This window comes from Lathyrus oleraceus, chromosome 6 (assembly GCF_024323335.1).
Source record: "Lathyrus oleraceus cultivar Zhongwan6 chromosome 6, CAAS_Psat_ZW6_1.0, whole genome shotgun sequence".
Classification (NCBI taxonomy): Eukaryota; Viridiplantae; Streptophyta; class Magnoliopsida; order Fabales; family Fabaceae; genus Lathyrus; species Lathyrus oleraceus.
Window position 1 is genome coordinate 510375201 of NC_066584.1, and position 72089 is coordinate 510447289.

At 36.6% G+C, this 72089-nt stretch overlaps 3 protein-coding genes across 3 annotated transcripts; 2 read left to right on the plus strand and 1 right to left on the minus strand.

Moving 5' to 3' along the window:
- The first annotated feature begins 4276 nt into the window (after nt 1–4276).
- Nucleotides 4277–5858, plus strand: LOC127098093 (F-box protein At2g39490). Its single transcript, XM_051036593.1, has 3 exons — nt 4277–5147; nt 5345–5503; nt 5598–5858. The coding sequence occupies exons 1-3, from the start codon at nt 4362–4364 to the stop codon at nt 5787–5789; spliced, it is 1137 nt and encodes a 378-aa protein (XP_050892550.1). The 5' UTR covers nt 4277–4361; the 3' UTR covers nt 5790–5858.
- Nucleotides 5859–14771: 8913 nt separating this feature from the next.
- Nucleotides 14772–16218, plus strand: LOC127098095 (photosynthetic NDH subunit of lumenal location 1, chloroplastic). Its single transcript, XM_051036596.1, has 6 exons — nt 14772–15140; nt 15239–15312; nt 15390–15512; nt 15595–15666; nt 15772–15868; nt 15954–16218. The coding sequence occupies exons 1-6, from the start codon at nt 14906–14908 to the stop codon at nt 16055–16057; spliced, it is 705 nt and encodes a 234-aa protein (XP_050892553.1). The 5' UTR covers nt 14772–14905; the 3' UTR covers nt 16058–16218.
- Nucleotides 16219–16402: 184 nt separating this feature from the next.
- LOC127098094 (ABC transporter B family member 6) lies at nt 16403–25482 on the minus strand. The gene is made up of 11 exons (XM_051036595.1): nt 24755–25482; nt 23094–23148; nt 22826–23001; nt 22534–22734; nt 21473–21732; nt 21088–21398; nt 20769–20989; nt 20348–20688; nt 19280–20067; nt 18625–18866; nt 16403–18324 (listed from the first exon to the last, which is right to left on the minus strand). Exons 1-11 carry the CDS (start codon nt 25118–25120, stop codon nt 17095–17097), a joined length of 4191 nt encoding a protein of 1396 aa, XP_050892552.1. The 5' UTR covers nt 25121–25482; the 3' UTR covers nt 16403–17094.
- Nucleotides 25483–72089: the final 46607 nt, after the last annotated feature.

Consider the following 72089-nt stretch of genomic DNA (forward strand, 5'->3'; position numbering starts at 1 on the left):
AACAAGTCCCTCAAGCATTTCTCACGGTGAGTCCCTCAAGCATTACATGGGGAAAGTACCTCAAGTGTTGTCTAGGGAGGCACATTCAGCATTTAATACTTATTCATGCTAGCTTATGTCTTGGGAAGGCACGATCACTGTGAGTCATTGATTAAATATGCATGCGCCGGCAGTGCGCCAGGGATGCTTTCCTTCTCTAACTGTTGGCGCATACCTATTTGACGACAATGATAACCTATGTAAAATAGGAAATTGGATGGTATTTTGATTCCTTTATTATTCACGCTCTCTCCATACTTTATATATTTATTAAGTTCGATTTTCTTCTTAGGCTTTTCCAAGTTCCATTTTATCTTTCATCATTCCTCGTCTTAAGTACGTGTATTTTCCCACTCATCCTTTTCTTTCTCAAGTAATAACGATTATTAGGGATTTAGACGAAAGTGATAATGTAGATCAGACCCTTACTAGTATGGATCATATAGAGATATGCAAGGATTGTATGAAACGCGATAGGCGGCCCAACATGACAATTGATTACAAACTTTTAGAAATAGGAATCTTTGGAAGTTATGAAAGTAGCTTTGATTCTAGTAGTGATAGAGACCCATATCTTCTTTATTCTTTCCAGTAAATCAAGACCACTTATGGTGTCTAGCGCATCTAAATGCTTAAGAGTTGAAGTCTACGAGATTGTCTACACAATCCCAATCTAGAGTCCCTCAAGCATGAAGTTTGGGAAGGGTGAAGTAGTTAATTTAGATGTGCAATGGTTTATTTGAAGCCTAAGGTAGCGAGTCCCTCAAGAGTTTCTCAGTGTGAGTCCCTCAAGAATTACATAGGGAAAGTCCCTCAAGTGTTTCCTGGGGAGGCACATCTAGCATTTAATGCTTATGCATGCTAGCTCATGTCTTGGGAATGCAAGATCACTATGAGTTGTTGATTAAATATGCATGCACTAGCACTCTGCCAGAAACGCTTTCATTCTCTAACTGTTGGCGCGTACCTCTGTTAAGGCAATGATAACCTATGCCAATTAGACAATTGGCTTTATAATAATGGAATTTTGATGCCTTTCTTATTCACGCTCTCTCCATACTTTATATATTTATTAAATGAAATTTTCTTCTTAGACTTTTACAAGTTCCACTCTATGTTTCATCATTCCTCATCTTAAGTACGTGTGTTTTCCCACTCATCCTTTTCTTTTTCCAGTAATGACGATTATAAGGGATTTAGACGAGAGTGATAATATAGTTCAGCCCCTAACTAGTAGGGGTCATAAAGAGATGTGGAGGGATTGTATGAAAAGCAATAGGTGGCCCAACATGACAATTGATTACAAACTTTTAGAAATAGGAACCTTTGGAAGTTATGAAAGTAGCTTCGATTCTAGTAGTGATAAAGGCCCCTATTTTCTTTATTCTTTCTAGTAAATCAAGATCACTAATGGTGTCTAGGTCGTCTAAATGCTTAAGAGTTGAAGTCTACGAGACTGTTTAAACAATCTAGGAAAAGTGGATTCATATAGGAAGGACATAAACTTGTCAAGTTTGGGCGATGAGGCGGATGTAGTATAAAGCTCTAGAGCTCTGTTATGACAAAGAACGTGTTAATATTGTTTCCCATGCAGCCTATCACACAAGATTTTCTACCTGCACCTCCCTATCATTCATGAATTGCGAGTGCTTATTCCTTTTACCCTCTTTGAGTTTGAGGCCCCTAATACCATGTGTGTTTACCCCTACTCCAATATCACTCAGCAAGTGGGCTTTCAGCAAGGCGATCGAGATTATACGTGGTCGCTTGGAGGAAACATTTACTATAGCCATTTTCTTCTCCTTATATGGCACTAAGACGACATCTATAGGAGGTTGGGTGACACTAAACGCCTTATCGGGAAGGGTCCTTTTCACCCCCTCACTCAAACAACTTAAAGAACTCGAAGGACATGTTCATGAGCGTGAGTGGGCGAAAATTGAAACATGGGAAAAGTCCTTGGTTTCAAAATTGAAACACAAAAATATTAAGAGAAATTATTATGGCACCCTAGATGTTTTTAATGCACCATGTGAATTTCCATAAATGTCCCATGATTCCAGAGATGCATCTCCGAACGCACCCTAACATACACTCAACAAATGTCATTCTAAGTTACGTCTTTTTTTGCTTACTTTATTCCTGAGATGCATCTCCAGAATGATTCCAAAGTTACATCTCCGGAGAGACACATCAGTATCAGAATCAACAGAAAAGTAATTTTCTAAAATGAAACTGACATTCATAACATAAAATAAGCATTACAATGATGATTTCAACATAAACTACAATATTACATTTCAATATCCCGGTGGACGCTTACACTTCTTCAGAATATCTTCAACCGAGCTTTGTAGCGTCGTTTCCAACTCGAGCGGAATTTTTATTTTGAAACAAAAATATGTATTCCACATAGCCCTAACATCCTCTTGCGTTTTGAGCTCAAATTTTATGAACTCAATCTTCCCTCTATTGTCAATTGATGGTAAACGGTACTCGAGTTTCACAATCCTTTGTTTGTCTCCGTAAGATAGGAGATAATGGATATCGTCTTTGATATCATTGAAGGAGGTGAAATCGGTGAGCTTAAACATTTGCCCCGGTGTAGAGCCGGAGAAGGAGACATCTGTGATATGCCAATGGATGTTTATTTGTGACATTTGAGACATTTTCAGTTTGTGTGAAATATAACATAAGAGTACCTAAATTTATAGAAGACAAATACCAATATGGACCACTCATTAACTGACATATTGATTCTAGAGATATATCTCCGGAACTGCACCCTATTATCTTGTTCCGGAGATGCATATCTAGAACTTGTCCTGAACTAGTTTCAAAACAGAACACCAAAATAGAATCTATTTTTTCATTGACAAAAACACAAATATTGTCATGGGGAAGATAAAAAATACATAAAGAAAAAATATGAACAAAAAGTTAATATATAACACTTCATTTATATTAAGACACAATTATATACAATTATTTGTCCGGTTAAACAAGAAATTGAAACGAATCGAAACATATGTCGCCGACTAAATCTATAGGTGGTACCCCCTTGAAATTTTATGTATTTGATTCTTTTTCAATGTTGTTCAATCTCTCGAATTCTTGCATCCTTTCCATAAAATGATCCGTCAAGTCTCGACTTTTGTGGTTGAATGAGCCGTTCACTCCGGTGACGTAACTGGTATAGGGCATCCCGGTTTCAAGTAAACTTGAACAAAATGACTTGATTTTGAAAGTCATTTAATACACATGATACAATGTTACTTTTTTCAGTAAAAATGGAAGATTAATGTGAGCAATGGAGAGGAAAAAGAAGAATCTTTACCTGAAATTCTATCTTCTTTTCCTCCATATGATGTGATGAACCAAAATGATGGAGATTTGGAGTGAAAAATGGTTTGAGAATGAAGGGTTTTTAGGGTGAAGGGTTTTTAGGGTGAAGGGTTTGGTTGAAAACCAACTATGTCAACAATGGTTGTGTGATCATACAATTGATTCTTTTATCGGATAATTTCGGAGATGCATCTCCAGAAATATCTGACATGCAAAGGTGATATAAATTTCAAAATGTCGCCCATAATTCCTGAGATTCATCACCGAAATATTTAATGAACTATTAAATAATTAAAGTCTTTATTAAAATGTTCCGAAGATGTGTCTCCAGAATAAAAATTATCCAACATATAGGACACCTCTTAGAATGACCTTACTTGAGTGTGCAAAAGATGCGTTCGGAGATACATCTCCAAAAATGGAGGACATTTATGCAAATTCACGTGATGTAATAGAAAGATCTAGGATGCTATAAGAAATTCTCAATATTAACGTGAATATAAATGTCGTCGATAAGAAATCAATTTGAATAGGGGCCACTAATGCTTGAAGTCCATTATCTCCTTTAGCAACCTTGAAATAAATTCAGGATTTTTTAATTAATAATTATTTACTTGTGAAACACTTTTCCTTTATATGTAGGGATTAGCATATGACAGGTATATACTGCACTTGATAGGTTTATCCCAAATATTGTATTATAAATTACTTAACTCTAGGTTAATATTAAGAGTTCTTGGCCGGTTGAAACGTCTGCTTTCTTGACGAGTTTTCCAAAGAATTTTCCATTTTTTTATCTGGTAGAATTTTTCATTTGTTAATATTGAATAATTTTGTTTATTTTAAGAATACTATATGAAATACGTGTATAAAATGATATCCATTACACAAAGTACACAAACATCAATTTTGAATCTTCATTGTTTTTCTTTCTTAATAATATCATCATCCAATTCTGATACATTAATCAAGGTTCCATGAAAGAAAGTGTAGAAGATGTTTTTACCAATTTGCCAGATGAAATTCTTGGCTGCATAGTCTCTTTTCTGCCAAATCAATATTCACTCCAAACCACTCTCATATCTACTAGGTGGAGAAACTTATGGAACCAAATTCTCGTTAAACATGGAACTATACAAAATATCCCAAGTGTTGTTGCTCAATTTCTAACCAATTTTGACGAGTTTGATCCATTAAAGCAACCGCGCAAGCTTCAATTTCACTTTGGTGATGACAATACACTCTTTGCAGCTATTGCAACTAATAGTAAGCTTCTTCTTGATTTCCCTTTTCGGAACAAAAAACTTGAAAAAGAATATCAACTAGAGTTCAAGATCGATAAACTTGCTCCTTCTTCAACTTTCTTAGTCAAAAGTCTCACTTTGAAATCAATAAGCTATTTGACAAGTGAAGTAGCTTCTTCCATTGTTTCAAATTTGGTGCATCTTGAGAGCTTGATGATCACTGATTGTTGTGGATTGCAATCTTTGTTCATTGAATCTGAAACAAAGCTTCATAAGTTAACTATCTTAGATTGCTTGCAGTTGAAGTCTCTTCATCTTAGAACTTCTAAACTTAAATCATTTCGATACCGCGGACCTCTTCCTCGGATTTGGCCAGAATCTCATTTCAACTTAAGTCATGCCAGCCTTGATTTCAGACAAGGCCTAAGCTGCAGTGACATAAAGGCTCAAGAATTTGATGAAACACTATTAACTATAAAGAATTCTGAAGTTCTTACTTTATGTCAATGGGCTTTTGAGGTATGTTCCCTATAACTTTTCATCTTATAGTATTCTTGGTTTGATACATATATGTTCCTAGTAGTATACATAGAAAAGACATATTGAAGTAGTGTGTCTGAACATTCAGACACGACACTGACATTGACACGTGTGTTTATATTTGTTAATATAATAGTCATATTTTTTTCTAAAACTCCAAATGGGTTTTCTTGCAGGTACTAATATGGCCATCAATTTCTCCTTTAAATGGAAGTTTTATATTTTATAAATTAAAAGAGCTATGGTGGATAGAAAACCATGAAAATAAAAACAGCATCAATGCGTTAGTTTCCTTCTTGAAATTATGCCCTTCTTTGGAGAAACTTTTTGTAATGGTAGGATTCATATACTTGATAATATTTGATGGTCTTGTTTTGCTATAATATTATTTGAAATTTTTTGACATTTTTATCGCATGACTGGATGCAGATTGATTCAAAAAGCTATTCAGCTCCAAGGTCCAATTCAGGCTTAACACAAGCGATTAAATATATAGAATTGGAGCAACTAAAATTGATACAGTTTATGGAATTCACAAATCCAATGGATGAATTTTCTATGGTAAGAAAAATAATTCTGCCTCCAAAAATAGAAACAGCAGATGGGAGCTGTTTGATGTAATGTTTTTGGACTGATTCTTTAAAGAATGAATGATATAAAGAAGTGATTTTGACGTATTCAAAGGGAAAAGCATAGTGTTAAAAAATATGTGTTAAATTTGAAGGATTCTTAAACATCTTGCACCTCCAAATTCTATCATAATAAAAGTTGAAGAAATAAGACTAAATCTACTTTTAAAGGCCTAAATCTACCTTCAAAGTGAGATCTTTAAAATATATATTTTTTTAAATTAAATTTTATAATTATCAAGAGTTGAATCCAACACCAAGAAAAATGAAGTTAATTTGTCAAACCATTGTCTTGCTTTAAGCCATATAAGGACTTTGTGAGCCTACACATTTGATCTAGTTTGGGAGGAGTGACTCCTTGAGAAAGCTTCATTGATGAGCTCTCTATACACAAAGGAAAGTTTTGTTCACATATATTTGATGAGCATGTCATCCTTTGATTGAAGTCAAATTAAATCTTTTTATGGTTCCATCTACATGCCTTTTAATTTTGAAAATCAACATGCAACCTAAACATACAGATAATAAAATATCAGATTTAAAAGTAGAGACAAAAAAATTAATCCTATCATAACCATGTATATTATTTGATCGATTATTGTGTTGCTTTCATCTTTTTATAGATGGCGGGTATGGTGTATTGGAGTTGTTGTTGAACGTTTTAAATTGTGCTTTGCAATAGGAGTATGAATTGGTAAACAAAAACAAGAAAAGTGAGTAAAATTATTGTACCCACATGGATTGTAGTAATTTTAACAAGACTAAGAATCATACTTGAATTTATAAAATTTAAATGACATGATATAAATGGAGTGTAAGTATGGGATATTGGATTTTTTTGTGATCAATGGTAAAAGTGCATAAAAATAGGGGATTTCTTAATGTATCCTATATGTTTTTTAGAAACCACGTGAGAATACTAAAATGCCCCTTAGTTTTTAATAATGTATTTTTGAATGCATCCAATACACACTCAGCGTAGGTCATTCTAAGTGACGTCCTATAAGATTTTTTTTTTATTCCGAAGATGCATTTCTGGAATTTTTCCGTAGATGCATTTCCATAAGATATAAACAACAGTAGCAGAATCAAATACCAAAAACATGTATTTTCCAAAATAAAATTAACATTCATAAAATAAAATAAGCATTACATAGATGATTTCAACATAAAATGCAACATTACACTTCAATATCAATATTCAGATGAATGCTTCAACATCTTCACAATATCTTTAACCGATCTTGAAATCATCGCTTCCAACTCGAGCGGAAATTTTGTTTCAAAACGGAAATATGTATTCCACATAGCCCTTATATCTGCATCTGTCTTGAGCTCAAAGTTATTGAACTCAATTTTCCATCTGTTGTCAATCGACAGTGAACGGTGCTCTAACTTCACAATTCTTCGATTGTCTCCGTATGGTAGAAGACGATGGATTTTGTATTTAATATCTGGAAGAGATGTGTACTCGTTGAGCTTAAACTTTTGTCAGGGTGTCACGCTGGAGAAGGAGACATTTGTGACATATCGGTTGATGTTTATTTGTGACATTTGAGACATTTTCAGTTTGTATGAAATAAGAAACAAGGGCATCTTTATTTTTAGAAGCTGTAGAAAATTATGGACCATTCAAAACCTGGCATGTTGATTCTGGAGATATATCTTCGGATACGCACCATATTATCTTGTTCTAGAGATGCATCTCTGGAACCTCTCTTAATCGGGTTTGAAAACAAAACCTTTTTTTTTACAAATGAGCAAATATTGTTATGGGAAAGATAAAAAAATGTATTAAGACACAATATGACAAATTGAATAAATTACTCTTCATTAATATTGAGACACAATTACATACACTTATTTGTCTAACTAAACACAAAATTAAAAAGAATTGAGACATTTGTCTCTAGCTAAATATATGGATGGTACCCCTTTTGACTTTTGTGCATTTGATTCTCTTTCAATATTTCTCAATTTTTGGAACTCTTGCATCCTTTCCATAAAACGGTCTAGCCAATTCTCGGCTTTTGTTGTTGAATGAGTCGTCCACTCCAGTGATGTAAGTAACACAGAGCATCCCAGTTTCAAATAAACTTGAACAAAATATCGTGATTTTGAAAGTCATCAAATACACACAATACGATCGTTTGGATTTTGAGGTGGGGTGGTACGCAATGGGAAAAAGGTTTCTAAAAACTGTATCGTGCAAGATCAACACACACCATATCATACGCACATGCTATGAGCTAACTCATTTTAGGGAAGCGCATCTATTTTGCCTCTTGTGTCGATCCACTAAGGCAATGAACAAGATACTCATAAACTTCATTGAAGTGTTCTTTCTTTCTGTACAGTCGTGTGTATGATTCTTTATGAGTCATCAACTCTTGGATAAGTTGATGTTGGACAACAGTATGATTATCTTCCCCTTTCCCGAGTAAAGTCGAAATAGTTCGATAACTACAATTATTGTCCCCGTTAACATTGAAGATCCATTCGATGTATTTGTGCATAAAAACAGATATTTTATCGATGAATGGAATCTTTGGTGGAGGCGGCGTAGGAGGTGGTTTGCTAATGCGAGCTCCTTTAGAAACACTTTGTAGAGATTTTGGAGTTGGTGAGTCTGAAAAAACTTTGTCAACATGTTCAAAATACGAAAGAGACCGTACCATTGAATTGTCACTTGGTGTAGGCCTGAGCTTCTTTGTACACCTTTTGTTTTTACCGGTTGAGAGGGTGGTTTTAAGTCGGTGGTTTCCGGATAAGCAACTTTCCTCAATTCTTCTTTGATGCGGAGTTTCATGTTGTCATCAGCTTTCAAAAATCTCTCTTTTATCACTTTCCATTCGGTCAAAATAGAGATATTCGATTTACCATCTTTCATCTCACCATCATCATCAAACCTAAGCCTCTTCCAATAAGTGCAAACCTTATCCAATCTTATTGAGCTACCAAATTTCACCTCTTTTGCAATAACACAAGCACATGGAAGATCATATGTTTTCACAATTGTGCATCAATATTTTGCACTATCGGAGCCTACATTATCAGCTCGTTTAGCCTCGTGAAAAATATAATTCAAACCCACTTGAGATATTTTACCGACCAACTGAGAATAAAGATTGTTGTCTTTAAATCTGTATTCCAAAACTGTGATGCTCCGACCAAATGATGTTTGTATCTCATTATGCTGGTTTTGAACCATTTGGTTCACGGATTCTCAATCTCTACATAAATCACCCTTACTATTTCCCAACCAATTCTTAAATGTAGCATGGGAAAACTCAACTCGGTTAGTTGTTGGATTTCCAAGGTGTCTAACCTGAAGGTCCATGCACATATAATTTTCGCCTTCACCTGGTCAAGAATTGTGCTTTCAACATATTTCAACAAATTAGGATATTTTTCACACACTTTCCTGAAATGGATAACGGTATCGGTATAAAATTCTTTTGTGGAAGAATTTACTATACGATTCCATGCATCCATTATTTTTTACACAACCATACCCGCCATCAGCATTTTTCCATCTTCATACTCTATATGTTTCATCAACCGCGAGTTTAACACAACTTCTCACATTCTTTGTTATATGATACCTACAAAGTAATGCATAAGAAGTAGGAAATACTTTTTCAACCGAATTCATCAAGGAGGTGTCGCGGTCGATAATTATGACTTTAGGTATCTCAACTTAGTTCTTCAACATTTCCTAACACACCTATAAGGCCCAAGTAACATATTATCCTTTCACACTCTCTAGAAATGCAATTCCGATAGAATATGTCTTCTCAGTTGAGGTAACACCAACCATCTCCAACAATGTAAGTCTATACTTGTTGGTCTAGTACGTTGAATCAAGTATGAGCACTGTAGGAAACGTGTTGAACAAATTATGGAATCATGATGAGTCCAAAATATATCTCTAATAGTAACTTCATCCTCGTACATTCGGTACCTAGACACGTAACTGTTATCATCCAACAATTTCAAGGGTTGTTACATTTCAGTTCTATCCCCCCTAAGTGCATTGCTAGTTTAGCACCAAATATTATACACATGCTTGATATTTGTTATATTTTCAGGTCTTTTCCGTTTCAATGTTGCAAGTATATTTTTCAATTGAACCATATTCAATGTCATGTCAACAACGCATTCCTTCTCTTCCGGCATGACACGATATTCAAAGAGAATCTTGAATGGAGCAGAGAGCTCAAAAGCTTGAGAGGACGAAGACAACGTTTTTCCAGAAAATGAACAAAAAGGAAGTAGGAAAGATAGTCTGACGCGGTATATGAACAAAAGCGTCCGGAGATGCATCTCTGATCACCCACTAACTTTTGAATAAATTGTGTTTACGGGGATGCTTCTTCGAATGCACTTTTTACGTATATGGAGTTGCATCCCCAAATTAATTTTTGGCACAATGAGGTTGCCTCTTCAATTTGGTCTGAGAAATGACTAAAATAGGTGTGTCCTGAGATGCATCTCCAAACTCTATGAACATTCTGAACTTTGCATGGTGGTGTGGGAGCACCCATAAGGGTGGAAAGAGCTTTTCCCCAAATTTATTGCACATTATTTACAATTGAACTTTAGAGGACATTTCTTTGCAATATTGACCCAATGGAAGAAAGAAAAACTCAAGCCTCAACACTAAGTTGAACTAGACCCAGTTACTCTAAACTATATAAAACATAATGAATAAGGTAATTTCTTATCCCACCTTATGAGATGGAAAAACACCATATAGAAAACTCAAAATTCCCCTCAGGTTCTGGAGATGCATCTCCAGATGCACCCTTGCACAATCTTATGACGCATCAAATGAGTGTCATCCCAAAGTAAAACAAAATTTATTTTGAAGATGCATCTCCGGGTATTTTCAACAAATATAATGTTATTTGAGAAGCCCGGTGGATATTTCGGAGATGCGTCTTCGGATGTTTGGGGCGGGATTTGAAATATTGGTCATCTTTGTATGTCAGGTATTTACGGAGATACATCTCCAGAATAAGGAAACATGATTTTTGATAAAAACAGTCACCTGCATGAACAGACCCATACTTCTTTCACTCCAAACCCTTTCCAAAAACCCTTCCATTCTCAATCAACATGTTCACTCAAAATCTTCTTTCTTGTGTTTCATCACGTCAAAAGGAGCAAAAGAAGATGGAATTTCAGGTAAAGATCATTCATTTAAAATCTTATTTATCACATTAAGTTTGTTTTTAGTCTGAAAAAAACATACTTTGAATCCGGAGATGTATTTCCGAAGTTTGTATGAACTCCCTCAGAGATGCATCTCTATAGCCCGTATGTTCTCATTTTTTTCCAACTTTGTTTACAGATTTAACAGTTTTTGAGTTTTTTACTGTAACTATTTTCATTAGATATGGTGCACCCCAATATTTTTCCCAAACATGTTTGTCTCCGGATGCCAAAGGTATTATTGTGAAGGAGGTAGATTTTAGAAACCAATTTAAAAATGAGCAAGAGTTTGAATTTCGTGATCACATGTTTCAATGGATTCGTACGGAAGCCTCCGAACTGAAATTTAATGTGGTAATTAGAAGGTTCGATAATTGTTCAGATAGAAGAGGTGCATTTGTGACAATGATATGCGAAAGAAGTGTGAAATATATACCTCATCTCCGGAATTTTAAACGAGGTGACACTCGTTCAAGAAAATGTTAGTGTCCCTTTAAGTTGTGTGGTTATATGTTGGCAAATAAGAAATAGAGATTTAATGTCATATGTGGTTTACATAACCATTACTTGTGTGAAAAGTTAGTTGGTCATCCAATTGCGCGTCGCGTCATGCCAGAAGAGAAGGAATGTGTTCCAGATATGACATTGAATTTGGTTCAACCTAAAAACATACTTGCAACTTTGAAACCTAAAAGACCCAAAAATATCTCAAATATCAAGCAAGTGTACAATATTAGATACCAATATAACAAGGCGCTAATGGGGGATAGAAGTGAAATGCAAAACTATTAAAACTTTTAGATGATAACAATCATGTTTCAAGGTACCGAACGTGCAAGGATGGAGAAACCGTTAGAGATATATTTTGGACTCATCCTCATTCAATCAAGTTGTTTAACATGTTTCCTACTGTTCTCATCATTGATTCAACATATAAGATCAATAAGTACATACTTCCACTATTGAAGATGGTTGGTGATACTTATACTGAGAAGACATGTTTTATCGGGTTTGCATTTATAGAGAGCGGAAAAAAGAGAATGTTACTTGAGCTTTAGAGGTGTGTCGGGCAATGTTGAAGGACCAAGAAGAGATGCCGAAATTAATTGTTACCGACCATGATACTGCTTGACGAATTCAGTTGTAAAGGTATTTCCTATTTCTTATGTATTACTTTGTAGGTGTCACATAACAAAGAATGTGAGAAGTCAAGTTAAACCCGCGGTAGGAGCGAAACAGATAAAGGCCGAAGATGGAAAAATGGTTAAGGCGGGTGTGATAATGGAAAAAATAATGGATGGATGTAATGTTATAGTAAATTCTTCTACTAAAGAGGTATTTGTCGATTTCATTATAAATTTCATGAAGGTGTGCAAGAAATATCCAATTTTGTTGAAATATATTGAAGCATAATTTTGGACCAGATGAAGGAGAAAATTGTTTGTGCATGGACCGATTAGGTTAGACACCTTGAGAATACAACAACAAATCGAGTTAAGTGTGCTCATGCTACATTGAAGAATTGGTTGGAATATAGTAAGGGCGGTTTGTGTAGAGATTGGGACTCCGTGAACCATATGATTTAGAACCAGCATAATGAGATACAAACACCATTTGACTGGAGCATCACAGTTTTGTAACACAAATTTAAAGACAACAATTTTTATTCTCAGTTGGTCGACAACATATCTCGAGCAGGTTTAAATTATATTTTTCACGAAGCAAAACGAGTTGATAAGTAGGCTTCGATAGCGCAAAATGAGGTTGCAGAATTGTGAAAACTTATGGTTTCCCAAGTGCTTGTCTTATAACAAAGAAAGTGAAACTTGGTAGCCCGTTAAGAATGGATGAAGTTTGCAGTCACTGGAAAAGGCTTGGGTTTGATGATGATGGTGTTATGAAAGACGGTAAATTGAATATCTTTATCTTGACCGAATGGGAAGTGATACAAGAGAGATTTTTGAAAGTCTATGATGATATGAAACTCCACATCAAAGAACAATTAAGGAAGATTTTTTATCCTAAAACCACTGACTTGAAACCACCCTCTCAACTAGTAAAAATAAAAGGTGTTTCGAAGAAGGTCAAGCCTACACCGAGTGACAATTCAAAGGTGCGGTCTCCTTCGTATTTTGAACATGTTGACAAAGTTTTTCCTGACTCAGCAACTCCAAAATCTCAACAAAAAAATATTTTTAAAGGAACTCGCGTTAGCAAACCACCTCCTTCATCGCCTCCACTAAAAATTACATGATTGGCGAGATGTCGATTTTCGAGTTGTTTCGACTTTACTTGGTAAAGGAGAAGATTATCACACACTTATCCGGCATCAACTTATCCATGAGTTGAGGATCCATAAAGAATCATACACACGACTTTACGGAAAGAAATAAAATTTTGATACAATTTATGATTCTCTTGTTCCTTGCATTAGTGGACCGGCACCGGAGAAAAAATGGATGTGTTTCCCTGAAATGGGACATTTCATAACAAGTGTGTATGATAGAGTGTGTATTGATCTTACAAGATACGATTTTTCGGAAACTTTTTTCCCACTATACACCGCCCCACCTCAAAATCCAAATGATTGTATTATGCGTATTTGACGGCTTTCAAAATCACGACTCTTTATTCATTGGAGTGGACAACTCATTCGACAATAAATATCGAGACTTGATCAGACCGATTTGTGGAAAGGATGCAAGAGTTCGCCAAATTGAGCAACATTGGAAGATAATCAAATGCACAAAAGTCAAATGGGGTATCACGCATACTTATTTATAGATTTAGCTGGCGATAAATTTTTCAATTTGTTTTAGTTTTTCGTCATCAATTAATTGTGTATTAATTTTATTGAAGTGTAATATATACATTTCAAATATTTTAATATATTTGATGTTTGTCAAAAATAATTGTTCATTTGCCAAACAAAACACCCAGGTTCTGTTTTTTGTCTGCATCATGAGAGGTTTCAGAGATGTATCTCCGGAATAAGAGAATAGGGTGGTACTGGAAATGCATCTCTGAAACCTTCACTGATACAAGATAAAAAATTTGAGGTCCATATTTTTCTACAACTAATATAAATATAGGCTCTTGTATGATGTCTCATACAAACAGAAAATATCGCAAATGTTGCCCGTGAACATCACCCGGTATGTCGCAAATGTCACATTTTTCCAGCGCGACACTCGACGAGAACTTAAGATCAATGAGTACACCTCTTTTACAGATCTACAATACGAAGTGCAGAATCTCCTCCCTTACAGAAATAATCAAAAAAATTGTGAAACTCGAGTATCGTTTACCATCAATTAACAATGAAGGCAAGATTAAGTTCAACAACTATGAGCTCAAGACGAATGCAGATGTAAAGGCTATGTGAAATACATTTTTCCGTTTTGAAACAAAAGTTCTGATCGAAGTGGAAGTGAGGATTTCAAGATTGATCAATCAAAAATATTGTGAAGATGTTAAATCGTCCATCTAGATGTTGAAATGTAATGTTTGATTTTATGTTAACATCACATATGTAATGTTGATTTTATGTGATGAAAATATTTTTGATTTTCTGCTTTTGTTTATAATTCAGTATGCTACAAAGAAGTGTCTCTCTAACCTGTCCGGAGATGCATCTCCAAAATCTGTGAGCATTTTAGTTTTTTCACGTGATCTTCTATAATACATAGAGAGCATTAAAAAATCCCCATAAATATATGATATTATCCCATCCAATGTCAAATAACATAATAAAATAAGAAGGAAAAGAAAACATGTTTCATTGTCACGTGGCCACAAACTTCTAACCATATCACATGGTCTGAATTCTACTTACTATCCATCCAATATTTCATTCCATCTCAAAACTGAACCTCTAAAGCACTCTTCACTATGGTACTTTCTTCCTGCTCTTTAACATGGACTTCACCTTCCTTATCCCATAAGCTAAACTTGCCACACCCAAATCGTTTGCTTCGGAATTCCGCAACTTCATCTTTTAACAATGTCTGTTGTTCAATGGAATCAACATCAAGTTCAGAAAGTAAGAGCCTGAGAAGACCTCTACTGTTGGGTATAGGAGCATTAGCAGCAAATTTGCAGCCAACAAAATTACTCTTTGCTGATGGTATTTAATTTATTCTCACATCTTTGTTCATATATGTAATACTTAGAAGAGTCACAATCTTCTGAAATTTTGAAATTCAACTAGTCTTGTTTTTGTAGAAATACCGGACAGATATAGAGCTTTTGTCGACCCTATAGACGGATATTCTTACATTTATCCCTCGGATTGGAAAGTAAGAAGCATACTAATCCCAAAAAACATCATAATTTTCTACAAGTTTGTCTTGTCTGAGTGATCTTTTCTTTCTAGGAATTTGACTTCAGGGCTCATGATTCTGCATTCAAAGACAGATATCTACAGTTACAAAATGTAAGGGTGAGATTTATACCAACTGAGAAGAAAGATATCAGAGATTTGGGTCCAATGGAAGAGGTGATTATGATGTTGATTCTGTCCTTGTGTAATGGAGTTTAGCTTATAGTTATACTTGATAACCATTTTGTATCTTATGTAGGTTGCAACTTTTTTAGTAAAACATAGATATTCTGCACCAAACCAAATACCAACAATATATGACATGCAGGAGGTTTCTTCTTATTTCATTTCTTCTCGATTTTGTTTTTTTAACGAACGAATTTCTTAGATGGCCGATGCAGATTGACAACCATTTCTGAACTCTGTCTGACTGCAGCGGACGATAGATGGAAAACATTACTATACATTTGAATATATAATTGAATCGCGAAATTACGCTACTGCCTCCTTTACAACACTTGCAATAGGAAATGGTAAGTAATCTACCATCTCATATGTCAGTGCGACGATATTCATGTAAATGTTCTAATGCAAACTTATAACATTCACTTGATACAGGAAGGTCCTACACATTGATTGTTGGAGCCAATGAAAGGCGATGGAAAAAAGTACGAAATCAGCTTAAAGTGGTAGCAGACTCCTTTAGGCTCATAGACATTTGATATGTTACAGAACCATGCAAGACATGTGCCAAGTTAGCTACATGTCAAGATTGAAGTATATGTAAATTTTTGCAAGTGAATGATATCATCTGTCATACAAATACAAAATTTCTTCTAGTTGATAATACATTGCATATGTATATGATAAACTTTATCAATCACTGAGAATTGCAGAAGAATGTCATCAAACTCATGAGCCATACACTCACCAAAGAAACTTTAATATCTGATAACAAAATAGATGTCAAGGTGAAACAGGTCATTATCGCTTTGTATAGCATTTCCTATTAGGATAATAATGCAGTGACTCTCTTACTTACTTTCGTATATTAATAAAAAAAGACAAGTTGAAAACAAAATTGAAATTTAAAAAAACAATATAAGTGTTTGTTTACGGCAAAATACACGTGGAAATTTGCATCCATTACAAAAGAAGCTGATCTCCACCAACAACAACAACAAAAAAACTTGCGACTCTTGTAACTTCAGCTTTGGATGGAATGCCTATAAACTAAAGCTAATTATGTACAGAGGTTACAACTCTTTAACTGTATTTTCAACAATTTTCACAAATACAAAAAAAAAAAAATACATTAATGAATAGGTTCATGATTTCATTATCCACACTTGAGACTTTGAGTGAAAAGGGAATCCAGTAAAAGTCACAACAGTAGAACTTGTATCGGTACCGTCTTCGTGTCATTGGACAATAAATCAATAATATAGCATGGGGACCATGGTGTTAGTCTAAAGTCTAAACTGCTTGTCTCCAAAAGAATTCAGCATCCACAACCCAAATCCTCAAACCAATCACTAAATCTACACTGTTCCTGCTACAGTATCCTCTTTCTATGCCTATCAATGTGAAGTGCTAGCCCAAGCTTCATCATTCCCATTCTTGCCATACACGAAACTCCACCGGACATTTAAATTTTTCAGCAAGTGCAGCAATCATCAGTGATTCAACTCAAGCAGGGCATGCAACAATTCTCATGAACCAATAGTAGTTGCAATTACTCACATCATATATTCCAACTCTAAAGAAGCCGATGCTGACGCAAACCCTTACCAAAATGAGGTTGCATTAATCGGACATACAGACCATTCTTAGCCATCAATGAATCATGAGTCCCCTCTTCCACTATCCGTCCTCCATTCAGTACAACTATATTGTCCACATGCCTCATCATGGCAGCCCTGTGAGCTATTAAAATAGTGGTCTTGTTTCCCATTATTAGAGTGTCTAAAGCCTCTTGCACTACTCGGCTAGACTCTGATTCAATTGATGAGCTAGCTTCATCCAACAACAAGATAGGCGCATTTTTCAACACTACCCTAGCAATTGCAATTCTCTGTTTCTGTCCTGGAGTTAAGTCAACACCTCTCATTCCAACATGAGTGTCATAACCATGAGGTAGACTACTGATGAAATGATGAGCATTTGCTATTCTTGCGGCCTCTTTTATTTCAGCTTCACTGGCATTATGTCGGGCGTATATGATGTTTTCCCGTATGGTTGTTGAGAAGATAACTGGTTCCTGCTGTACCAAACCAAGGTGGCTCCTAAGCCATTTCAGGTTATATAATTTTAAATCCCTCCCATCCAATAAAACTTGGCCAGCAACTGGATCATAATATCTCTCCATCAAAGATATTATAGTGCTCTTTCCTGACCCTGAAACTCCCACAACAGCAATTGTTTGCCCCCCACTGACTTTGAGACTGAAATTGCTTAATACCAGTACTTCTGGCCGTGTAGGATAACAAAAATCAACATTTTTCAACTCAATGCTTCCATATACATTGGGTGGCTTCAAAGCTGAGCTTTCATCAGGGTCGATTTTAGGTACCCGGTCTATAATTTCAAACACTGAAATGAGAGATTTACGTCGCTTGAGTATGTAAGGAGCCAGTCCAAAAGGCTCCACGAGTGCAAATGTAGCAAATGAGAAAACAATGTACTCCTTGAGGGCAGTAGGTGCATCCACATAACTCTTTTTTATACATATTGCAGTGTACCAAAGTAGAAGCGCGTTACAAGCAAAAAGTAGAAACTGTGAAAAGCCAAATGCAAAACCAATAGCCAATCCATGGAGAAAGCTCTGCTTAAATATTTTATTTAACTGCAGCCTGTAGAGCTCCATTACCTTATTACCAGCACAAAATGCAACAACAGTGTAAATATTTCTAACTGCATCTTCAAGAACCAAAGATGCTTTTCGGTGCATTTCCTGTATGCCCCTTGAAAAACCAGCAAGCCATAATTTCTGCAAGGTTCAAAGAAACTGCCTTAGATGCAAATGATAAAAGCAAATTAACAAATTCAGTACGCTGAGCTGGCATTGTTAAGTTCATACACATATTTAATAACAGGTCCAATAGTTTTTAGTAATTGAAAGTAAACAACAAACACAGATCAACATAAATTAGAATTTCCATAAATGACAATGAATTCAAAATCACTTCGCATAATTTCCACAAACTAAGCTGATATAAAAAAAGAGATAAAAGTTCCAACCAAACATTAGAGAATATTACATGGCAAAACCAAAAGAGCAGATGCATACCTGGGCAATAGCAGAAACACAGAGAATCGGAAGTGTTGCCAAAGCCACGAGAGCTATTCTCCAGTGCAGCGAAACACCAATTAGAAAAGCAACAATAACTGCGGCAATGTCCTGTATAAATATGGAAAGCCGGTTACTGAAAGCAGCTCTCACAAAAGTAGCATCATTGGCCAAACGCATGGATAAATTGTCGGCACTGTTTTCCTCTTCATCGTACCATCCAATTTCATTACGTAGCATGGCTGCCATGTTATGCAAACAGATTTAGGTAAGACTCACAAGTGCAAATTGCTCTAAAGAAGACTAACAAGTATCTTGTGCAATGCTCAGACAATTTTGCCAAATATAACAAATCAAATTAAAATATATATTAACAGTTTAACTTTACTGATAACAGTTATTATAGAATATGTTAATACTTATTTACAACGGCCCCATTACATTCAATGTTCACCTAGAAATGTTAAATCAAATAAATCAATCAAAACCATCTAAGAACCGACTTGATTTGATTCATGGAAAGTCCAACGTGTCAGAAAATGATATTGACTCATGACCTCGAGAGAAATGAGAGTGTGACTGACTTCATGAGAATCAAAATTAAAATTTAATATATATGGGTGATTACTGGATATTCTAAAAATCAAACATGCACCTGAGAACATCATTCTCCTGACTCTTTCGGTCATTTTCTCCCCCATTATACCAAAGTAGAAATGCTGTAAAAAGTTGGCAACAACTGTCACAATACCCATGCAGGCAATGATCAGGCACCACTTGTCAATCTCGCCCCGTAAGTGATGAGTTCCATCAATTCTATAGTAGGTTGTCACCACTAGGCCAATAACATAAGCAAGAAGGGGATTGAATGCGCCAAAGATTGCAGCGCCTATGCTTCCTAACACAGCATAAAGCCACTCAGCAAAACTAAGTTCTGCCAGTCTCCAAAATGAGGGTTGATGTCGATGCCGTGAATCCTTTGTTTCGTTCATTTTCACTGAAAATTCATCAGAATAACTATCTGGTCTGCTAAATGTTTGTGAATGGGAGCGTTCATTTTTAGGATCAGATGTTAAAAGAGGTGAAATAGGGGATTCAGGGTCAGAACCATTTGATGTTTGTCGATGCACTGAGTGAACATCAATCTTGGGTAACTCGGGAAGTCTCATTTCAAAGCTATCCTGCCTTTTAATTGATGGCTCTTTCTCTGTTGAATCCAGAGACTGACCATTTTCCATCATCTTCTCAGGTGGTGGGCTCTGCACATGTGGTGATTCTTGTAAGTTAAAGAAGCCATCTGGAGGCCGAAATACAGTAGAAATTCTTTGAAGAGAGGGTGACTTCATCATTCTGGGAGATGATGGTTCTTTGCAGCTATGACTCTCTGAAGAATCTTTCTCAATTTGGAAAGCTGCAGTCTTCTTGTAGTTGCGAGCAGGCATTCTGCATGACAATAAAAAAATACAAATTGATTTCCTCTATCACTTTTGAAAACTCAGATTATTAAGAACATCATAAATATTAAAATTTGTAGTTTTTTGGCATTCAGATGATCAAAAAAAAGCATAATATTATTTATTTATAATTATATTAGATCATTCTTATCGCAGATGTCACTTTCCACTATCACAATATCTGTTTTTAGAAGAGCTATTTATATTTTCCATAAACAGAAATAATAGGCAAAGCAAAGGAAGAAGCATGAATGCATGCAGTGTTAGACCTCTTTGGAAGTTTTGTGGCCTCTTCACATCGAAGAAGCTCTGCATATAAGCCACCCAGGGTCAATAATTCATCGTGAGTACCCATTTCAACAAGTTGACCTTCCTCCATAACTGCTATATAATCAGCGTTCTTTATGAGACTAAGCCTTCGAGCAATTATTATTGTTGAGCGCCCCAGCATAAGGAGATCCAGAGCCTCCTGAACAGACCTCTCAGCCTCAAAATCAAGTCCACCAGTAACCTCATCAAGCAAGAGAATGGATGGATTTAGGAGCACAGCTCTTGCAATGGAAAGCTTTATTTTCTGTTCTTCTGTCAAAGTTAAACCAGCCCTGCCAATCTGAAAGACAGAGGAAATAATTAAAAATACAAAAAAAAAAAAAACATAGGCTTCATTTGATCAGGTCAATCAAGCTTCACCTGTGTATCATAACCTTTATCTAATGAACTGATAAAAGTATGTGCGTGAGCTATTTTAGCAGCCTCTTCAATTTGATCGGCGGTGGTATCCCTCCCATATGCAATGTTGTCTCTTATACTCAAACTGAGCAAAGCAGGTTCCTGAGTGACCAGTCCTATTTGACTCCTCAACCATTCCAGTTTCAAATTCTTGATGTTTTCACCATCTAAAAGAACTTCTCCTGAAACCACAGATTGGTAAACCAATTTAAATCTGAAATGACAAAGAGAATAGTTTGAATTAGATGGCATGAATATACACTGAAGGGAAAACAAATACCTAATGTTGGATCATAGAACCGCTCCATGAGTGGAATAATACTACTTTTACCAGATCCATTTCTGCCAACAAGTGCCACAGTTTTCTTAGCAGGAACAGTGAGATAAAACCCACTTAAGATAGGGATTTCAGGGCGTGAAAGATAACTGAAGTAAACATTCCGAAACTCTATATTTCCTTGCACAGCCACAGGAGCACTTCCATCATGATCAAAAGATGAGGATGACCGGCTTATCATCTCGTATAGTCTATAGGCAGCTATTCGCCCTTGATCAAATGAGTAGAAATTTGTCGCCGCTTGATTTAATCCCCTTAATCAAGTAACAAAAATGGTAAGCAAAATATAAACAAATAATAAAATATAGAAGTTAGGAATGATGCTTACAAGCCACTTAGAATCACAGCAAACAGAGCTGTTATAATTTCCCCACCATGAGCTTTTCCATGCATAACCAAGAACCTACCAACCCAGAGTTGTAATGCACAAGAACAGATTGCAAGCCCATATGTAAATCCAAGTCCAAGCCCTTGGACAAGACTTATTAATATACCATATCTAAGAGTTGCTTGCAGTGACGTTGCATATGAATATTTAGCCAATGTTTCATTTGTAAATGCAGACAAGGTCCGGATATAGGAGACTGCCTGCGTGACAAGAAATTATTCAGTCAGAACCAAAGGTACTTGAATACTTCATCAAATAAAGAGAACTTGCCATTATTTCCACTTCACCAAAATCAAATCATCAAAGAAAAACACAGTAAAATAACCTAACAATTAAATAAATGTATTTCGTCCAACCAGAGTAAACCTCAAACCTATACAGTGTATAATAAACTAACTACGGATTCAATGAAGCATTTAGACAAATAAAACTATCAACCAAAGATATTAATAATTTTAATATGTCTTTGTGGCAACTTAATCAGAGCACTCTTTTTCAATACCCTTTTTCTTACAGCTAACTCTACACCCTCCCATTTATGCTATAAACGGCAGGAGAGAAAAGCCTCCTTCTTTCACCATAAACAAGTTATAGGTGCTTAAAAAAGGACTGCTGGGAGAACATTATTCAATCCATGATTACAAGCAGAAAATAACCAGCGGAAATCCTGGAGCATTTCATTTCACAGATCATCGTGAATTTCCATAACACGGTGAAGAAAAAAGATAAAATCTTATTCAATCAAAAACTTCTTTCAAAACTTCCCTTTAGATGCCCAGTCACAAAATATAACAACCCATAGAGCATAAATATTATTAGAAAAAACACAGAACCACATACATGATACGAAGACTTTCAAACAGATTTTAATTTTTTCTTTCAGTTCATATTAAAATCAAATCAATCAATATCCACGATTGGAATGATATATAGAATGTACGTATCAAGAATATCATTGGTTCAATGCAATAATAAATAAATAAAATCAAGCAATAAATAACCTGTTCAGCAATGCTGGCTGCTTCTGCATATGCATCTTGGATGTTCTCTGCAAGCCTGTGAAGGAATATATTTGATATTCCTCCTGCAGCAACAATAAATGGACCTGTAGCTAATGTTATCAATGCAATCTGCCAACAATTGATAAAAGCAATAACAAGACCACTGAAGAATGTAGCCATATTATGAATATAATTCCCGACCTGTATCATTAAAAGTCAAAAACATGTTGTCTGAGATGCATGTGTTGAGATATTAACCACAAATAATAAATTTGCAGAGAGTAAAACATACTTTTTCACTGAGAGCAGACTGAATGAGCAGGACATCACTCAATACTTGACTCACAATGTCTCCATTATTCCCATAAGTATCAAAGAAACTCATATCTTGGTTTAGTAATACTCTAACATATTTTGATCTGATGACTGCTGTCTGTCGTTCTCCGGTAAGAATCCAGCATGAAACCTCTATTAAACAAGATAGAAAAATCAGTACTGCAGGAAACTTAGATTCAACATCTAATAAAGAGTTAAAGACTCATTCTTCATGACTAACTTACCAATCCAACCAGCAACAAAAACACCACCAGCAATATAAACAATGGTCAAAGCAAGCTGCAAAAGAAACAACAGCAAGGGTAAGTATAAGTCAATTTTTTACATCAGTCACACAAACAATGGGTCCTACAGAATAATCTTTTTGAATTGGATATCCTACAGAATATATTAAACCTGTAGTTGTAATGTTGTCCGGTTTGAGTACTAAATTAACCAGTTAAACCATGAACCAGGTTTTAAAACATAACCGTGGCCCGTTGTAGGTCAAAATGTGTTAAATAATGTCGCTATTTTCCTCCAACATAATTGTTGTCTGTGCAGTTGCAGACAACAGCTGAGTTCTATCTATTTCTAAAATGTTGAGTACTAAAATATTGAGTACTAGGGTAATAAGATTAAGGCTTACTAGTGATACGAGAATGATTGTAATACCCTGATTGATTCAATGGTCCGTGTTTGATCACATCCATTGAGAAAAGCATCAAAAAAATATATGCTTGAAGATAAGGTTTGTTGCAATCGAATATTAGGGTTTACTAGAGATACGATAGTGATTGTAATATTTCAAGGTTATATTTGGTCATAAACTCATAATTATGGATTTCTCTTTCCAAGTCCAAGGTCTATTTTGGTCATTTTTGTATACGGTATAGGAAATGATTGTTATTACGAAATGTTGAATCACGGTGGGCAGCCAACAAATATGATTGGATCATTTCAATTTTACCCCTCTCTGATTTCCACCAAAAATAGGAAATAACTATATGATGCTCTTTTATTAATTCCCATACACACGTCAACCATTCGTGAAGTTTGCGATAAAAATGCTTCGTAATATATAGCACTCCTCTTACAGTACTAGGTTGACTTAATGCTTGGGTTGTTATTTAGCTAGTATAGAAACTTAATTTGATATATTTCCCAATATTGGGGCTTACTAGTACTACAATAATGATTGTAATACTCTGATTGATCTGACGGTCCTTGAGTGATCACATTCATTGCTCAAACATACAATCATCTAGTGAGAGAGGCTAGAGAAACACTAAACCTCAATCGCTCCAGGTAACACTAAACCTAACTGTTTCCAATGCTAATAACCTGCCATAAGCTACGGTACGAGAGAGGCTAGAGAAAAGGCGAGCTCGTGAGATGACACGTAAGAGCTGCACAACTCATGCCGGACCAATAAAGGCCTAGCTCCGGCACCAATCTCATCAGTCATCATCGGGCGGACAAACCAAGTTTTAATCACCCACCCAGAAAAGCCAGGTATGATAAAAGGGGCAAATTCTGGTATAAATGGGGCTTCATCCCATGCATTCACACTCTCAACCCTAACCCCTGATTCTCCATTTTCTTAACACTTAACTAACGCTAGAAGAACAACAAAACAATTTCCAGTATCACAATCCAATTAGTGAAGGAACAAAAGTGTTGATGACTAAATCAATAATCTAAGTATATTTATTACATATTGTATAGTCAAGCTAGTTTTCATGAAAAAACAACAGTTCAATTACATCAAGCTACACAGCAATGCAACCAAGGTCATAAAGCTACATAACTAATAGAACAGTTAGATGAGTTTTGTTTGGCAAACTAATTAAAACCTAGAAAGAAAAAGCTAAGCATATAGTTAGAAAATGAAACGAAACCTAACCTCCTTGAACCTATGAAACTGATCCTCCTGCTGAGGAACCTGAATAACTTTAGCAAAGTAATGCAAGTAAACAACAAGCGCAGTGCCGTGAGCCGCCGCGGCGATGGAGCCAACCACCATGAGAAACCAGTCGAACTTATCAGCACAAGCAAAGAGGCCAGAGAAAGGAACGGCAGCAGGCGGAGGCTCAATATCCTCCATTTCTTCCATCTCCTCCTCGGCCTCCATTTGCTGCGACGCGGAGGTCTCTCCTCCGATGTCCATATACGGAGACGGCGACTCCGGCGGCTCAGAAACCTCAGACACCGGCGTTAAAGGTTGCACATGAGGTGGAGACCACCCGAAAAGCCCCCTCGATACCATCATCTCCGATCCTAGTCAGCAGCGAAATCGCAAAAGCTTTCTCAACTGAATCAGATCCCGCCGGCAACTACTTCATCTCTTCGTAAAACGACATCGTAACAAACGCCACCGCAGTGGTTGCGTTGTAAAGGTGGCGGCGCGTGGGTTGACTCAGTCAACCAAACCCTTTCTTCTTCGATTCTTTAACAAATAATTTATCTCTCTTTTTTTTCTCCAATTCTAAGGAAGAAAATAGAAAATTGAAAATTGAAAATTGGAAATTTTCTGTTAGGAAGGAAATAATTAGAAAGTGTGAGCGAGCGTGTGCTGTGAAACTATGATAGAAAACACAGCACAGTGGAGCTGGAAAATGGAGGAAGGGTGTTTTTGTAAATTTCGATTCAATGATATAATGCTATATTTGTAAAAGCGTGAACAGCTGGAAGATGTTTGACGAAATTACGTTTAGGTCCTTTTGAGAGTCGTTGGAGTGACACGTGCGTAATTTACGCTGTTTAAAATAGTTAAATAACTAATTAACTAACATTATTCATTTATTGTCGAAATGAAATGATTAAAAAATGGCGACTTGATTGTTTTTTGTTGTTTGGAATTAGGAGACGCTTTTTTGTCGTGCCAGTTCATTTCATCTGTTCACTTTCGCTTTTTTCCTTATGTAACGCTGGTTTTATTTAAATTTTAGTCTCTCTTTTTTTTTTGGAATATATTAAAAAAAATTATCATAAATCCTCTTTAATTCCGAAAATATTAATTTGTGTGTATTAAATATATATACATATATATATATATATATAAGAGTGGAAATTAACTTAATTTATTTTAAATTATAGTCTTTAAATTGAATCTAATTTAATGATTGATTAGTATTTTTACTTAATTAATTATTAAATTAGATTTAATTCAAAAAATTTGATTTAAAATAATCTAAAAATATTTATTCTTAAAGTAAATTGATCTTTTATATATATATATATATATATATATATATATATATATATATATATATATATATATATAATCAATATAAAAAATTATTATTTTAGAAATTATTAACTTGTTTTTTTATTAATTTAAAAATTTTATTCGTAAATCATAATTCAATCCAGAAATAATAATGATATTGTTAAATTTGATGGCATCGTTTGCATTCGAATCTAAAATTATTTGTATGTGTCTAAAAATTCTATCTTAATCGATAAAATATCGATATTTTAAAGTTTGACACTAATTACCAATATTATGATTCAAAGTGTACTTTTTTTTTTTACAGTTGTATGTATGAGTTTTTAATGATTATTAACACTTCATTTACATAAAAAAAAAATTAGTCAAATGAGTGGGCATTGTCATTTTCTCTACTCTTTAAAAAACTAAGTTTTTTAAATATAAAATTTTTTAGTTTTATAATATTTTGGTTAAATTATAGTTTTGATCCCCCTATTTTGGTTAACTCACGAAATCAATCATACTTGACATAAGAAAAGTTAATTATTCATTACATTTTCGACAACGTTTTTTTCAATCATCTTCTTTAATCGATTTTTTCATATTTTTTCTCTCCTAGCTTGTTTGTTTGACGATTTTTTCCTCAGGAAATGCTCTTTATATTCTCTCGCTCAAAAAATATGTCATGTATAAAAAAATGTTACATCAACATTTTTGAAATAAAAAATAGATATGAGGAATCAAAATTATTTAAAAAATAAATAGGGGAAGTATATTCGTAAATTTAACCTAATATTTAATAGTATTTATTTTTAAAATACATGTTATATCAAATTCCTACATCTTATTCAAATACTTTTGATATTTGTGATGTGTATGTTTAATATTATCTAAGATAATGGAAAAAATCAAATATTAAATTTGAACCTATCTTTAAGTTAGAATTCACACATTATGTTTGATAAGTTGTAAAAATCAAATATTTGTGTCGTATCAAACTCCTAAAAACCACATTCAATATTAATAAGAGTATTATGGATGTGTTAGTAATAAATAAGTTTTTCGATAATATTTTTTAGTTTTTCTAAGATATATTCACAAAATTCATATATAGTATAAAATTAAATTACTCCATATTCTGTATTTCATTAAACTCTATTAATATTTCTTTTTAAGTTGTACTCTTTAGAAAAGCTACTTTTTTTTTAATACTCTTTGTATATCTCAAAGGATAAAGGAGAATATTAATATTAACACCATATACATTAAAATCACTAATCAGTTAATTTTCTTAATTACTTTTACTTAACTCTTTTTGTAACTAATATATTCACAAAGAATGAATGCCTTTTTGAGTCTATGATTAAATTAATTATATTGATTTATTATTATTCTCTTTTTGATGGATCAGGAGAAGTATTTATATTTGGTCAAACACTCATCTAAATATCAAAGCCTCATTTAAATAAGTGAGAGATACAATATATTCATCTAAAACCTTAAGGTGATAGATGTATGGATCATCTCACTTATAAAGTGTTCAACTTCCATTTTCTAAACAATATGGGACTTAGAACTAACATTTGTTTTTCAACACAATCCTCAACTTTGAGTCCATCCACTATGCTCCGCTTCAAGCAAAAGCTCTTTTATTCACATGTCTGTACCGCCATTGAGAGACATTTTTATCTCGTCATGGGCACTTCAACGGAACAAGTTATCTGACCAACATGTCAGGAAGACTTTTGACACAATGAGTTAGTCCCTTACTCGAATCGGACTATGATACCACTGATTGGTCATCGTGATAGGGAAGCAACCATTCACATTGGGTCATCTCACTTATAAAGTGTTCAACTTCTATTTTCTAAACAATGTGAGTCTTAAAACTCACACTTGTTTCTCAACACAACTCACATTTGTTTCTCAATAATCTTCTTCTTAACTTTGAGTACATCCATTATGTTTTGCTTCAAGCGGAAGCTCTTTTACTCACATGTTTGTACCGTCGTTGAGAGACATTTTTATTTCGTCATGGACACTTCAACGGAACACGTTATTTGACCACCATGTCAGAAAGATTTTCGACACAAGGAGTTTTTTTTTAATCTGACTCTAATACCACTGATTGATCATCATGATGGGGAAGCAAGCATTCACATTGGATCAAACACTTATCTAAAGATCTAAGATTCACCCAAACAAGTGAGATAGACACCACATATTCATCCAAAACCTTAAAGTGATAGGTGTGTGGATCTTCTCACTTATAAAATGTTCAACCTCCACTTTTCTAAACAATGTAAAATTTAAAACTCACACTTATTTATCAACACAACCAGTGGCGGAACTGAGGGGGACGTGGGAAGGCCACGGCCACCCCTCAACTTTTTATTTATTTTTAATTCATATATATTAAATTACTAAAACATCCTTATTTTAAATTAAAATTAATTTTTATTTTTTCTTTTTCATTCAAAGTTAGGTTAAAACACAGATAAGGTAAAAAGCTCCTACCTTTCCTTTCTTTCTCGTATGGGTTTGCTACCGGCACCGGAATCGGAACAAATTAAAGTGATCGGTATCTAACAGGTAAAAAACTTTATTCATTCTTCTTTTATAAAAAGTAACAAATTAAAGTGATTGCTTGATTTGTGTTTTTGAGATTTTTAGGGTTCTTCTTTCTTGATGTGTTAAAATAATCTATATGAGGTTTATTAAGCCAATTCATAACACTGTAATTTACAAATATAGTTATACACTGTAATAAGGTTTATTTAATCATTGTTGCTGCTAATTTCTAATAGTGAAGTTACCAGTATTTGAAAACGGATTAAAGTTGATTAATTAAGTTTATTAATTTTTTTCTCTTTTAATTTTTATGTTCTCTAAATTGATTTTTGGATCTGATATGATATTATAGGAAGAGTAAAGATGAATAATAGGAAAATTGATTCTTTTTTCAAAAGGAAAGCATGTGAAATTGAAAGAGAAGAGAGAGATGAAGAAATTATAATTCCGACATCCGAATTTGAAACAGTTCTTGAGAATCCAACAATTGAAGAGCATCATGGTTTTGAAAATTCTTTGGAACGCGATCCTGAAAAGCGTCCTCCGATTTGGCAATATCCACCAAATCAAGTGGATGCAATACGAAGAGCTTATCTAAAATGGGGTCCATATCAAATTCATTTAGAAAACTATCATTTGTCCAGTAACGAGGATCATCCGAGAAGGTTTCAACATACTTGGTTTAGCATATTTCCATCATGGTTAGAATATTCACCATCTGAAGATGCCGCATATTGCTTACCATATTACCTTTTTAGCAAAAAACTAAGTGGACGTCCCGGATCACTTATCTTTATTTCTATGGGTTTTAGAAATTGGAAGAAAGTTAGGAATGGAAAACATTGTTCCTTTCTTAAACACATAGGGAAGGATCCTTGCTCACCACACAACAATGCAATGAAAGCTTGTCAAGACTTGTTGAATTAAGATGGTCATATTAGAAATGTTATTCAAGTGCAAAGTTTAAGTCAAAGAATGAATCATCGGTTACGACTCAAGACTTCAATTGACATTGTTCGTTAGTTAACACTACAAGCTTGTACTTTTAGGGGTCACGACGAAAGTAGCAAATCAAGAAATCAAGGTAACTTTCTTGAGTTATTGAAACTTTTAGCATCCTACAATGATGAAGTTGCAAAAGTTGTGTTGGAAAATGCTCCACAAAATTGCAAGTATACTTCACATCAAATTCAAAAAGAGCTCTTGCAAATTCTTTCCAGTAGGGTGAAAAAGAGTATTCGTGAGGAAATTGGTGATTCCAAATTTTGTATCGTTGTTGATGAAGCTCGTGATGAGTCAAAAAAAGAACAAATGGCTCTTGTATTAAGATTTGTTGATAAAGTTGGTTTAATACAAGAGAGTTTTTTGATGTGGCACATGTTAAAGACACCACATCTTTAACTCTTAAGGAAGCAATATGTGATATACGTTCTCGACATAACCTTGATGTTTCTAACATTTGTGGCCAAGGGTATGATTGTGCTAGCAATATGAGAGGAGAATGGAATGGTTTACAAGCCCTCTTTATGAAGGATTGTCCTTATGCATACTATGTTCATTGTTTTGCTCATCGATTGCAACTTGCATTAGTTACATCATCAAGAGAAGTCAAACCTGTTCATAAATTTTTTGAGAAGCTGATTTTTGTTGTGAATGTTGTTTGTTCTTCTACAAAGCGTCATGATGAATTACAAGCTGCCCAATTAGAAGAAATTGCTTATTTGTTAGAGATTTATGAGATTGTAACTGGTAAAGGTGCAAATCAGGTTGGTACATTGAAACGAGCTTGAGATACTCGTTGGGGATCACATTACGATTCAATTTCTAGCTTGATAAACATGTATAAAGCAACTTGTTTAGTTTTAAAAAAAAATTGCAAAAGATAGAGGGAGTTATGCTACACGTGGGGATGCAGATAGTTGTTACAATTACTTAAAGGCATTTGATTTTATATTTATTTTGCACTTGATGAAAGAAATCATGGGAATAACAGATATGCTTTGTCAAGCCTTACAAAAAAAAATTAAGATGTAGTTAATGCTATGAACTTGGTTCGTTCAACAAAATATCTTATTCAAGGTTTGAGAGAAAATGGTTGGGATATATTGTTTACTAAAGTGGTATCTTTTTGTGAAAAGCATGGTATTGAGATTCCTGATCTTAATGATGTTCATTCAACAACAAGATTTGGACGCTCCTGTCTTGAAGAGAATCAAGTCACAATTCAACATTACTTTAAAGTTGAAATCTTTTTCACTACCATTGACAAACAGTTACAAGAGTTGAATAGCAGATTCAGTGAGCAGGCAATGAATTTGTTAACTCTTTCTTGTTCTTTATCTCCTAAGGATGGATATAAAGCTTTTAGCATTGATACTATTTATTCTTTAGTTGAAAAATATTATCCTATGGATTTTAGTGATCAAGAGAAGAATAATTTGCAATTTCAACTCCAACATTTTCTATTTGTTGTTCGTCAAGCATCAAACTTGAATAATTTATCAACTATTCAAGAACTATGTTCATGTTTGGTTGCATCTGGACAGGCTGAAACTTACTTCTTGATTGATAGACTACTTCGTCTTATCATGACTCTTCCCGTTTCTACGGCCACAACTGAGAGGTCTTTTTCAGCAATGAAAATTATTAAGACTAAGTTGAGAAACAAGATGGATGATGGGTTTCTTGGAGATAACATGACAGTATATATTAAAAGGGAGATTAGTGCAAGCATTAGTTCGGAGTCAATTATTGACGATTTCAAGTCACTCGGAACGCGTAAAGCATTACTTTAAGGTAGTTTTAAGTCATGTAATTTAAATTTTTAGTAATTAACTTTGTATTTATTTTAATTTTAATATTTTATTTAAAATATTATTTACCTTTTATTTATAATCTTTATTTTACGTTAGCGATCATCCCAAATTTTTTTATCAGACTCCGCCACTGAACACAACTGACACTTATTTCTTAATATTAGTCTCAACAATACTTAAATATTAAACAAATTGCATCATGTGCAGGTTATATATTATAATTAAATATCAATAATTTTGTGGGGAAAAACATCTCTATCTCTTTAGGTATTATTGAATACCACTTTTTTCGATTACCTTTTGCTGTTAAAGAAGATGAATAATTAGTTTTCTTTTTCAAAAATAAAGAAGATGAATAATTAGTTTTCTTTTTCAAAAATAAAACGGATAATAAGTTACTTTATAAAAGTAACACTATTACTTTATAAACAATACATGTTTTTAATCTTTTAGCTTTTGTCAAAAACAAATCAGCATTTCTTTTATTGTTGTTTTTATTTTTATTAAATAATGATCATTACTTCCTCTATTATTCAACTTTACATATCAGAGTTCAAGTATTAGTATTAAAGTTGTTTAAAATATAATTGATTATAAATCGAAGTTGGACACATTTTGTATGATCAGGATGAACGTGGTGAAAAATATTAAGAAAAAAATATAGAGTTTGAATTGTGTTATAATATTTTTGTCAAATTCATTTGGTTAAATTCAAAATTTGTTTTTCCATTAAGTTCGTTCATGGAATAATAGTGAAGTTGGACACATTATTTTTATTTTCTGTTAAAAATCGGTGATATGTCTTTGAAATTTTTTAATAATAATGAATTTATTGATAGGTTTAAACACATCGGACTCTAGTTGACTTTAATATTTAAATTAAATTCTTTTAATGAATTATTTTTAACAATCGGAATAATCTAAGAGAAAAGAGAAAAATACACAAGAAGGAGGGGGGGGGGGGGGTGAATTGTGTATGACTAGAAATTTTATTTTTACTTCTGATTTTGGAACATCAGATTCTGAACCACGTTAGGGGTCTGATACTAAAGTAAGTATCAGAACTGAGAAGTTTACTTCTTTCTTCTTCAACTTTGTTTCAGAACCTAAGGTTTCACGCTCATATTATGATATGAGTAAGAGGCTAAATCAAAATTGAGTCTGATTTCAGAGTCAGTTTGCATAGTGGAATATAAATGCATAAGTAAATAAATAGACAAGCAATATATCCTAGTTCATCTCAAACCAAGAGTAATACAATCCCCTTGCAGCACAAGAGTTTTTAACTATAATCAGACTGATTACAATTGCTTAAGTCAGCATCTCAAGACTTCTTGCTCAATCCAACAGAAAGAGACTTATGCTCAAGCCCTTAAGCATGAGACTTTCTTGCCTAAACTACTCGTTCAGAACTTCCTGCTCAATCACCCAGATCGAGACTTCCTTGCCCAAACTACTCGTTCAGAACTTCCTTTCCTTAAGCTCATGTTAAGGACTTCTTGCTCAATCACCTAGACTGAGACTTTCTGCTCTTTCCGCAAGCATGACACTTCAATGCTCAAGCACCTAGCTCAAGACTACCTTACCTAAACACCTGTTTAGGACTTTCAACCTTAAGCTCGTGTTAAGGAGTTTTGCTCAATCACATAGAAAAGGACGTGTTTACCTAACTAATCAGATTAGGAATTTAATGTGCAATCACCCAACAAGAGACTTACTATGAGCACAACGACTAGAGTCTTCAGATTCTCTTAACCATAAGAATCTGGTATAACCTTGTGTTCATGTGAGTGCTTCTTGGATAAGCATACACACAAAGGTTTACACTCTTGAGCAGATGTGAGTTGTTTTCTCCTGAGTGTGGAAGAATAAAATGGTCATTCTTCTTCTCTCCTTCCATATATTTTCTCTCGTTGTGGCTTTCTGTTCTGATGAACATATTCACATATTCTATCTTCAGAATGTATGTGAATATGTTCAATCCCTGCTCACATACACTCGACCCTTTTGGTTTTATAAATATTTTGAAGTGTGTTTCTCTCAACTCATTTCAGTGAACTAGTATCACATCCATGTGAACACTGTCACAAAAACTTCAACTCACATTCATTCTCTTTAGAGGTAGAGGTTCAGCTCAGAGAGATTGTCCCATGAACTTCACAAGTTTAGAAATCTCTTGAACATTTTCAATCTTCATCTATAAATATATTCTGGAATAGATCCGTTGAATATTGAAACTACCATAGTATAGATAGTCGTTGAAACTATCATGGTACAAGTAGTTGTTGAAGGTCTTTAGTTGTTGGACAATAGAGTGAGACTTAACTCAGCTAGCATAAAGATGTTGGGAGAAGATAGTATAGTTCAGAGCAGTTGGAGAGATAAGACCCTGACAATATAACTTTATGTTGATTAGACATAAAGTATTGTACCGTTGTCATGTGATCTTCTATGGATAACTTCAGACTTGAAATACTCTTGTAGGCGTTTGTTGAAGCTTGTTCAGAGTAGTTGTTATCCTTATACTTAACTTCTTGATTCATAGGCTTTTTATAGAATTAGTTAAAGCTTGATCAGAAGTTGAAATATATCTTCAAAACCTGGTTGGAGTGAGACTTCAGAGTCTAGAGTTCACAGGTACTGAGTTTATCTTCATCAGAGTCTTGATCAGAACTAGTCTGGATAAACACTTGTAGAGTTGATGACTTGATATAGACAAATTCCTTGAAGCAAATCCTTCATAAGTGTTGGTAAAACACGTTCAGAAGTTGCAGGGTCATTCCTTATGACAATGACTGCTTGCTTCAAAAGATTTCAGTCTTCAGATCTTGCTGATCTTTGGATTCCATGATAAGTTTAAGTTCAACATCTGGAAGACTTAGATAGATTCATCAAAGTCTAAAAGCTTAGTTTTGATACTTCATATTCATAACAACTTTGTTTCCATTTAATGGTTCTTCTTAGTGATTAACTTGATTAATATCAATGTTAATGTCTTTTGATTATGCACACTAGAATAACCATTAGTAAACCATGTTGTTCTTTAAATACTTTGTTATCATGAAAATCTTTTAGGAGCTTGAACAAATCTTGTTCTAACAATCTCCCTTTTTTATGATGACAAACAAATGTATTTAAGAATAGTGGTTAATGATTTAACTAACACAGTCTAACATCAGAGGTTGAGGTTTGTAAGCTCCCACTAAGTTAGACAGTCAATTAAAGTGAGGTTTGTAAGCTCCCCCTAAGTCTGATAGTCCATTAAGACGAGGTCTGTAAGCTCTTCTTAACTCCTTATTTGTGTTAATTTAATCCTATAATTATAATCAACAAAGTCTAACGTCAGAGTCTGAGGTTTGTAAGCTCCTCTTGAGTTTGACAGACCTTAGATTGAGGTTTGTAAGCTCTTCCATTAGTCTTGATAGTTCATTAAAGTAAGATTTGTAAGCTTCTCCTTAAATCTTTGTCTTTGTTAAATTAAAATTATTCATTTAAGCTCATCAAAGTATAAAAAATTAAACAACAACAAAATAAACAACATAAATATAAACTTAAAGCTTATTACTCAGAAGTTGTTATGGCAGACACTACTTTGTTAAGATGTTTTTCTCTTCTTAAATACTCTATATATTTTCTCCCCCTTTGTCATTATCAAAAAGATTTTAAAAGAAAGATAAGAACAATAAAAAATAGAACAGTTTAAAAGCACAAAATTTGGAAAGAAGTTGATACCAAAAACAATTAAAGACGAATTTGAAAACAATTAAAAAGCTTTTCAAAGTTCGAAAGCAATTAAAAAAAGTTTAAAAATATGAAAGAGAAGACAGACACAAATTTTTTTTTCAGAAAAGACACCTTTTTAAAATAGATAAAAATTATTTTGAAGAGACTGGAAGAAATTATTTACTTATGGTAAATCGCTACCATTTCAGTTTTCAAGGGGCAATCATGATTCAGTATGACATGCTTAATTAGTGTTTGGCCTATAGATTTTCACAAATCAGAAACTTAAACCTATAAGGTGTTTGATCTTTAGAAATTTTGTTACAAACGCACATGTTCAGGCCATAACACACATCCTTATTCACTCAAACATACATTTGTTTTAATATGAACACAACTTCTAATCAATCTCCTGTTTCTATTATTTCAGAGGCTTTTCAAGCCTCTGATGCAACTTCAGATCAGAAAATTAGACCTTCTGAAGGTATTCTTTTCAATCTTTCTTCTTTAGACACTGAAGCCACAAAAGAATATTAGAAGAAGATTTCCAAGAGAAAATACCAATAAGTGTTTCATTTCAATTCATATGATGAAGAGGAACTAGATTTAGATTAGAGAAACTTTTTCTACAATTGTGGACTTATAGATGATTAGAATTAATGTTATAAACATCTTTTTTTAATCATAAATTTAGTTCAATGCAGTCATTTTCCCTTTTAATTATTTTATGTCATTTTTTTCAATCATAATTAAGTTCTTTATTCTCCAGTGATTAAGAAGTTCATAATCAAAACAAAAGAATGTGCTTTAATTTTGATATTTCTTTTTTCATTAGATTTCTAGATCCGAACACTAGTTGCAGTTTTCTCCTTTGAAAATTATCGGAGAACCTTATCACCAAGGCTCATTACAATTGTGATGTGGGTTTTCTCAATCATCGTTGTCTTCTCTTTATCCATTAGGGAAACATTCATCTTCTTCGATCCTTTCAACGCTTCTAACAAACCCTGTTGAATAAGAAGGACTTGCATCTTCAAGCGCTGCAAGTCGAAATCATTCACATCGATGAATTTTCAATCTCATACTTTGTTGAAGGCATTTTCTTCTCCATGTCCACTGCACCAGTTTGTTGTGAATCAATGTCATTAAAAACAAAATAACGATATGAGAAAGATTGAGTTTCTTGAACAAGCACAAGAAACCCTATTACGTTTACGAAAAAGAGAGATAAGAAGGAAGAAGAACAATCATGATTGGTTATAATTGTTTTACTATTTACCTTTTCTACTGGGATTCAAATATTACAAGTGAATATCAACAATCAATCTCTCTCTCAACAACCTGAGAGGAATAGTCTATTTATAGACTACAATCTAACGTAACCTACAAGCTAACTTAACCAATTGGACTAAACAAAAGGTCAAATTATACATGCTAACAGTTCTAGCATTTTGACTACTACATACTTGAACATACTTCGACTCCAACATACATGATCAATATGCGAACAAACTTCGACTACATGATAAACCTATATTGAACCAAGAAGCTACCCTTGTCGAGACTAGAGTTTGATCCAAATTCTCACAGTTGTCAATCACAAGCCTCACAGTAATCTCACTGGATTACTAATCTCAAAAGTATAATTTAAAGATAAATATTATACACCTCAAATAGAGTAAAGGTATGTTAATACTCAACAACTCTAAAATCAATCAAATTAATGAGAAAAACTCCGAATTTTATTATATTATTTTATAACTCTATAGAGTTCTCAATATGCTCAAAAACAGCTCAACAACACCTCTCAACTCTCAAAATCACTCTAAATGATAAATATCTCCAACTTAACTCTAAAATATTATAATTAATAATATTAAATTATTATTATTATAAAATAAACTCCTCAGATTTAACAATAAACAATTCGGAAAAAAAACTCTGGCAACTCTTAACATGTCAGAGTTACTCAAAATAAATGAAAATATAACTATAAAGTAAACAAAGTACTATAAAATACTCAATTGACAACTCTTGCATGATTGATAATAACTCAAATTGAACTCTATTGGCTGACAGTCGGCCTAACTCAAGTAATAATATAACTCAAAATAACTCTAAAGAGTCAAATTACTGAGATCCTAACTCAATTCAATATTATTATTGTTAATTATTTAACAACTCAATCTTAACTATTTTGCCTTAACATCCTTAAACACATAAAACTATTACTCAAAAGGTAACCTTATAATGTTAACAGTGTTCCAAATTCAACTCAAGTGTATCCTATATTCTAATCTCTAACTCAAAACAACTCAAAAGCAACTATGAAAACTCTATAAAAACTCTAATCAAATAAAACAGGACTCTTAAACTCATCAAAAAGGTAATTAAAGGTCACCACACTCAAAATTGCTCAAAACTCTGGACCTAACTCAAAAGTTGTCTAACTTCAAAATAACACAAAATATTATAGACTTATGATAAAATTATTAAACTCTCCAGTCTAAAATATATTTAAACCCTATTTCCAACACGCTTACCCGCACCTAAAAAAGAGTTATGAAACTCTAGTTCTATTCGTTTTAGTTCAGCCTTACGCAATAATTTCTGCATAAACTCTAAAACAAAATATTTGCCTTCAAAATAGAACAAAAAAATTATATACTCATGATAAAATTATGAAAATTTCTATTTTTAAAGATCATTAAACTTTCATTCTAATGCAACTGACTTTACCCCAAATGGATTTACGAAACTCAAGTTACGAGTGAAACATGATGACCAACACAAGACTAAAACTGATTACGCTTCTGGTATAAAACTAGCGAACTGCTACTATTGTAGCGCCCCTAAACCCAATTTCTCTACTTCTAAAGAAATATTATCATGTTATATTTCTAAAGCAACTAACACCATCTCAAACCGACTTAAGAAACTCAAGTTATGGCTGAAACAAGAGGACCAATCCTAGCTTATGTCTACCTGCGATTTTCTGCATTTTTCTCTCTTTAAACAAATTCAAAACTCATTTGTTTCGCCTATTTAAGTTCTCACCTCCCCAAAAACATATGGATAAACATATCTATTGAAATTTAAACATTCTAACTCTCACACTATTGAATAGAACTATAACTCATAGGCAACCACCATACACAAACATGACAATAATATCAACAAGGCATCAACAAGGTTATCAACAAGGTTAACCAAGACATCAAGACATATAGATGAGAATACATATCATATTCGAGAGTAAAAACATGATCAATCAATCGCCTCAAAGGTTTTGCCTAATCTTTTTTTACCACAAACATCAAATATGATAAAGCAAGGAAGAAAGCATGATGGTAAGAACCTCTCACTATCCCTATGTCTAACCACCCATATATGAACAATTCCCCCCCCCCCCTACCTCGAAGATTTGAATATCGTTGAGATTTATTTCCTTTGGGATTTTTCATCGCTCTTTAAATCCTCTTAGATATGCCTATCTTTTTCTGCCTCCTTTCCAACTTTTGCACGTACTCTAAAAAAGCTCTCCTCATGCTACTTTTTTTTGCAAGAAACCCCTTATTCTTCAAAGCTTTTACTCGATCGAATCTAAAGTTTGAATTGTTGTAACCTAAGATTTACTAATATGATCCACTGTCCCACGCTACTCCTTTGCAAGAACCTTTCGTTCTTCAAAGCCTTCACTCGATCATATCTAAATTACGTAACCTTGTCCAAAACCTTTAAATCCCTAATTGGTCTTGAAGGAAAACCTCAGCTCTACTTTCTTATTTGAAACCATCAAATATCTCAATCCAATTTACAATTCAATCAACCTAAATTGGACGTTATCAACTGATTCTATATGACCCTCAAACAAAGAATGATTATGTGTAGTTTGTTTGTGTGTATGCATAGAATGAGGTTAAAGATGATGAGAACACTTTGAAATCCCGGTTTCATGTAGGTTTACTCTAGAAACTTATTAGAAATGATGCATGTATGAATTATTTACATGCATGCATGTTTGGAGGCATAAGGAATACAAGAGATTTGAAAAAATCATGAATTTTTGGAAAAATATGTTGCATGTGTCGATCTATGTAAGTCATGTGCCGACCTATTCGATGCATGTGTCAACCTGTATAGGTCATGTGTCGTCATGTATAGGTCATGAGTTAACATTTGCAGTTGGCACATCAAATAAAGGCTACAAGCTTTATAATTGAGTTACATGAGTCGACCTGAAAATCAAATGTGTCGACACATAGGAAAATGTTTCTTCTATGCGTCGACCTAAAACATGTATGTGTCGACACATAAATTTCTTTGCCCATAAAAACTTGTTTTTGATGCATGAAATCTTTTCCAACTTATTTCAAAATGTTTTTATGCTTCCAAATGCTAAGATGCACTTTGAGACTCGGAGGATACCGTCCAATATACATAAACGCTAGAGTATCCTAATTTTGACATCATACAAAATACATCTAACGAAAAGTTGCACTCACACAACTTTTGGAATATGTGGTATTGTCTCTCCCAATTGGGTTGCAATTTTCCCTGCTGAGTGGGCAAAACCACTTGCATCAAAACAAGGTCACCTTCTTGCATCTCTCTCAGCCTGATTATGGAGTTGTATCTGTCATACCCTAAATTTTGTTCAGGTTCCTCTTTATAGTTTTTAAAAGCATTGCATTTTGAATTAGTCAGTTAGCTCAGTTGGTAGTATGGCAAGGATGTCTAACATAGGGTCGCAGGTTTAAATCCTATTGTATGCATTTTTATTTTAAAAAGTCAGCATGAATCAACAAAAAGTCAAAAGTTGACTTTTTGAAATATTTTATTATTTTTTTGTATTATTTAATAGACATTTTTTAAATTATTATTCTTTTAATTACAAAAATAATCAAAATAAATAAATAAATATAAATAAATAAAAAATCAGAATGAACAAAATCTTTCCCATTCACCAAATTCACACTCAATCAGATCAAAACAAATCAGAATAAAATCAAAGCTAAAAAAGGGAAATTATTAAAATGAATAAAATCGGATCAAATCCAATAGTGAATCAAGACTAAAATGGAAAGATTTGCTAAGATTGAACAAAAAATCAAGTGAAATCTTATTGATTCATCAAATATCACATGAAAAGATTAGAGTCTATGGATCTTTCCAAATATACACAAATCATATTCAAATTTTCCTAATCTAGAATTTTAACCTAATTTTTTCTACCTATAAATATGTACATCCTGGAATTTGCAACTTAGTCGGGATATCTATTTTTAGTATTGGTTGAGGTAGTCGTGCAGGAGTCCGGGCGAAACACATAGGTCAGTCCATGATAGACGCCAAATGGTTGGGTTAGTATCCCACCCTAACGGTTAAGAGACAGACTAAGGGTCGCACGAAGGTTACAAAATTGATGTTTGAACCGTTATAACTCATGATTAGTAGTCATTAGTAAGACGACAGACGTTACCTTGAGCAGTCAAGCATGAGAAGCGCAAGGGAAGCTCATTATGGCCCATTATGGAATGAGTCAAACGATTGAAAGGAGGATTATATAATAGGTTCCAAAGAGAATATCAAGGAGGGGAAGACGGATACAAAGAAGAACCTGAAAACCCACAAAACTGGTGGTTATTCCTTTCTTTTAAAAGAACCCCCCAAACACCTGATTCCCATTGCATTTGTGGTCTCACCCGACCTGCTTCGGCAAAATTATCCAAAAATGTTTATCAGAAAAGTTTGGCGCCTACCGTGGGGCCCGGTAAAACTGACAGAGGCCTTAAGACTTATTTCTCCTTTACGCTTTCGTTGGTAGCATTGACGAGAGGTAAGGTGTTGGAGTTCTTAAACCTTTGAATCTCGTTAATGGAAGCCAATCCTAACTATATAGTGTCATACCCCAATTTTGTCCGGGCATATTTAAATTTTCATAGAATTGATTTCATTTTTATTTTGCATCATATGCATAGCATGACATACATTCCATCATGAATAACACTTAAGATGTCAGAATGAATTTATTGAGAATACAGACAAATCGGTTGAATCATCTCTCAAGAACATGCAAAATTAACGGGTGAAAAGTTTCAAAATTAAAATCACAAACACTAGTATTATTAATCTACGGTTCATGTAGTTTAACCGGGTGTGCTCGTTGTATTTTTCAGCAGCTGTTTCGGTTGCGTTTTGACCCGCCTGAGCCTTTTAACCGATGCAAACTTATTTCAGAATTTGAAGAAACGTTGTATTTTTTCAATAAGTATATTTTGTGCTGACCATTTTAATGTTACCGATTTAATTTTCCGAGCAAATTTATACTCGGTTTCTATTTCTAATCGGTCAATATTTTTTTGTTTAGTTATTTAATTAAGGAAATTTGAATTTATTTGAATCAGATATTAATTAGAATTTTTTCTTTATGATTTTCTTGAATGATAATTGCTTGCAAAATAAATAAATAATATATGTGCATTGGATTCTATTCTATGGACAACTCATATTTCCCTCACCACTCAATAACCAACAGTCTCTCACACGCCTCATTCTCTTCCCTCAGACCTCACACCTCACTCATATAACAAACACACAATGTCTCTCTTCACTCTTCACCCTACCTCCACTCATTTCTCACAAACCTCTCTCTTTTCTCTCTGAGTAAAAGGAAAAGAAAATAATAAAAACAAAAAAATCTCTACCACTACTTACACGCTTCCTTCTCTGCCCCTCACCATCATCCCCCCCAAACAACACTACAACCACCGACCGCTCCTTCTTCAACCACACAAACCGGTAACCTCTCACCGGACCTCACAACCCCTCATAAATCTTACACCATCCAAAACCTTTTCATCTTCACACAGAAACCAAACCCTCGACACGCTCACCTTTCGTCGACAACCCTATAAGCCTCCATTTCAACCAGATCTGCTCTTCTGCTATAAACCACGATCTACCTCCTAACAATCTCCGCCGGCGACGCCTAACCACCCTTCGAACTCATTCGCACCTTCAACCGACCACCGCTACAGCACGCCGCGTCACACCTTCAAAAGCCACCACCACCATAACCTTCTTCTTCCTTCATCTTCCGCATCGTCTTCCGTTTCAATCCACCTCCACCACCAACAACGAAACCATCGTCGTGCCTCACCACTCGACACCACCGATCTACCCAAACATCTCTCCGTTTCAATCAACTGACTCGCAACCAACCTTTTGCGAGTTATCACTGTGGGTTTTTGTTCAAATATTTAATCTGGTTACAAGTTGTTTTCTATTTTGCAGAACGAATTGCTCCGCCAATTTCAAAACCAAAAAGGTTAAGAGGCGAAAATTGAAGCAGAGGTATGTGAGTCGGGACCAAAGTTATGGATGGACTTGGGAAACCATCGCTTGTTTCGACAGTCAAGAGCTAGCAGCAACGACAAACGCATCAGTAGCTGGTAGTATTGGAAAGCCGTATGTCGATAACACTCCATCCTTCCCTTTTGGCTAACCGATTCATGTTTGGTTTACACATTTGAGTTTGGATTTGTTTCTTTTTTCAATATTAGTAAAATCTGGGATGGACAAATTTATGTAGACTGTCATGGTATTGTGGTTGTTGTTCTGACTTTTTGGGCTTCAATAATAATTGCATCACATTTCTGTCATATTGTGAGTAAATTCCCTGCTACTTGTATATGTTAATTGATTCAAAACCATTGGATTTATGTTTCTCTGTTCGTAATAAAACCTGTGATTTGAGACTGGAAATTAATTTCAAAGTATTCAATGAGAAGGACAACCATTCATGACAGTTGAATGTGCTTGTACACCATTTTTTTCAAATTTCAAGTTATGTGTGTATTTGATGCCCACTTAATTAACCGGTACAAGTTTGGGACCTTTAATTAGTTGTATTAGCTTTAATTAGGCTGGTAGATTTGGCATTATTACCGAGATTTCCCATGGTTTTATGGCCATTCATGAAAGACTATTGGTCTTTCTTCCGTGCCACACGTTTTCTTTAGGGAAGACCGATGGAGGATCCTGTTTTCCCAAACGTAAAGTTGATGCTTTCCTTTTATTTAAGTTTACTTTTTCTTTCTACTTTGCTTTAATTTTGAATTTAATAGAGTTGGTCTACCCCAACACGTGACGGAGACGGTGGCCTCATCATGGCCTTGTTTTTATATATATAAAGAATTGTATTTAGCATTCCTATTAGGTCCAATTTTAGATTATTCTATTTATTTTATTGTTATTTCTCATCAATATCCCAAACATATTTTAGTATACTCCCTGTTGTATTGTTTCTTTTCATTTAAACTTTATTCTACTCCAATTTATTAATTGATAGTTAGTTAATTGAATAATTTAAATTAACCAAGTTAATGTTTTTTTCATAAATAGTTAAAGTTGGTATCTTAATAAATAGATTTGTTTTAATCCAAAAATGTCGATTCGATGCCAAATTTGTTAAAGAATGATTAAACTCACGATCACAATACTCAAATCATTTCTTCCAAATTAATATAATTTCTAAAAAACATTCTAAATTTTAAATTTTCTAAATTCTAAATTTTCAGATAATAAAAGGATAGGAGGCGTTCGCCTCATTATCTTTCGATCATTCGAATAATTGACGTACGCCACATTGCTCGAATTTTCGTCATTTAATTAAAACATCAAACCATAACATTTCAAATCATTTCTTTTAAATCAATTACAAATTCCAAATTCTTTTAACTATTTCCGATAATTAAGGATGGGAGGCGTTCGCCTCACTAGCTTTCGATTATTCGAATAATTGGCGTACGCCACATTACTTGAATTTTCATCATCAAATTAAAAACACGATCAAATAATTTCAAATCACCTTTTCATATCAAACCCAATTTCGCAAAATAAATAACTTAAACTTTAATCGATTGAATGGGAGGCGTTCGCCTCGCCATTCCTTGATTATTTGAATAATTGGCGTACGCCACATTGCTCAAATCATCGACTTTTCAAAACCTACCAATTCAAAATCCAATCTATTTTCGCAAATCCTATACAACATCTAAAAACATATCTTTTATAAACTAAACTTCGGATGATAAAAGATGGGAGGCGTTCGCCTCACCATCTCTCGATTATTTGAACAATTAGCGATCGCCATATTGCATAAATCATCGACTTCCGATTAATACATTTTAATTAAACTTGGATAAGGGAATAAGTGGCGCACGCCTCATTATTCTTCGAATAAGCAAGTAGGAGGCGTACGCCTCACTACCGTGCATATTCGACATCTGCAAACAAACTTTCAAAATAATTCAAACGAAAAAGGAGTAGAAGGCGTTCGCCTTGTTATTCCTCGAAAGAATTGGACAATTGGTGCGCACCATATTGCTCAATCTTTCGTCGTTCTCCAAAACATCTCAAACAAATAAAACCTAGCTTCTCGCCCCCGTGCGATCGAAACCAATCAAACACCCAAACACATCAATTCAACTTGTCACCCCCGCGTGACGAAAACCCTTTCAAAAAGAACACTGTCAATCCTTTCTAATGCGCACAACAAACCAGTGCTAGAGCCTCCACCGAGAGTAGACAAGCTAGCGTTTAGCCGTTAGAACACCGATCTACACAGTCGTTCATCAAAACAAAACACTCCAAATATTCGTAGTACCCCGAACTACGAATGCTCTGATTTCCTTATTGCACCATAAGGATACTGTAGCGGGGTATTCGTTACCATTAGAGATATTGACTAAATCCAAGGTAAATCATACAAGTCGAGTCGCCATCGCACTTCTATTTATCCAAAGGAATGGTTAGAAAGCGAACAAAAACCTAAAAGTTTTATCGAATCAAAAACTAGTAAAAATGTCAGAGATCTGGGTAAGGGGGTTGGTTATGCAATGGGAAGGTGTTAGGCACCAAAAGCATCCTAGGTACTCCTAGGGAGCCCTTTTCACATTTGTTGCAAATGTTGTTGTTTTGTGAAAAATTATTTGTGCAAACATGATTGAAGGGATGAGAAAAGGGTGTATGTTTATCTAATGTATTACATACTAAAAGAAGGGTAAAAAAAATGACTCGCACGGACGTCGCATCCACTGCATATGTATCTCATCTGAATCTGAGAATCAGAGTCTTCGTAGCTCGGCTACCTATGGGTTAAAGAGGAGTGTGCTTGCTAAGACATCGCGTCTTATGCCTCTCATCTGGAATGAGAATCAGAGCGAAACGTAGTTCGACCACCTATGGGGTAAGGGTTGTGTTTTGGGGTGAACGACGTTACTACGCAATCTACCGGATGCTAGACCTTTGGAGACTTACTCGCTTGTAGTAGAAGGAGATAACGTGTTCTTAGGAGAAGAAAAATCAATGAGTTTGGGGTGTTTAGAGATGCTCATGCAAAAAGGCAGTCCTAGATGAAGGAACCGCGCTACCTTAAATGACATGCCACGAGAGGCTATACGAAACCTAAGAAATCGGTAACATGCGGGAAAAGTAAAGGGATCGAGAGATCTACCGTACGGATAAAGATCCGAAGTAACAACAATTAAAGAGATAAGAAACCCAGAGATCTCTCAAGCTAGCACCATCAAAGAAAGTGAGTCAGTACAGGTAATCGGAATAAACCTCCAGGTGGTATCCCACAAATAAAGTGGAACACCAGGCAAGCCATCTCTGCAAGAGTCATATGAGCCCTCACAGACCAAAACTCAACAAACAGGTTAGAGAAACAAGATAGGGTAATCAAGAGTTGCCCCCCAAATCAAAATGTAACCACATGAATCATGCCATTAAAATTCACAAAAAGCAACCAAGGGTATGAGGCCTAAACCTCTTGTCAAACACATGCATCAAAAGGGTATCAAATTCACCCATTATACCTCATACATTCAGAGCATTCAAATTAAAAGCATAAAGTAATGGGAATAAGGCAAACCTGACTGGAGAGATCGAATGAAATTGAATTGCCCGGTTGGGTTTGCAAAGCACTCTTAGGGTTTATATGAGAGGGAATTGGTTCTTTGCCGATGAGTTCCCTTCAGTCTCTGGAGGTTGCTCTGAACTCTGTTAGCTCTTCTCTCACTATCTTTTTCCCTGCCAGGGTAATAGGAATAGAATTGCCTTTTGTTTCACTGAAACTCTGAATTTATAACCTGATTTTTGTGGACCTGTGGGCTCAAATGAGAGAGGCCCAAGTCCAAAAATTTTCTGTTATATTTTAATTATTTATTTATTTTTTTTTTCGTTTTTTTTATTTTTTTAAACACGTGGGCTTCGCCTAGCGAACATGACAGTTCAAGAAATTCCTCTAAGCGTAGGTGATTCTGGTGGCTTTTCTTGGGACTCGCTAGGCGACCCATTCTGCTCGCTTAGCGAGCATGACAGCTCATGAACAAACTTTTGCTCCTTCACGATTAACGTTTTGACTGACGAATAGACCCCATTTGAACCTGTTGGAAGTATCTCAAGCCATTCCCTTGTGTTGACTGATCATCTAAATAGAACCCACAAAGTGTCTTGGATGATACTCAAGCTTCAAACAAAAGATGTTAGTGACACATTTTTGTGCTTTTGGTTAGTAAACAAAAGTAAGATAAACAATGATGTATAATTCAAGCATGCTTGGTGATCTCAAACCAATCACAAGGAGTCCCACCCAAAGGCAAAGGGAACCAAGATGCTAAAGATCCTTGAGGCAATGCAAATGCAATGTTATGATGCCATGAGGGATCTTAGGGTCAAAATTGTGGTCTTACAGATGCCCCTATTTAAGGTCATTCTAGCCGGAGAAGTGAAGGTTAAAATCTTCGTCTCGACGGGGTAGAATGGGCTTAAATAATAACAAAGAGACGAATTTTGGTCCCTAAGAGACCTCATGATGCAAATGTAGGTATGAAAAATGGTAGCACTCTGTGGAGATATGTGTCCACAAAAGCAAAGAAATCAGAAGCCACTGATAATCCATATGAGCAATTCACTTCATGGGACCAAAACCCTGGGGACTCTCCTGGGGATAGAAAAGGGATAAAAATGCGCAAGCAGGTCACGACTCAAAGCGTGGGGAACAAAATTCCAAAGGGAAAAGATCCAATGGAAAGACTCAAGCTGACTCGAAGATGCATGTATTAGGGAATATGCCAATACAGCAAAAAACTATCCACAACGGATACTTCGGATAAAATCCGGATGAAAACAATCCACTAAGGGACTTCACTGGGAATGTCCACAAGGATACTCCTGGGGAAGCAGCGGGACGAGGTATTATCGGTTACTGGGTAATAAGCTCAAAGAGACATGTGATCTGAACGCCAGATATGAGGGTGAGAGATATAACATGCTCAAGAAGAGATGAATATCCAAGACCGGCATAAGGGTGAGAGATATCAAAACTTCAAAACGTCTGAGGAAAACCTAAAAGGTATACTTCAACTCAGGGATTCTGACTCCACAGGGGACAAAAAGTCATAATAGGGAGTAGAGAGGAAGGAACACCAGGGATACCGGTTACTGAGCATATAATAGGTGACCAACCAAGGCGTGAATTGGGGAATATTCCCAAAACACTCATCATCCAAAAGAGGGCTAAAAGCAAACTCGATTACATGATGGATATTCGACTCCACAAAGGGGATACGAATCTTACTCAACTGGGGAAGAACAAAAGGCTTCAGACCCGAGAGTGCATGAGATATATTATCTATTACCGTCAGAACATAGATAATATACTCGCATGGACGATTATCCACAACCGGTTACTGGGTTAATAAAGGATAAATCGACCGAAAAGAAAAGGCATCGGGATACCGAAACTAGGTATATAATGATGACCAATTCAGGGGAGAAACAATCGTTACCAACAACAACAAGGTAGACGAGAGATGACCCGTTGGGGATAAATTGCGTAATCAGGGCAATTATCCAAGCAGATGTGGGGATATCATCACCGAATATTGGATGAAGATAACTGTTACCAATTAAAGATGAGCAAAAATAATCACTCTGCAAAAAGGGAAGAAATAGGGTTTACAACTACCGGCATGAGGGTAGAGAAACACAGACTCCGTCGGGGATAATAATTACTAATTATTGAGCAATTATTCATTTACCACGGGGAAACAGGAAAAGAGTCTCAAGAGACCGATCTAGGATCAAACTAGATAGGCACACCAAATCAAGACTTGTCCCGGTGAGGATATAACTCAATGGGGAAAACCATCCCAATATATGTGTCGGGAAGGAACAAAAACAATTGACATCCATGAGGATATAACCCGGTGGGGAATATGGAAGAAAGGATAGACGCTTTCTGCCTATGGAGCTGACTCTATATGGAGAGATCAGACACACACATCTGCTTGGGGAAATATATCACCAAATAGCAGGAGACAACAAACAACGATATATGACAAAGAATGCAACATGAATATCTGAATGTTATAATTATGCATGTATATGCGTGGTTTATGTATGACGTATGGTGACAACACATGACATATCTAACACCACCAGGTCCAGGAATCAACCACCCGGTACTACATCTCAAGAGAGAAAGCCAACTTCATCGGAGAGTATCCGATCTGCTGGGGATCAGAGATACCAAGAAGCAAAGAACTCTGCAGGGGATGAATCATCAATCATTCCAGCTGGGGACGAGAGTTATCACAGACAAGGTCCACCACACCATATCAGCATATGAGTTGATTCTTGATAAACTTCACGACCACCTGCCTGGTCACATTTGCATACGATGCCGCTTCAACCCACTTGGTGAAGTAATCAATTGCTACGAGAATAAATCTGTGTCCATTGGACGCTTTCGGCTTTATCATGCCAATCATGTCAATTCCCCATATGGAGGAAGGCCATGGTGATGAGATCACATTCAAAAGTGTCGGGGGAATATGAATCTTATCAGCATAAATCTGACACTTGTGGCATTTCTTCACAAATTTGCAGCAGTCAGACTCCATTGTCAGCCAATAGTAGCCTGCTCTCAACATCTTTCTAGCCATGGCATGTCCATTGGAATGAGTACCAAATGAACCCTCACGGACCTCAGTCATCAACAGGTCTGCTTCGTGTCTATCCACGCATCTGAGCAGAACCATGTCAAAATTTCTTTTGTAAAGCACTTCGCCATTGAGGTAGAAACTGCCTGATAATCTCCTCAAAGACTTCCTATCTTTTACAGATGCCCTAGGCGGGTAAATCTGGCTCTGAAGGAAACACTTGATATCATAATACCACAGCTTATCATCTTTTACTTATTCTACTGCAAATACATGAGCTGGTCTGTCCAAGCGCATCACGGTGATATTGGGGACTTCATTCCACAATTTAACCACAATCATTGAAGCAAGAGCATCTGCCATCCGATTCTCATCTCGAGAAATATGATGGAAGTCAACCTCAGTAAAGAACGTTGAAATCCTCCTCGCATAATCTTTGTATGGAATGAGGCCAGGCTGATTCGTTTCCCATTCACCCTTAATCTGATTAACAACGAGGGCCGAATCACCATATACATCAAGATGCTTGATCCTTAGATCAATACATTCCTCCAATCCCATAATACAGGCCTCATACTCAGCCATATTATTCGTGCATTTGAAAGTTAGCCTTGCTGTAAAAGGAATATGCGCGCCCTGAGGAGTAATAATCACGGCCCCAATACCATTTCCATACTGATTTACAGCGCCATCAAACATCATACTCCATCTGGAACCAGGCTCTGGCCCTTCATCAAGTGTAGGCTCATCGCAATCTTTCACTTTCAAATACAGAATTTTCTCATCCGGGAAGTCATACTGAACTGACTGATAATCTTCAATAGGCTGATGTGCCAAATGGTCAGCCAAGATACTACCTTTAATAGCCTTCTAAGCTCAATACTTAATATCATACTCAGATAACAACATCTGCCAACGGGCAATTCTCCCTGTTAAAGCAGGCTTCTCGAAGATGTACTTGATTGGATCCATTCTGGATATCAACCAAGTCGTATGATTCATCATATACCGGCGTAAGCGCTTAGCAGCCCAAGCCAAAGCACAACATGTCTTTTCAAGCATTGAGTATCGAGACTCACAATCAGTGAACTTCTTACTCAGGTAGTAAATAGCATACTCCTTCTTCCCTGATTTGTCTTGCTGACCAAGGACACAACCCATCGAGTCTTCAAGAACAGTCAGATACATGATCAAAGGTCTTCCCTCTACAGGCGGAGACAGAATCGGAGGCTCATACAGATATTCTTTAATACCGTCGAAAGCTTTCTGGCAATCCTCGGTCCAATCATGGGACTGATCTTTCTGGAGGAGCTTGAATATAGGCGCACATGTGGCAGTCATGTGGGATATGAATCTGGAGATATAATTCAAGCGGCCAAGAAAACATCGGACTTGCTTCTCAGTTTTGGGCGCAGGCATCTCTTGTATTGCTTTGACCTTTGCAGGATCAACCTCAATACCTCTTTCACTAACAATGAAGCCCAATAACTTGCCAGAACGGACTCCAAATGTACACTTGTTGGGATTCAGACGAAGCTTATATTTCCTCAAACGCTGGAAAAGCTTCAACAAATGCTCTACATGTTCAACTTCCGTTCTTGACTTAGCAATCATATCGTCAACATATACCTCAATCTCCTTGTGCATCATATCATGAAACAAGGTGGTCATAGCTCGTTGATACGTGGCTCCGGCGTTCTTCAAACCGAAGGGCATCACTCGCTAACAGAATGTTCCCCAAGGTGTGATGAATGTTGTCTTCTCCATATCCTCGGGTGCCATTTTAATCTGATTATATCCGGAAAATCCATCCATAAACGAGAAGACTTTGAATTTAGCTGTATTGTCTACCAACATATCAATATGTGGTAGAGGGAAATCATCTTTCGGACTAGCTTTATTCAAGTCTCTATAGTCCACACACATCCGGGATTTTCCATCTTTCTTAGGCACGGGCACAATATTGGCCACCCATTGAGGATATATAGAAGTCACCAGGAACCCCGCATCAATTTGCTTCTGAACTTCCTCTTTGATCTTCACTGCCATATCAGGATGAGTTCTTCTGAGCTTCTGCTTTTAAGGCATGCACTCAGGCTTTAGAGGTAGGAAATGTTGCACAATATCAGTATCTAGACCAGGCATGTCTTCATATGATCAGGCAAAGAAGTCAACATATTCTCGTAGCAACTTAATCAACCCCTTCTTAACAGATTCTTCCAGAAGTGCCCCAATCTTTACCTCTCGCACACAATCTTCAGACCCCAAGTTGACTGTTTCCAGATTCTCAAGATGCGGCTGAATGATCTTCTCTTCATGCTCAAGTAGTCAGGTGATCTCGTCAGGAATCTCTTCAACATCATTATTTTCTGCCTCAAATACAGGGAATTCAAAATTGGGAGATGGTGTTGGGTCATTATGTTCAATGGGTTTAGAAATTAACCTGCATAATGATTTTGGATATGAAAAGATTTAGAATTCAAACAAGGCAAATCATTATGCAGATGAAAAGATTGATTTTATTCCATTTTGAGGTTTTATGTGATCACCAATTTCATGCAAAAGCGAAAAGGGAAAATAAATGGAAAAACAAACATTTAACATGAATTTATTGAATGAAAATATCATTGTATTTATGCTCCATCAATGTCATCACTCCTTCTTTTGGCATGGGAGAAGGGTTATTAAACAAAGTGATCATTAGGTTGACGTATGGACAACTGTTGGAATATCCATAGCGACCCAATTGTTGCAGATCCCTCCAGGGATAACGAAATTGCCAGAATCCTTTGTATCTTCTTCTAAGACAGCAACAGCCTCCTCATCTAGACTAGTGTGGATGAAACCTCCACTCTTGAATAACCCTTGCTTGTTGAAAGTACCAGAAGAAAAACCTATGCCAGCCCGGGACTCGTTGTCTTCTAACTCAATCATTTTTCCTAAACCAGTGGTTGCACCACGCTCAATGGCCAACTTTGCATCTTTGTAGGAAGCGAATGAAGGAGCTCTCTTCTCAATAGGCTCAGCTATAGATAAAGCTTGAAAAGGAGTTCCAATTTCAACCTCAGCATCTATATAAGAGAAGGAAGACAAATGGATAACCAGGAGAGCCCTTTCTCCCCCTACCACCACCAGCTTTTTGTTTTTCACGAATTTCAATTTCTGGTGTAGGGTGGACGTCACGGCGCCTGCCTCGTGAATCCATGGTCTGCCTAAGAGACAACTATATGATGGGTGAATGTCCATAACCTGGAAGGTAATCTGGAAATCACTTAGTCCGATCTTGATTGGGAGATCAACTTCCCCAATCACAGTTTTGGGAGACCCATCGAAAGCCTTCACAACTACTCCACTCTGCCTCATGGGAGGCCCTTGATATGATAGCTTTGAGAGAGTGGACTTTGGCAATACGTTCAATGATGACCCGGTGTCCACCAGCACATTGGAAATGGCGTCGTCTTTGCAATTCATAGATATGTGTAAAGCCAAGTTGTGGTCTCTTCCCTCCTTAGGGAGATCAGAGTCACAAAAGCTCAGGTTGTTGCAAACAGTAATATTTGCAACAATGCTATCGAATTGCTCCAAAGTGACATCGTGATCTACATATGCCACATCCAACACCTTCTGCAGAGCCTCTCGGTGTGGTTCTGAATTTAAGAGTAAGGATAACACAGATATTTTGGATGGCGTTTGTAGAAGTTGGTCTACAACATTGTACTCGCTCCTTTTGATGAGTCTCAGCATCTCATCACAGTCTTCTTTCACATTGCCACTCGGGCCAACAGAAGTAGGAGTTTTCAGTACGGAGGAGAGCTTAATAGCAAGTGCCGGATTCGGAGGATTCACAATGTTCCCAATCGGGCGTTCAACAAAATCAACATTAATTTGAGGCTTCGGCGGTGCTGGAAATACACGGCCACTACGCGTCAAACCGCTAACATCGACAATATTCACAACAGAAGAAGAGGGCAAGGACACCTCTTTCCCATTCTCTACTGCTACAACGTTGTAGCGATAGGGAACTGCCTTTTCAAAGGAGTAAGGCACAGGACCAGCAAGCTTAATGATCAGAGCGGGAGAAGCCTTCTGCTTGCTACCATTGTACTTGATGATAACATGCTCGGGTATCCGGAACACTGGGGAGATCACATTGACCTCAGGCTCATTTTCATCAACATTCTTGTTTTGAAGGATCTCAATGACTCATTCGTCCAGCATTTCCTAAACATCCTTGCGCACCTGGCAACAACCCAATCGGTTAACAGAGCAGACTCGACATCTATCATGGTCATGCTCATAATGACTGTAGTCACACAACAAACGATGCATCTGGACCAGAGACTGTTGAATATGACTGACATATTTGACCTTGTATTTTCCAGGGCAACCTTGGACCATGTTGACAGATTTCCCATGCTCGGGCAATGGGTTCTTCTTCACATTAGGGCCTACGTCCTCAAAACATAGAATACCACACCTCACAAGGTCGTGAACCTTGGTCTTCAAAGGGTAACAATTCTCCACGTCGTGGCCGGGAGCACCAGAATGGTAAACACAATGTAACTCAGGCTTATACCACCACTAGGGGTTAGCAGGTATAGCCGGTGGGTCTCTCGGAGTAATCAGCTTCCTTTCTATCAAAGAGGGATATAACTCTGCGTACGTCATAGGAATAGGATCGAAGGTGACCCTTTTCCTCTCGTAACTCGTGCTGGTTTGATTACTGTTTCGAGGCTGGTAGGCCTGCTGCTGCGGTCGATGTTGTTGTTGCTGATATTGCAGATGTGGTTGCTGATTGTTACTATGTTGCTGATACTGTTGATTGTCTTTGAAAACAGGTGCTATATGAGCCACCTGATGCTGGTTACTGGCGGGACGCACAGTCTTCCTCCTCACAGAGGGTCTTCTTGGTTTCTCATGGGAGATCACAGCATGTGCCTCTCCATCTTTCTTCTTTGCAAACTCCCCATAACGTTTGGCAGAAGAGCCTTCTTCTCTGGTTAACCGTCCTTCACGGACCCCTTCTTCTAGACGCATCCCCATATTCACCATTTCGGTGAAGTCAGAAGGAGCGCTAGTAATCATCCGCTCATAATAAAAATAACTTAAAGTCTTCAAAAAGATCTTAGTCATCTCTTTCTCTTCTAGCGGAGGCACGATCTGTGTTGCCACCTCTCGCCACCTCTGGGCGTACTCCTTAAATGTTTCTTTATCCTTCTAGGACATGGCTCTCAATTGATCTCTATCGGGAGCCATATCCACGTTGTACTTGTACTGCTTGACGAAGGCTTCGCCGAGATCATTGAAGGATTGGATGTTCGCGCTGTCTAAACCCATATACCAACGCAAAGCGGCACCGGACAGACTGTCCTGAAAGTAGTGGATGAGTAGTTGGTCATTATCGGTTTGAGTCGACATCTTCCTGGCATACATGACCAGGTGGCTGAGAGGACAAGTATTTCCTTTGTACTTTTCAAAATCAGGGACCTTGAATTTCACATGGATCTTCACATTTGGAACCAAGCAGAGTTCGGCAGCAGACTTGCCGAAAAGATCCTTCCCTCTGAGAGTTTTCAATTCCTTGCGAAGCTCAAGAAATTGACCGTTCATAGCATCCATCTTCTCATAAACATCTGGACCCTCAGACGACTCAAAATGATAGATGGTGTCGTCTACCCTGGGCAAAGTATGCACGACAGGAGGAGGAACAGCAAGGACCGGGCTAGATGCCGGCAGAGAAGCAAAGATAGGAACAGGACCCTCAGGCATGAAATTGGGAGGCATCCTCCACGGGAACCCGGTTGGCATGGCTGTTGGAACAAAGTGTGCACTGGCAGCAGGCACAGTAGAGGAGACAATCTCGGAGATAACTGTCCTCTGGGGAGGAGTTGAAGGTGTCAGAGAAGACGGGCTCTGGGCAGCCATGAGTGACTCCATTAGGGCAGTCAATCTGGCTATTTCCTCTTTCAGCTCACGGTTCTCTTGCTCTAAGTGATCCATCAGTCTTGAAATGTTGGCTCTAGTGTAGTACCGGTGAGTCAGCTTGTCTTCAAAATAAATGAGGGACACAGAGTTAGACCACATGACAAGGGACCGGAAACAAAACCTGCTTATGCATATGATGCATGTAATGTTTGTGCATATGATTTGTCTTTTATTTCAAAGGAACTTTAGAGATTTATTTGCAAATTCTGGAAATATTAAGCATTTTATCACATATGGAAATATCTCATCAAATAATATCAGGGAAAAGAAGTGCAGCACCGTCAATCATATACAAGAGAAAAGGAAAATAATCGTCTTATGGATCCCTAGAAACAATCATCTAAAGCTCGGGACACAGGAAGATAAGATGCGCGAAGCCTCTTCACCTCCCTCTCGTAGGCTGCCTCCATATCGGCCTTCTCTTTGGCGAGTCGATCATACTTCCTCTTCCAGAACGTAGAAGACTGAGGAAGTAGAGAAGTCCATACATCATCAGGGTCATCAATAACCTGATGCTCAAGAAACTCAATCAACACATCCTTCTCCTTAATCTGCTGAAGCAACTCTTCACGTTCACGGATCCAGGCACGTGAACGGTCTTCGTCTCTCAACTCCTCTACTCCTTGATTATGGAGGGTTGAAGGCCCAGCCATAATCATAGGTGTAGGTCTCGGATACTCGTAAGGCATGAGATACTCAGACGCCATCTTCCTAACCCAAACAGTGTAAAGCTCCAAAGCGATGCAATTCTTAGGACCCAACTCTTTCCTTCCTTTCCTATGAATCTTGCGCCAAGCACGGACCATCCTAGCTTTCAAGCCTTGGGGATCTTTACCATCCTGAAAGAATACACCCTCTAACAGAATGTTATTGGGTTTATCCTTTAAGGGGAACCCAAGCTGCCGACGTGCCAAAACAGGATTGTAGTTAATCCCACCACATGTACCAAGAAGAGGTACATTGGAGAATTTGCCACAAGAGTCAATAATCCGCACACCATCATACACATGGTTATACCAAGAGATATCATCATTAGTGAGAGACATAAGTCTCGTGGACCACCGTAGACATTCCTTGTTCTCCTTGAAAGCGACCGTCTGAGGTAAGTGAGAAATAAACCACTTATACAATAGAGGCAAACAACACACAATGGCGCCACCACCCTTTGCATTCCTCATATGCAAAGAGAAGTAGGTATCGTCCAACAGAGTCAAAACGAGATTAAGAGTAGAGAAGATCCTAATAGCGTTCACATCCACAAACTTGTCGATGTTGGGGAACAATACCAATCCATAGATGAGAAGTACAAATATGGCTTCAAAGGCATCCTCACTCATGGCCTTCCCATATATAGTAGCTTGAGCAATGAGGAACTCAGAAGGGAGACCTTGAATTCCACCTTTGGTAGTCATATGAGCACCAACCAGAGATTCATCTATGTGTAACATGTCAGCTATCTCTTGAGAAGTATGAATACTCTCTAAGCCACTGAATGGCAACTGGTCTAGAATAGGTATACCCACAAGGTAAGCATACTCCTCAAGGGTAGGCAAAAGCTGGAAAACGTGAAGCAACGGTACAAGGGATCATAAAACTGCACCAATACACTCACCAATCCTTCATCCACCTGAGTAGTCAGAAGAGGAAGAAGTTTCCCAAAACGAGCCTTGAAACCCAAAGGATCTAATACATAGGATGTCAGATTCCTTAACTCTTTCAAATCTGGTTGCCTGAAGCTGTACTTCTTTGTATTCCTTCTTTGTCTTTCCTTGTCTGAAAATGTTGCAAGTAAACCCCTTAAGTTCCTTGAAAATTTTCTTATTTATTGATGATATGGATGCAAATGGGTGCATGAATGCATGAATGCAACAATCACACTCAAGGATCAAGCAAAGCACACCAAACAAAGGTCATGGGATGGATCATGTTATCCTTAATATCAATCATCCATTTTGGTGGATTATGGTTTACACCTTATCAATACCCAAGTTCCATTGATATTAAGGATATCTGAACGGATCAACCATGAATCAAGGGTTTGTTGCAAGTCACGGGCATGGAGTTTAGGTTAAGAACCACCCAAAGGGAGTGTACTAAGGTTTAAACCTGCCAAACATGTTTTACAAGAGGTTCCCATAGTCATCATCCCATCTTTCGGATATTATTGGAGAAACGACTACTCGTATTCCGAAAATATTCTCAAGAGAGACTCTTATGAGTGTAGTATCGCGTAACAATCGTATCAAATCTTACACTTGAACGACTTTCGCACTACATCCTAAGAATAGGCCAAGATGGACTTGGTAAACTAAGGTCCTTGGCTTCTAAGGTCTATATTGGAAAGAGTAATGTCTAACCACAACTTACTTGTGTGACATTATTGATCCCAACATAACCTTCACCAAGTGAATGGACTTGCAAGTCAACTTGCTAAGGAATAACTCCACACAAGTCAACAAGACTACGCCATTCTTTTATCCTAAGTGCACTCGAGTTCGGGTATAGAACTCATCTCACAAAGATCACCAAGCATACAAGGAATTAATATTCAAACAATTCAATCATTACATACAATACAGTAATCCCAAATTGCACAAAAATATGTCACAAAAAAAATATACAATACAATACAACAAATATGAAAAGTAGGCAAAAGCCACTAGGCAAATCTCTGCTCCCTAGCAAAGTCGCCACTTTTCTGTAGCGGGGTATTCGTTACCATTAGAGATATTGACTAAATCCAAGGTAAATCATACAAGTCGAGTCGCCACCGCACTTCTATTTATCCAAAGGAATGGTTAGAAAGCGAACAAAAACCTAAAAGTTTTATCGAATCAAAAACTAGTAAAAATGTCAGAGATCTGGGTAAGGGGGTTGGTTATGCAATGGGAAGGTGTTAGGCACCCAAAGCATCCTAGGTACTCCTATAGAGCCCTTTTCACATTTGTTGCAAAGGTTGTTGTTTTGTGAAAAATTATTTGTGCAAACATGATTGAAGGGATGAGAAAAGCGTGTATGTTTATCTAATGTATTACTTACTAAAAGAAGGGTCAAAAGAAAATGACTCGCACGGACATCGCATCCACTGCATACGTATCTCATCTGAATCTGAGAATCAGAGTCTTCGTAGCTCGGCTACCTATGGGTTAAAGAGGAGTGTGCTCGCTAAGACATCGCGTCTTATGCCTACATATCTCATCTGGAATGAGAATCAGAGCGAAACGTAGTTCGACCGCCTATGGGGTAAGGGTTGTGTTTTGGGGTGAACGACGTTACTACGCAATCTACCAGATGCTCGACCTTTGGAGACTTACTCGCTTGTAGTAGAAGGATATAACGTGTTCTTAGGAGAAGAAAAATCAATGAGTTTGGGGTGTTTAGGGATGCTCATGCAAAAAGGCAGTCCTAGATGAAGGAACCGCGCTACCTTAAATGACATGCCACGAGAGGCTATACGAAACCTAAGAAATCGGTAACATGCGGGAAAAGTAAAGGGATCGAGAGATCTACCGTACGGATAAAGATCCGAAGTAACAACAATTAAAGAGATAAGAAACCCAGAGATCTCTCAAGTTAGCACCATCAAAGAAAGTGAGTCAGTACAGGTAATCGGAATAAACCTCCAGGTGGTATCCCACAAATAAAGTGGAACACCAGGCAAGCCATCTCTGCAAGAGTCATATGAGCCCTCACAGAACAAAACTCAACAAATAGGTTAGAGAAACAAGATAGGGTAATCAAGAGTTGCCCCCCAAATCAAAATGTAACCACATGAATCATGCCATTAAAATTCACAAAAAGCTCACAAAAAGCAACCAAGGGTAGGAGGCCTAAACCTCTTGTTAGACACATGCATCAAAAGGGTATCAAATTCACCCATTATACCTCATACATTCAGAGCATTCAAATTAAAAGCATAAAGTAATGGGAATAAGGCAAACCCGACTGGAGAGATCAAATGAAATTGAATTGCCCGGTTGGGTTTGCAAAGCACTCTTAGGGTTTATATGAGAGGGAATTGGTTCTTTGCCGATGAGTTCCCTTCAGTCTCTGGAGGTTGCTCTGAACTCTGTTAGCTCTTCTCTCACTATCTTTTTCCCTGCCAGGGTAATAGGAATAGAATTGCCTTTTGTTTCACTGAAACTCTGAATTTATAACCTGATTTTTGTGGACCTGTGGGCTCAAATGAGAGAGGCCCAAGTCCAAAATTTTTCTGTTATATTTTATTTATTTATTTATTTATTAATTTTCTTTTTTTCGTTCTTTTTTTTTCTCGTTTTTTTTAAACACGTGGGCTTCACCTAGCGAGCATGACAGTTCAAGAAATTCCTCTAAGCGTAGGTGATTCTGGTGGCTTTTCTTGGGACTCGCTAGGCGACCCATTCTGCTCGCCTAGCGAGCATGACAGCTCATGAACAAACTTTTGCTCCCTCACGATTAACGTTTTGACTGACGAATAGACCCCATTTGAACCTGTTGGAAGTATCTTAAGCCATTCCCTTGTGTTGACTGATCATCTAAATAGAACCCACAAAGTGTCTTGGATGATACTCAAGCTTCAAACAAAAGATGTTAGTGACACATTTTTGTGCTTTTGGTTAGTAAACAAAAGTAAGAGAAACAATGATGTATAATTCAAGCATGCTTGGTGATCTCAAACCAATCACAAGGAGTCCCACCCAAAGGCAAAGGGAACCAAGATGCTAAAGATCCTTGAGGCAATGCAAATGCAATGTTATGATGCCATGAGGGATCTTAGGGTCAAAATTGGGGTCTTACAGATACGTAGGCACGAGATTGCGAGATCTTGGCGAGCACACTAATAAAAAACCTCCCCTTTCTCCTTCCTGAGGTCTCCATCCATATTATGTTATCTATTTTAAATCACTTGAAGAAAGCGAATAACATTCAACTAACATTCAAATAGCAAATCAGACTAAAAGGTTCCCATTGAGTACAACGGACGTGAGGGGTGCTAATACTTTCCCCTTGCGTAATCGACTCCCGAACCCGAATATGGTTGCGACGACCATTATTCTATTTTCTAAAAGGTTTTATCGATATTTTCCTATCCCTTCATTGGGATAAATAAAGTTCGGTGGCGACTCTATTCGAACGTAATTTTTTCCGCGACCATCGCGAGGAATCGTATTTTTCGAGATGCGACAGTTGGCGACTCTGCTGGGGAGACTGCTCCAAGCAAGAGAGAGAGTCTAGCCTAACTTAGTCTGATTTTGCTATGATTGTTGGAAGATATTCTTTCTTTCCATCTTTATTTCTCTGTATTTTATTCGAATTGCTTGTTGCTTGTATGTAATATGTTTTAATACTTTGATATGGGACTTGATGTATGCTGTGAGATAAGCTCCATACCCGAGCTTTGAGAAAGAACTTAGAACCCGGAGTTGCGTAGTATTGAACCGAGGGGTGTACACCTCATTGGGATAATATGAAGACTCCACCTAGAGTAGATCTGTTTGGAGTTTCCATCACAATATGGCTAGCCCATTATTGTGGGGAGGCTCTAGATACGATCCGTGACTTTAGGGACCTCGCCTTAAACCCATGTTTTGTTTTCATGATTGGCGATTATGTAGTATTGAACCGAAGGATCTACACCCTGTTCGAACAATACGAAAATCCCACTTAGATTAGATCAGTGCAAAACTCCCATCACGATGTGGCTAGCCCACCATTGCGAGGAAGTTTTGAACCTGATCCGTGAGTCTAAGTTCCTTCCTTGAAAACATAACTTTAGAACCTACCTTTGGGAATTTCTAATCAGAGAAACCTTCTTCCTCCTGCTATCCTAATGTACACAACGTATGATTGATCTTGAATATTGGTATTCCTCTGCTGAAAAACATGGCACAATTTCATGCATTTGCATATCATAAACATGCATTGCATTTCATCTTCTAGAAACAAAAGCTTACACCATATTCTACCCTTTGTCCAGTAAACGCTGACTACTCGACACCGGTACGAGACACGCCGCAACTATAAGATGACACTCGAACAGCTTGAAGCCAACCAAGTTTTGATGAGGACAGGCATTGACTCCATGCAGGCAAAGATGGATCGCTTGCTGGAAACTATGTTACTCTTGGCCCAGAAGGAGAAGGATGCTGAGACTAACGCCGAAGCCAGAAAAGTTGCTGCTCAGTTTGGATCGCCATCGCCTAGCATCCCTGGAGTAACTGACCTTGATGGTAACCCCGCCCAGCCTAGAGGAGGACCGACCCCTATTCTGATCCCAATGGACAATATAAAACCCCACGAGCATTCTGCTGTATCTGCTCGACACGGATCTGTGATAGGTGATGAAGATCCATATGACGCCTTCTTCATGCCACAACCAGCCAAACCTGTTGTTGGAGATCTGCCGGACCCAGCCGTTGAGAGACTCCATGCCTTAAAGAGAAATTTAAGTCCTTGGAGGTACACGCTACTCCCGGTTTGGACGCCGTTGATATGTGCCTGGTGCCAGGCCTAGTGATTCCACAGAAATTTAAAGTCCCGAACTTTGACAAGTACAAAGGGATCAGCTGCCCAAGAACACACCTCAGAGCTTACTGCCGCAAGATGGCTGCCCACCTCAGTAATGATCAACTCTTGATTCATTACTTCCAAGATAGCCTCAGTGGGGCATCCTTGGAATGGTACATGCAACTTGAGAGAGGTTAGGTCCAATCATGGGGAGACCCTGCTGAAGCCTTCCTTAGGCATTATCAGTACAACACTGACCTAGCACCTAACCGCACCCAACTGCAAGACATGACTCAACGCAACAATGAGTCATTCAAGGAGTACGCACAATGGTGGAGAGAGCTAGCAGTTCGTGTCCAACCTCCTCTACTTGACAAAGAACTAATTGATATGTTTATGGGAACCCTGCACACCCAGTACATGGAGAAGATGGTAGGGTCCAGCTTCCCAACTTTTGCTGAGGTTGTCTCCGTGGGAGAACGAATCGAGAGCCAAATCAAGAAGGGGAAGCTACCTTGTGTTGTTAATGCTTCAAGTGGGATGAAGAAGCCTTATCCTAATCTCCCAAAGAAGCCAGAAGGTCAGACCAACGCCATAATGAGAGGAGGAGGATATAAGGCACCTCCATATGCTCCTATGCCTTACCATCAGGTTGCAGTTGTCATCCCAACACCATATCAGCAACCCTATCAGCAACAATATCAACAACCATATCAACAGCCGGCTTACCAGCAGCCACATCAGAATCAACAGCAACGCGCTCCGCAACAACGTCAACCTAACCAACTGAGGGCAAGGAGATCAGAAAGACATTTTGATCCATTGCCAGTGCCATACAACAAGATCATTCCATACCTGCTAAAGGATGGATCAATTATTTTGAAGGAGCTAACGCCTGTGACTCCACCCTATCCACCAGGCTATGACGCCAATGCTCACTGCGAGTATCACATGGGTGCCCCAGGGAACACAATAGAGAACTGTAAGGCCTTCAAGCACAAGGTCCATGACCTGATTGACAGTAAGGCGGTTACATTCACGCCAGTGAGGCCAAAAATTGCAACATATCCCATGCCGGCGCATGCAGAGTCAAGTGAAGCTCGAAGATAAAGCCTCTCACCAGCTTGAACAAGCAGAACGAATCCCAATGAAGAATCAAGAGATAAAGGACCGTTTCTTCGAATGAAGGCAATCATTATGCCATTTTTACCATTTTGCATTCTTGTAATTTGATCTTGTTTGTCTAAGTATTGTATGCTTTAAACATTGTTATTTGTATTTGGTTTTATTAATGGATGATTATGCATGCTTTGAATCAATATTTCATATTCACTCATATTAGCACATTTGCAAATCACAAACACATATTCTTCCACTTGACCTTCTTTATCACACTACTATTAGTAAATGTTGGAAGGAGGATGACGAAACCGAAATACTCATAATTGTTGATTGTATGCTTTCAGATAAAATCCTGCTAATGATGTACAGGCATTGTTTCAAATCCCCAAACACTAGAGAGATAAGGAGTTAATCTCTAGTCAACCATTTCGAGCCTAGAAGTAGGAGTTTCTTTCGGATCTACAAACCCTTACGCTTAACCTGGGGCAGGGTAGTGTTTAGTCGATCTAACTACACATTCAAATTACAAAGGGGAAATATCCCATGTGAGGATCAACCATATGACATTCTTCACACACATCCTGAAGTGTCGAAGGAACCATACAAATCCAAATTTTATGTCGGTTGTTCTTCAATGACCAATGACTTGACAGTCACAATTTCAAAAAAAAAAAGTCAAAGAAAGAGCCCGCTAAGTCCAACACCCTGAAAGGAGACTTAGGCAAAAACAGGGGCAATCCCGATGGATTAAAGCTTCAAACAAAGCAGTCCATGCAAAAGTTAGGGATCAAAACAAAAATCGAAAAAAACAATGAAAGTCTCCAACAAAACAAAACAAGATTCAATGACCACCATACCAAAATCAAAGGGTTACCGACATCCAAAAAACGAAATAAGGTGGCTGCCATTCCAAGAGACCTTGAATCACCATCTGTATCCTTGCACCTGCAAAAGACGAATGTGTGTGAATTAACTGAACATAGGATTGGAGATCATCATGAAGAAGGGGTGGGTTAAAATAAATTTGAGCCTTATATCCTTTCGTTCAATAACCATGAACCAAGCCACGTTACAACCCTCAAAAGACCTAATTGAAGTAAGGTTTATTTTGAAAGCATACTAAAGCAAGGTTGTGTAAACTGACTCCTAGAGATTTGCTAATATTTTATTCTCATTGTGTCACTCACATACTACCCCAAATCAACACCGCGTTTGGACTCATGATCCACTCGTCACACACTACCATGACACTCCAATGATTGTTTTTCAAAACTTGCATAACTGTTGCATTAAAATCACCATTTCTTGGATAACAATTCTTAATTGTTAGTCAGTACTTGACATCGAGAAAATTCCAACAAGGGGTAATTCAAGAGGCACATGATCGTCAGCGCTGACACGAATCAAATCCATCTCACAATCCCATGGATCAGGGGCACGACATCTTTTGATCATATTGACTTAAGAAGTAGTCAGTATAAGACAAATCTCCAAGCATTGGTCGATCATGGAGGAAAAGTACTTCAGTACTCAACCCACCTGGGGCAGGTCCTTCAAAGGCTAATCAGGGGGCAAGACAAGTTGCAAGGGGCAAATTCCCTTCATATCTTCAAGTCAGTCAAGAAGATTGCATCAGACATTAGTGACTGTTTAAATTCACCACCAAAATGTCGAAAGTTGATACCAGTACAACATCATACCTTGACAAGAATCCTTAGGGCACGTCAAAGGCATAATCATCATGCACTGATCACGTCGCTATGCTCAGTTACAGGCTGGCCAGGCATCTCAGAAGAAGAAGTCGAGATCTTTTCAAAGGCAAATACACAACGTATCAGCAAGAGATCAAACTTGGGGCACCAAGAGTACCCACATCTATATTGTGGTCATCACATCATCAGCTACCGAGTATCGGGAAGTCAGATCCTTCCACCAATCAATAGCTCAATCCACATTGACAATTACCAGAAAAGCCAAAGCCCACCTTGCTGGCACCCACACAAAAACAAATACAACCAACATTAGTTTTCCAGAAAATACATTGCCTTTGAAAAGGGGGGCCAATCCTAGGCAAACCAATCAGTCTTTGCATTCAAACATGCATCACATGCATCACATGCATCACATGCATCACCTCATACATAATGCATACATGACATTTATGCATATAGCACGAGATCAAAATCCAAGGTTTAGTCGTAGGTATCCAGGCCAACCCTCAGTTGAGTCATTGTTTTTCTCTGAGTGAGTTCTTACCCTACTATTAGGCGTTCCCCATTGGGTTACATCTTTCAACCGCTTGTTGATAAGATGTTATCCTCAACTTAGTCAAACAATGTTTCTCCAAACACTTACCTTGTTTCACGTTGAGCGTCCCTCAACAAGTCGTTTCCTATAACCTTTTGTTGATAGAAATTACACCTCCCCAAAGAATATTGGTTTTGCAACCTTTTGTTGTTGATACCCCAAGCAGTCTCACCCAGTAATGTTCCAATATTACCCAACAAGTCGGGTTTATTGAACTTTGCCAGTAGCCTCATTTTTCCAATATTTTTCTCACTATCATCCTTTTGGTGAAAGTTCGTTGAGGAATAATATTAATCATCACCCTGTTTACAATAACCGTTATCCTTTTGGTAATGGTAAATCCTTGACATTTGTGATCTTACTGTCATCCTTTTGGTGTTGAAGATCCTTGAACTTTTGGTCCGACCTTCATCCTTTTGGTGAATGAAGACCTCACATTATTAAAGCTTATTATCATCCTTTTGGTGGTAACAAGTTTTGTCGTGTGATCTTACCGACATCCTTTTGGTGTCGGCGATTCTTGAAGTTTTGGCCTAACCTTCATCCTTTCGGTGAATGGCGACCTCTGCAATAATTACAACCTACTATCATCCTTTTGGTGATCGTGACATTTGAAAAGTCCAACCCCACTGTCATCCTTTTGGTGTCAGCAATATTTGAAGTTATTATAACTTATTATCATCCTTTTGGTGGTAATAAGTTTCGAAGTTATGATCTCACCTTCATCCTTTTGGTGATGGTGATTGTTGATTCATTATCATCCTTTTGGTGATAACGAGTCCTGTTGTCTGTAGTACCTTCATCCTTTTGGTGATGGTGACTATCGACTTATTATCATCCTTTTGGTGATAACAAGTTTTGTTGTTCGATCCTACCTTCATCCTTTTGGTGACGATGATCAGTAAAAGTTATCGACTTATTATCATCCTTTTGGTGATAACGAGTTCTGTTGTTTGATAAAACCTTCATCCTTTTGGTGATGGTGATTGTGTTAACTTATTATCATCCTTTTGGTGATAACAAGTTTTTGTCTTGATTTTACCTTCATCCTTTTGGTGATGGTGATCATTTAAATTGTTGTAACTTATTATCATCCTTTTGGTGATAACGAGTTCTGTTGTTTGTAGTACCTTCATCCTTTTGGTGATGGTGACTGTCGACTCATTATCATCCTTTTGGTGATAACAAGTTTTATTGTCCAATCCTACCTTCATCCTTTTGGTGACGGTGACCATTTGAGTTATGGGCTCATTATCATCCTTTTGGTGATAACGGGTTTTGTTTTGATCTTGCCCTCATCCTTTTGGTGATGGCGATCATTGAGTTTGTTTCAGCTTATTATCATCCTTTTGGTGATAACAAGTTTTGAAGTTTTGTCCTTATTATCATCCTTTTGGTGATAACAAGTTCTGTTTGTTTGATCTTACTGTCATCCTTTTGGTGTCAGTGATATTTAAGGTTATTGACTTATTATCATCCTTTTGGTGGTAACAAGTTCTGTTGTTGATCTTACCTTCATCCTTTTGGTGATGGTGATCATTTGAGTCTATTTTGACTTATTATCGTCCTTTTGACGATAACAAGTTTTGTCTTTTAATTATACCTTCATCCTTTTGGTGATGGTGATTGTTGACTTATTATCATCCTTTTGGTGATAACAAGTTTTTGTCTTGATCTTACCTTCATCCTTTTGGTGATGGTGATCAATTGCGTTGTGTGCTTATTATCATCCTTTTGGTGGTAACAAGTTTTGGTGTTTGATAATACCTTCACCCTTTTGGTGATGGTGATTGTCGACTTATTATCATCCTTTTGGTGGTAAAGAGTTTTGTTGTTTAATCCTACCCTCATCCTTTTGGTGATGGTGACCTTTGAAGTTATGGAATTATTATCACCCTTTTGGTGGTAACAAGTTTGTCTTGTAACTTACCTTCATCCTTTTGGTGATGGTGATCATTTGAGTTGTTGACTTATTATCATCCTTTTGGTGGTAACAAATTTTGTTTTTGATCTTACCTTCATCCTTTTGGTGATGGTGATCATTTGAGTTGTGTGACTTATTATCATCCTTATGGTGGTAACAAGTTTTGTCTTGTAACTTACCTTCATTCTTTTGGTGATGGTGATCGTTGAGTTTCGACTTATTAACATCCTTTTGGTGATAACAAGTTTGTTGTGTGACTCATCCCTTTGGTGATGGCGATCATTGAAGTTATTTGACTTATTATCATCCTTTTGGTGATAACAAGTGTTGTTGTTGGATCTTACCCTCATCCTTTTGTTGACGGTGATCTTTGAAGTTGATGAGTCAACTATCATCCTTTTGGTGATAGCCTTGATACTATACTCTTGGTAATGAGAAACTTTATCAAAATAACCATCATCCTTTTAGGGTGACGGACATTATCCTTTTGGTGATGGGAATCTTTGAATTGTGTATAACTTTCATCCTTTTCGTGATAGCGAGATTTGTGGTTGATCTTACCATCATCCTTTTGGTGATGGCGATCTTTGTTATGACACAGTAACCATTACCCTTTTGGTGACGACTACTTTTGAAGCTCGGTTTATCCATCATCCTTTTGGTGATGACGACCCTAGAAACCATGGTGAATTACTATCATCCTTTTGGTGATATCAATCAACTCTACTGTCATCCTTTTGATGCTAGAAAACCTGTTCAGTTTTTGTCTTTACAACAATAACGACCTGTGCAAGATTTGAGTGTTGGCTCGAGGATTGACATTGATTTGGCATTCTACCCCTACACCTTGGTGCTGTTATAATCCATTGCATTTTTCTAACTGCATATCCCATTGCATTTCAAAGGACAAAATTTGGGTCTTTTTCGTATTTAATTACCTTCCACCACGAATGTATAAAGATTGTCGTCATTCTTACTTTCTAATTCAAGATAATTAAATAGGGGCAGCTGTCATACCCCAATTTTGTCCGGGCATATTTAAATTTTCATAGAATTGATTTCATTTTTATTTTGCATCATATGCATAGCATGACATACATTCCATCATGAATAACACCTAAAATATCAGTCAGAATGAATTTATTGAGAATACAGACAAATCGGTCAAATCATCTCTCAAGAACATGCAAAATCAGCGGGTGAAAAGTTTCAAAATTAAAAGCACATACACTAGTATTATTAATCTACGGTTCATGTAGTTTACCCCGGGTGTGCTCGTTGTATTTTTCAGCAGCTGTTTCGATTGCGTTTTGACCCGCCTGAGCCTTTTAACTGATGCAAACTTATTTCAGAATTTGAAGAAACATTGTATTTTTTCAATAAGTATATTTTGTGCTGACCATTTTAATGTTACCGATTTAATTTTCCGAGCAAATTTATACTCGGTTTCTATTTCTAATCGGTCAATATTTTTTTGTTTAGTTATTTAATTAAGGAAATTTGAATTTATTTGAATCAGATATTAATTAGAATTTTTTCTTTATGATTTTCTTGAATGATAATTGCTTGCAAAAATAAATAAATAATATATGTGCATTGGATTCTATTCTATGGACAACTCATATTTCCCTCACCACTCAATAACCAACGGTCTCTCACACGCCTCATTCTCTTCCCTCAGACCTCACACCTCACTCATATAACAAACACACAACGTCTCTCTTCACTCTTCACCTTACTGTAACACCTCAAAATTTGCCCTCCTCTCTTGGGACTAGCTGAACATATTGCATATCATTTTTAGGTCATTAGTCATTGCATATTGCATATCATGTGGTTACATTGTGCAAGTCATCCTCACAAGTCTTGATCAGAAGATGAAGAGGTTATGTGCAAGTTAGGGTTTCATTGGACTGGTCATTAATCATCTGAGGATGTGGAGGTCCAAATTAGGGTTTTGTGGTTCTCAAGGAGATTGGTCTTCATCTTGATTGAAATGATTCATCATCATCATCATGGTTTGTCATCATCAAGTGTTTGATCAAGATACCTTGAGATTAGGGTTTTGACCACTGGTCAACCCTAATCAGTTGCATTTGGCCAATCAGGGTCTGTGCAGGAGATGGGGTCTGTGATGGATATGGGGATCATTCCATGATTTTATTGTGCTTATGGAGGCTAGGGTTTCGTCCTTGAGCCATTTCATCAAAAGATTGGGGCTCAGATTGATCAGTGCATGGCCAAATTCATCTATCAGCTGAAGAAGTCAACTGTGGTCAACTGTGCTTGATTTTATGGATTTGGAGGTAGGAGAGAGTTGGATACACTTCATTCATGTTGAAACAAGTGTTATTTGACATGTCAAAGCTTAAGAATGAAGAAAATAAAGTCAGGACAAGAATTGCCAAAAATGGAAAGTGACTTGTAATGGAAGTTTCCAAAAATGGAAAGTTTTTCACCACAAAATTACGTGTCCAAAAAAGCTTCAAATGAAATTTTGCTCAACATGAAAGTTGTAGATCTTGATCTCACCTTTCCAAAAAGTCCAAGAACTTGAAATTCCCATGTATGGTTGGCAAGTTATGGTCCATTCAATTTCAAAAAAGACCTATAATCAAGGGGGCATAACTTTCACATGGAGTGTCCAAAATGGTTGATCTTTTTATGAGCAAACTCCATTTCACATGTACTTTCATGGTGCATAATCAAAACTCATCAAAAATGGTCAATGCAAAAGGTCAATTTTCAAGTGTACAATTAAAATCCAAGGGCAAAATGGTCCAACTTGAGAAATAATGGGAATTTTGGAATGAGAGTTTTTGCAACACATCACATATGCCAAATAGAAATGGTTTGGACTGTCATGAGTTTTCAAGATGCATTATTTGGCAAGGCTACTTTTGAACTCTCACTTAAAATACAATTTTGGCATGACATAGTGAAAATGTGAAATACAAGGCCAATCAACATGAGATCAAAGCCAACACATCACAAATGGTATTTAGAGGATGTATGAGCTGTCATACAGCTGTCATGAGCCCTTATGTGAAATACCATTTTTGCCCTTGCACTTGAAAAGGACATTACACTAATCAAATTCATTTTTGTTAATTGGTGATTAAGGAGGTGATTAGAGTGAAGTATAAAATCATAATTGTAACAGAATGCACATATAATCACAATTCACAAGGATCCATAACTGTTTTTCCCTCCAAAAGTGCAAACTCATCAAGAACTTCATCAAACCAAATTCATTGAAACTTCATCAATTCTTCATCATTTTGCGAAATTCTTTTTGCTTCATCTTCCAATCATCTTCCTCTCCAACTGTTTCATCGAATTGGTGCAAGAAATCCACAAAATCGTGACTGCTTCAAGTGAGCATGGCAATGGCAGTTTGAGATTTCTTTTGGTTCAAGCATCCTCGAGCTGTTCTAACTACTCCATTCATCTTCCTCAAGCTTCCTCTGCATCTGTTTTGGACTTTGGCGCGTGGAAACTCCAAGAACATCAACTGTTCCATTCAAGGTACATAAATTCGACCTTCACAATTCCTTGAAATTCCATATGCGTTTTGAAGTGCCTTCCATGTAGATGATCATGATGTAGTTAGTTTTTGATTTGGTTAAATGTGGAATGAGATATGTTGATTTTTAGTTTGGATGTCATTTACATTTTTGATCGATCCGTGAGATACAGTAGGAATTAGGATGAATTAGTTACATATTCGTGATCCTTGTGTTCATACGGTTCCAATGGTTATAGGCATGTTGATTTTGGTGAGAATTCATTGTTCATGAGTTTTTGCATTTTCTGGAAAATTATTGTTGAAGAACGATGAAGATTGCTGCGTTTGATCCAAATCCTTGCCTGGCCTTTTGAAATTCATGTTTGGCGCCTTCAGTAGCCAATAGAAACATTTCGTTGCCGCGCCTGATACGACGTCGTTTTGGCCAGTTTCATCTTATTTTCAAAAATGCCACTGGCGCTTTAATTAAATAATTAATTCTATTTTCTTTTTCATTTCATTTTTCATTTAATTGCTTGAACTTAGAAAATTCCTATAGGATTCATTTTTTATCCAAATTGAGTTCAATTTTTTGCATTATTCTCATGAGAATGTGTAGAATTTAATGATATTTTTTGTGAATTTTTTGCATGTATGGAAAAATAAAATGCTTAGGGATTGTTTGATGTGTCATATTTTTGTACACTTTGCCATATCTATCATGAAATGCTCATACTTGTAAAGAAATGATTGAAATTTTTTGTGCTTATTCTGGACATGTTGATGGTGATTTCCATGTAGAGTTTGTGAATTTTGGATACCTGGTTGATTAGATATGATTTTTTGAATGAAGGTGTGACAATTTGTGTCACACCAAGCTAGGTCAACTTTCTGATTTTATTTGCCTGGCCTAGAAATGTTGAATTGCTCCAATTTTTTTGCATGAATGATCATTGATATGTCAAGATTACATGTGATTTTTGCTGGAATTGTTGATGGAGTTTTCTAATTGATTGATAATTTTCTTCTCTGTATGCTCATTTGGTAACCTTGTGTGACACATGTTGGCATTTTGCTTGTGAAATTCTCATATTGTATTGGATGAAGATGAAATTTGGTATGAGCATTCTAGACACATTATAGGACATCATGGTTTTGATCCCATTCATTTCTAATATGTTGTCACTGTTTTATGATTTATTGAAGATGATGCTTGTTTGAATGCCTTGAATTGGTTTGTATAATTGTGTATGGACTTCTTGATTTTCATTGACCTACTTTCTTTTGTCCAATTGAGCTGAAAATTGACATGCCATACATTGAATGTGTCCTGTTTAGGTGTGAATTTTTGTGGAATTAATTGAATTGATTTGGTATGCTTTTGAGTGAAATAGTTCTGTTTGGTCTTTTGAAGTTGCAAATTGCATGATTGATGTTAAATTGTGCATGAAATGATAATGGTGATTGATATGAGCATGGGACCAATTGCATTTGCTTTTGATTTGTTTTAATGTGATTTTGGTTGGTTTGCACTTGCTGTTTAGAACTTTTTATCCCCTTTGGACCCTAG

What these genes read in the sequence shown, in the direction of transcription:
- LOC127098093 (XM_051036593.1), top strand. Translation starts at nt 4,362, where the DNA reads ATGAAAGAAAGTGTAGAAGATGTTTTTACCAATTTGCCAGATGAAATT. An exon ending in TATGTCAATGGGCTTTTGAG is followed by an intron (nt 5,148 to 5,344) that starts GTATGTTCCCTA and finishes GTTTTCTTGCAG; the next exon opens with GTACTAATATGGCCATCAAT. An exon ending in TGGAGAAACTTTTTGTAATG is followed by an intron (nt 5,504 to 5,597) that starts GTAGGATTCATA and finishes GACTGGATGCAG; the next exon opens with ATTGATTCAAAAAGCTATTC.
- LOC127098095 (XM_051036596.1), top strand. Translation starts at nt 14,906, where the DNA reads ATGGTACTTTCTTCCTGCTCTTTAACATGGACTTCACCTTCCTTATCC. An exon ending in AAAATTACTCTTTGCTGATG is followed by an intron (nt 15,141 to 15,238) that starts GTATTTAATTTA and finishes TTGTTTTTGTAG; the next exon opens with AAATACCGGACAGATATAGA. An exon ending in TTTATCCCTCGGATTGGAAA is followed by an intron (nt 15,313 to 15,389) that starts GTAAGAAGCATA and finishes TTTTCTTTCTAG; the next exon opens with GAATTTGACTTCAGGGCTCA.
- LOC127098094 (XM_051036595.1), bottom strand. Translation starts at nt 25,120, where the DNA reads ATGATGGTATCGAGGGGGCTTTTCGGGTGGTCTCCACCTCATGTGCAA. An exon ending in GCCACAAAACTTCCAAAGAG is followed by an intron (nt 20,068 to 20,347) that starts GTCTAACACTGC and finishes ATTGTCATGCAG; the next exon opens with AATGCCTGCTCGCAACTACA. An exon ending in GTGTTTCTGCTATTGCCCAG is followed by an intron (nt 18,325 to 18,624) that starts GTATGCATCTGC and finishes TGAACCTTGCAG; the next exon opens with AAATTATGGCTTGCTGGTTT.